This window comes from Heterocephalus glaber, unplaced genomic scaffold (assembly GCF_053883595.1).
Source record: "Heterocephalus glaber isolate CG9 unplaced genomic scaffold, H.glaber_assembly_v1.0 deba00001673, whole genome shotgun sequence".
Taxonomy (NCBI): Eukaryota; Metazoa; Chordata; class Mammalia; order Rodentia; family Bathyergidae; genus Heterocephalus; species Heterocephalus glaber.
Window position 1 is genome coordinate 7,877,228 of NW_028258410.1, and position 67,452 is coordinate 7,944,679.

The 67,452-nt window shown below is 57.3% G+C and overlaps 4 protein-coding genes across 10 annotated transcripts in view; 3 read left to right on the forward strand and 1 right to left on the reverse strand.

Annotated features, from left to right (window-relative positions):
* Positions 1 to 200: 200 nt before the first annotated feature.
* LOC101710151 (sodium/potassium transporting ATPase interacting 4) lies at positions 201 to 24,286 on the forward strand. Of its 5 annotated transcripts, none has more exons than XM_087197722.1 (7): positions 201 to 568; positions 7,757 to 7,885; positions 8,764 to 8,844; positions 11,331 to 11,479; positions 11,634 to 11,694; positions 13,966 to 23,512; positions 24,096 to 24,286. In XM_087197722.1, exons 1-4 carry the CDS (start codon positions 286 to 288, stop codon positions 11,360 to 11,362), a joined length of 525 nt encoding a protein of 174 aa, XP_087053848.1. In that variant the 5' UTR covers positions 201 to 285; the 3' UTR covers positions 11,363 to 11,479; positions 11,634 to 11,694; positions 13,966 to 23,512; positions 24,096 to 24,286. The 5 variants fall into 5 exon arrangements, with proteins under 5 accessions (XP_087053848.1, XP_087053849.1, XP_087053847.1 ...); XM_087197723.1 differs by having other exon boundaries at positions 11,337 to 11,479; XM_087197725.1 differs by lacking the exon at positions 201 to 568 and adding an exon at positions 596 to 1,453.
* Positions 15,822 to 19,552, reverse strand: Birc7 (baculoviral IAP repeat containing 7). The gene is given in 10 exon segments (XM_087197746.1): positions 15,822 to 15,900; positions 15,902 to 16,223; positions 16,717 to 16,845; positions 17,494 to 17,512; positions 17,515 to 17,544; positions 17,622 to 17,703; positions 17,969 to 17,996; positions 17,999 to 18,067; positions 19,220 to 19,517; positions 19,520 to 19,552. Coding segments are annotated over 10 exon segments (1,089 nt in total).
* A 1,793-nt stretch (positions 24,287 to 26,079) lies between the features above and the next one.
* On the forward strand, positions 26,080 to 41,273 carry Ythdf1 (YTH N6-methyladenosine RNA binding protein F1). 3 transcript variants are annotated; one of them, XM_004841041.4, is made up of 5 exons: positions 26,080 to 26,341; positions 26,761 to 26,785; positions 28,001 to 28,080; positions 33,117 to 34,631; positions 39,961 to 41,273. In XM_004841041.4, the coding sequence occupies exons 1-5, from the start codon at positions 26,315 to 26,317 to the stop codon at positions 39,985 to 39,987; spliced, it is 1,674 nt and encodes a 557-aa protein (XP_004841098.1). In that variant the 5' UTR covers positions 26,080 to 26,314; the 3' UTR covers positions 39,988 to 41,273. The 3 variants fall into 3 exon arrangements, with proteins under 3 accessions (XP_004841098.1, XP_087053846.1, XP_004841099.1); XM_087197720.1 differs by having other exon boundaries at positions 26,131 to 26,340; positions 26,715 to 26,785; XM_004841042.3 differs by lacking the exons at positions 26,080 to 26,341; positions 26,761 to 26,785 and adding an exon at positions 26,835 to 27,475.
* A 13,969-nt stretch (positions 41,274 to 55,242) lies between these two features.
* The window catches only part of LOC110348360 (uncharacterized), a 13,275-nt gene continuing 1,065 nt past the window's right edge, over positions 55,243 to 67,452 (forward strand). The window contains exons 1-3 of the mRNA XM_087197747.1: positions 55,243 to 55,267; positions 55,311 to 57,715; positions 60,388 to 67,452. The exon at positions 60,388 to 67,452 is cut by the window's right edge and continues 1,065 nt beyond it. Of these exons, the coding sequence (XP_087053873.1) occupies positions 55,243 to 55,267; positions 55,311 to 56,554 (1,269 nt within the window). The 3' untranslated portion in view covers positions 56,555 to 57,715; positions 60,388 to 67,452. The remainder of the gene's footprint in view (positions 55,268 to 55,310; positions 57,716 to 60,387) is intronic.

Genomic DNA, 67,452 nt, shown 5'->3' on the forward strand with positions numbered 1-67,452 from the left:
TCTGACGGCAGTGAAGTCTTAGCCTGACGAGAGCCCAGGCTCCCGGTCTCGGCCCACACGTGCCTCAGCCCCACCACCAGCCTCTGGGCGGCGCAGTCCTCCTGTGCACACAGTACCCGCCTCCCCAGTCCCAGCGCGCAGGTCCCGGTCCGATCAGACCTGGCTTTCCTTCGGCACCGACCTTCCCAGCAGGTGAGCCCTTACCCGGGGGTCGGGACCTCTCCACGCCCAGGTGTCTCTGAGACTTTCCCAGTGAAAACGCCCGCGGAGGGGGTGCGGGGCGGGATGAGGCGGGGTCCTCCTGGAGGCCCGGCAGACTCAGGTCCCGGGCCGGGGGTTGCCCGAGCCAGGGCCACCGCCACTGCGGACTCCGGACTCCATCGCCGCTTTAAGGGGCGAGCCCCCGAGGCTGCCGGGGCAGGAGGGGGCGAGAGGCACTGCGCAGCCGTCAGCGGGGCAACGGCTGCAGGCCGGGCTCTGGCCCACACTGGCAGCGGCGGCGCCCGCGGACACCACGGGCTCCTGCTCTGGCCGCTGCGCGCTCCTAGCGCTCTGCGCTCTGCAGCGGGTGAGCGCCAGGCCCGGCCGGCGGTTCCACGCCAGCCTCGGGAAGCTCGGGGGTAGACGGTTCGGAGCCCAGCTCCTGGGCAGACGCCGGCACCGCGTGGGGAGTGAGGAGCAGGCCCTGTGCGCGCCCCCGGCTGGGTGTGCGCGGGGCGCGGCGTCCTGAGCCTGGACGGGTACTGGGCCCTGTCCGGAACAAAAGCCACTCAGCAGGGGCGACCTCGGCGGCCTGTGGCAGCAAGTCCCGTGGGCGCGGCGCGGTCAGGCAGGGACTCTTGCGGGCCGTGTCCAGGCGTGTCCAAAGGCGCGTGTGGCCGAGTGCGAGAGGAGAGTCGGCGAAGGAGCACCGGGCGCAGAGAGGGTCGCAAAGTTCCGAGTCGGTGACAAACGAGGATGGGGCGCGCTCGGGAGGGGGAGGGCCCTGAGGGCCCTGCCCGTCCGTTCACCCTGGCCTGGAGAGAAGGTGGGAGAGTGGGAACCCCGCTGCCCGGGTCCGTGCTCACACTTTTATGCGTGGGGACAAGCAGGCCCCTGGGTGCAGAGCTCCGTCTGGGTGCTTGGGTGTCCCTCCGCCAACTTTCCAGGGCCCTAGAGTCAGGATCCCCCGGTCGCCCAGAATGAGTGCTCTGGGCCGCCCTGGAGCAGGGTGCTGAACAAAGGTTGGGCAGGCCTTCGCTTAGATGCTAATGAGCCCTGGATCTCCAGTCTTTAAAAGGAAATGCTGCTTTGTTGTCTTCTAGACTGGGCCACGGGCTCAGCTGGACCAGGTGCCTGTTCGCCCTTCCCCTTCCGAAGCTGGAGGACCAGCACAGGAAGAGCGGATGTTTCTAAGAAGTTTTCAAGAGAAACTTGGGCTCGCCTGGCTGTACAGTCTGGGGCAGCACAGGCAGTGAGTCACCCCCCCAGGAAGGAGGGGCTGCCTGGTGTCGGGATGTGGGGTCTGGCAGGCTGTGGAGCAGTCCTGTCTCTGTCTTTATGGGAGCGCTCCCTCGACAGGCCCCCGGGAAGGAAGGGCTCAGAGGCCTGGCTACAGACCTGGGAGAAGGACCTGCTGCTGGGGCGCGGAGTCTGCAGCCAGTCTAGGGGAGAGGAAGCGCAGCCGGCGGGGGGGTTGGCAACTGGTTTCTCTGCTGCATTTGGACTAAAGATACACTTGGGGGTGGATATGTGGGCTGGGGTACAGGCAGGAGAAACAGGTGTTCTGGTTATATGAGCTGGGGAAGGATGTGGCCTCGGGTGTGGAGGGGTCAGGTCAGGCCACAGTGCCCGTTTCATCTTCTGTGGACCGTGGGCAGACAGGGCTCCTGGACAGGCCCTTGGAAATTTGGTTGCCCCGAAAAGGGAAGGGCCATCTTGGCTTGAGGGCACAGGGCTTTGCTGGAGGACGGCAGCTACCAGGCTCACTCTCAGCCAGGCAAGTCCAGGGCCTGGGCAGAGCTGTGTCCCCTTGTTGCATGCCCAGGGCTAAACTGCAACGAGGAGCTGTCAAAGGCTTTTTGTTCTGGCCCGGCCGGCAGCTGGGGGCCATCCACTCATCCTTCCCCTGCCTCAGGGAGGAAGAGGCCTGCTGCCACCCACCACTCTGGCTGCTGCATGGGAGTGGGGGGCCCAGGGAAAGCTGGGGGGGGTGTGTCCTGAGGCACTCTCTTTTTTGAACAAGCGTGAGTTTTCTTGTTACCAAGTAACAGGGCAAAGGGCCCAAGCATCTCTCCCTGAAGAACACGGTGAACTTCACCTTTCTGGGCCATTCGGGCATGCTCAGGCTGTTCCCAGGGCTACCTGCCCACGAAGGGCTTTGGGGCTGGGTCCTGGCAGGGCTGCAGATCTCCATCACCTGTCTTCACAGTGAGAGACTCGGCCTCGTTAATGTGGCCGCAGCACCATGGAGTGATGGGAAGGACCCAGCTCCCACCCCCACTGCCAGGACACCCCCAGGCTGCTCCTCAGCCCAAGCCGTGCCGCCAGTCCTAGGTCCCAGCCCTCAGCCAGGGCCTCATCTGACAATGCCAGGGGAACCAGAGTCATCTTCCCGTCCTCTGTTCCTTCTGGTGGGGGACGGCCAGAGCACACACCCCCACACAGTGAGTAAAGGCTGCTGGGCAGGGAGAGGTGCTCTGGGACTCGGGGCTGGTCAGCTGACACGTGTGCAGGTCCCCTGAGCGCCCTGAGTGCCGTCTCCTCCCCCACCTACCCCAGATCTTTGCTCACACTCATCCCTCCACCTGGCACCCCACACCCCTACCCCCGGCACACCTGTGTCCTGGATTCTATCTGAGCCACACCCATCTGGGCCTGCAGAACCTCCCTGGGATTGCTGGGCTCTGACTTCTCAGCAGCACAGTGCTGCCCGTCCATGTGAGGCCACCGAGGGCTCCAGGCCGAGCCCTCCCTGCTCACTGTTGCTTTGCAGGCTCGAGCTCGAAGAGGCAGGGAGAGGCCGGGCCTCTGCTCTCAGATGCTGTTTTCTTTGCCCAAAATGTGTGTAATCGAAAAACTTCTATGTGCAGGCCTCCTCTGGCCACAGGGGGCCAGGTGGGGAAGAGGCCAGCTGAGCCCTGCCCTCAGGGAGGGTGGTCCTGATGTTTGAAGCTCATTCTGGGCCAGGAAGCAATGAGGCGTCTGCCCCCTGTCAGTGCCACTTGGGGTGATGTGAAACAAGCCAGCACTTAGGTCACTGTGACTCCCCAGGTGGGCGTGGGGGACACTTGCTGTCGCTGCTGTCGTGGGCCCACGGTAGAAGCCACTGGCTGTGTGCGATGGTGATGTTGCAGGTCCTAAGTGTCCTCCTAACAGCCCTGGGAATCTGCAGGCTCGGACCCCTTTGAAATGCTCCGTTTCTTTTGTTTCCTGTGGCAGTGACAGTCCGTGGCTGTCGAGGCCTCCTGGCCTCTGCGCTGTGGCTGCAATGTTCACTGCCTTCTGAGGCTTCCTCCCAGAAAGCCAGGGTCAGGGCATGCAGGGCAAGGGCCCTGGAGTCCCAGGCCGCTGCCTTGTCTGTGTGGCTGTCCTGAGGTGACCTCTCTGTCCCTCTGGCCTGGCCTTGAAACAGAACTCAGAACCTGGACACCCTACCAGCTCTGGGCCTTTTCCCGTGCCGTGGGTCAGGCCACTGAGAGCCTGCACTAGGACATCAGAGCTGTGGACTGTCACCTCCCAAGGGGTGCATGTTGGGAAGCTCCACCTCTGGTCACTGCTGCTCGGTGGTGTCCTCCTGGCACAGATGCTAGACAGCACATGGAAGGGCAGGCGCTGGCACACTGGCCTCGAGAGGAGCTCTGCAGGTGGACGTTAGTCACTCCACGAGTCCATCGTGCATGGGCTTGGCTTGTCCTTCACATCAGGAACATTTGGGCCCATCAAGGGCCCAGAGAACAGCCAGGAGGTGGGGCAGCGAGACCCCAGGCCAAGCAGGGATGACTGGCTGAGGTGCCCAGGTCAGTGAGGGAGGTGGGACCCTGCCTGACAGGAATGGTGTCCCTGGCTGGAGACCAGAGCTACCAGCCCAAGAGAGGGGTGACCCACAGCTGGAGTGAGGGCTGGGGCTGTCCTGGCAGGACAGGGAGCCAGAGCAGCTGGGCCTTCCCAGGGCAGTGGCTAGGGGTGGCGGCCATGAGGGGCTGAGAGGGATCAGCTTGGCTGAGATGTGGGTGGGCAGCATGGTAGGGGTGGACGTCGGGTGCAGGGCTGTCCCCAGGGGGTAAAGCCTTAGTGCTGCCTGCTCCGTGAGAGCTCATTGTACAAGGACTCTGGGTCAAGGCCAGGCTAGGCTAAGACTGTGCCCAGGGCGCAGTCTGCAAGGCCCATCACAGGGGACCCGGCTGCTTCCCAGGGAGGCCCCAGCTGCACTTCCCCTCAAGTGGCCAGGACCCAGGACCACATTCCAGGCAGTGACTCCCTTGCTCAGTTGGCCCCCACATTGGTGGTCTTGGGCCTGCTGAGCACCCACCCCACCCAGATCAAAGTCCCTGGTCCCAGAGCTGCCAGGGCCCTGTCTGGGGAGCCCAGGGTCCAGGTGGGGCTCTCATCCGAGCTGTTCTGGGTCCTACCCGTGAATGGACCGTGGCGGGTGAGTGGGAGGACTGAGGCCTCTCAGCAGCTGCAGGACTCCCAGACCCAGCTGAGCGCAGAACAGGCCTGAACCATCTCTGAAAGGCAATCCATGGCGCCCAGTCCCTGCTCAAGGCTCAGTGACCATCAGCCGGCTGGAGCGAGTGGCCAAGGCCTGCAGAGGTGCCCTTTGCCTCAGCCAGCACCTTTCCTCATGTGGGGTACTTAGGTTAGCATTAGTTGACCCCAGAGCTCCAGCGTCTTCTGGAGGAGCCGCTGGGGCTTCCTGGGGACCATTCTCCCCCTGGTCCTGTCATCCTGGGTGCTCTCTGGGATGAACAGACAGAGAGGCCTCTTGGAGCCACCCTACCTTTCCGTCCCGCCTGAGTCCCACTCCCCAGGGTGGCTTCTGCCCCCAAAGTGAGGTCATGACTTTGAGTGACTTGTGCTTGAAAGAGACTACTGGAGGGGAGTGACCACTTGCCCTCCGGACATGGCCCCCATCTACCGCCCCATCCCTCACACTACTGAGGCTTTGAGGAAGGGCGCAGCAGGCTTCACTGGGAGGCTGGGGCGCCGACTCCCTGTCCCTCAGAAGGCGGTCCCCTCTCCCCTCCCTGGGTGGGGCTCCGGGGCTCCATCCAGCAGTCAGCCTGCCCTGAGGCCACGTGGCTGAACCTTGGGTGCTGTAGGAGTGGAGGGCAGAGGGAGGACCCACTCCCCACTCCCTGCAGCTGCTCCACCAGCCGGGGTGCTTCTAGCATTCACTGAGCACCTGCTGTGTGTGGCCCACGGTCTCGATCACCCAGTTTCCCATCACTGCTGCCTCACAGCAGCCCAGAGTCAGGCCTGGTAAAAGCTTCCATGGGCGGGGGCAGAGCTGCTGGAGCACAGACCCACCCAAGATGTACTGGGCAGGGGCAGCAACGTGGGTGGAACAGGGACGAGGTCCTGCCAGGCCCGGGAAGGCACTGCCTCCCAGCTCTGCTTGGCTGGCACTGAACTAAGGAGCGAACACAGTGTTGGCCCTCGGGGGCTGCTCCCGCTGTGCTGTGCACCCCCAGGGTTTGTTCTGAACTGGGGAGGGCTAGCATGAGGGGTGCCTTCAGCCTTGGGAACCTGTGTGAGCAGAGGTTCTGCCCACTGACAGCCAGGACCAGAGGCAAGGATGGGGTGCGTGGGTTTGAGTACTTTGTGATGGGTGGGTGGGGCATCCGCTGAGTCCCCTGGAAGGTCCCTGGTGCTGACCCTGCCTTTCCACACAGCAGGCCCTCCAGCTGTCAGCCTGGGAAACCCAGGCCCTGTAGGACGCGCTTGGAATGGCTCCCTCCCGAGACTTCCTGCAAATAGCCGCCGTGCCCTTGGGCCATGGGCTATGGCCAGGGGAGTCCCCACGACAGCTGTTTCCTGGGGCTGGAGGACACAGCCCCAGAACTGTGGCCAGAAGCTGGGCAGGAAAGGACCAGTGTTCTGCTTAGGGTGGGTGTCTGTGGCCTGCTGACCCTGTGACTGGGCAGCTCCCTCTCCCATCAGTGCCACGAGGCCATGTGAGAGACGGAGGCCGCCCCTCACCTCTGCACTCCCCCTGTGCCAGCTACCCACCCAGCTTGGCCCAGTGCTGGGTCTCAGCCCATCCAGTGTGGGGGCCCTCAGGTTGTGCTGGGTTGGAGACCATCTCCTTAGCCTTCTTGGTGCTGGGTAGCACTGGACCTGGGGTCCCAGGACACCTGGAGAATGCTGCCCTTGGCCCTGCTGTCCCTCCAGGATGTGGCCAGCCCCTTCTAGCCCTTGCTGGACACACCTTTCTTGTCACAAATGTGGCAGCTCTGCCTCCCAGGAAGGTGGATCTGGCTGTGTTGTCTCTTGCTTCGTCTGCTCCAGCTCATGGTTGGGGAGTCTGGTGAAAGATGGATGAATGGATGAGTGAATGAGTGGACGGATGGATGGATGGATGGATGGGTGGATGGATGGGTGAATGAATGGGTGAGTGAGTGAATGGATGGATGGATGAATGAATGGATGAGTGAGTGGATGGATGGGTGGGTGGATGGATGGCTGGATGGATGAATGAATGGGTGAATGAGTGGATGGATGGATGGATGAATGAATGGGTGAATGAGTGAGTGGATGGATGGGTGGATGGATGGGTGGATGGGTGGATGGATGGATGAATGAATGGGCGAATGAGTGGATGGATGGATGAATGAATGGGTGAATGAGTGAGTGGATGGTTGGGTGGATGAATGGATGGATGGGTGGATGGATGGATGAATGAAGGGGCGAATGAGTGGATGGATGGATGGATGGTTGGTTAGATAGATGGATGCTTCAGAGTCCTGGCTTTGCTTAGTCAGTTTGTCTCCTCTGGGTACAAAACATTAGAGTCTTTGGGTTCCTTCATCCCCTCCCCTTGGTCCCTCTGTCTGCCTCCCTGGCAGGTGGTATATCCAGAGCCAAAGGTCTCCAGGTCTCCAAGTGTCCCCGAAGTGGAGGTTCAGCCAGCCTGCTGGTCTATGGAGCGCCTCACTTGCCGCTATCCCCAAGGCAGCTACAGAGCTGGCAAGTGGGAGAGGCCACTTGCCTGGAAACAGTGGGCCTAGCACCCTCTGCAGATTCAGGGTCTCATCTGCCACTAGAGTGCCTGAGTGGCATTTTTGGGCTGGTGCTTCCTGTTTATTTGCCCCTGCCACCTGCTAGTTAGAATGGGCGGGGTGCTCCAGGGAGAACATCCCTTGGTGACATTCAGGGCCTGACATACTTATTTGGAGTTTTTTTGTTGGTTTGGTTTAGTTTTTTTGTTTCTTTATCTTTGAGACAGGGTCTCACTATGGAGTCTGTGCTGGCCTTGAACATGTGGGGATCCTTCAGCCTCAGCCTTCTGAGTGATGAAGTTATAGGCTTATGCCTCTATGCCTGACTTTACTTGGAGATTTTTGTTGGAAGGGACAAGGAGTAAGTCCTCCAGGCCTGCTTCACGGTGACAATTAAGCAGGAGTTTGTGGCTCGCCTGGCACAGCTCTTCTAATAGAGCCATAGGGAGCAGTTAGGAGAGTCAAGTCCCAGCCTGCTCCTGGACTGAGGCCTGGTGGGTAGGTTTGGGGCCTCCCTCAGGGTCTGCCGGCCTTCACTCCCCTCCTGCTTCTAGGTCACCATCCTGGAAAGGGAGGCATTCGACTTCCTGGGCTACCAGTGACCCATCCTGGCCAACTTTGTCCATATCGTCGTGGTCATTCTGGGGCTCTTTGGCACCATCCAGCCGTGCTACATCGTGGTGGTGAGTCCATGTGAGTGGGTGGCCAGGACGGGTGTCCCACAACACGGTCAGTGCCCTCGAGCCCACCAGAACACATGTTGATCCAGACCCTGGGTCTGGACTTTCCCCAGCCCAGACGTCTAGAATTCTGACTTGGACGACATGGCACTTCCGAGGGCTGCTTCCAGGAGCAGCCTCATGCATCAGGGAGCCCAGGCACTTAACACTGTCATGTAGCTGGGGATGTGGGTGCTGTTGGGATCCCTACCTCCCAGCCTGGGATACTGCGGCACTGAGCACCTGCCCAGGGGCCGGAGGCAGCTGTGGTGCCAGCATAAGCAGCCTTGCACCTTGCTTGGCCTACCTCTGAGCAGAGGCTTGGCTGGGGTCGTCGGCACTCTGTTGGTGCAGACAGATGGTGGTTGGGGGCAGGTCCGCATCAGGCTTTCCTGAGAGGGCCTGGCGGTGCTGCTCAGCAGTGTGGGCCACACACCTCGCCCAAGCAGCACTGGACAAAAGGCTGTATGCTGAGGAAACGTCCCCTGGAGAGGCAGGCAGCTCTTTGGCAACCCTCTGTGTGCTCTGCAGTCGAGGCAGCCCGTTTGCGGCCGTTTGTCCACTGCAGGTGGACAGGGCACTCTGGGTAGGATGCAGGCCGGCTCCCTGCAGTGGGTCACACGTCCTGTGCCTCGGTGGGAGCAGAATTCCGCGCACTCTTGGGCGGCAGTGGAGGTCTGCCCAGGGTGGGCTTGAGGCAATCTCCTCTGAGCTGAGCATCCCGGGGCTGTCGGACTCGAGGAGCCCAGAGCCTGCTGTGGATCTTCTCCGAGGGGCCATGCAAAAGCAAGTCCCCAAACTGCTGGGCTTGACTCCTTCCCACTCCTCTCTCATCTCCATAGCACAGCGTGTGGGCAGCCGCCTGGGTCACCTGGAACGTCTGCATTATCTGCTTCTACCTGGAAGTGGGGGGCCTCTCCAGGGTGAGTCAAGACAGGAGGGGTCCGCAAACAGGCCTATGTGGGAACCCCTGACCACGTACCACGTAACCCTAAATGTGCGTGTGCGTTCGTGTGTCTCCCCTTGGGGGTGGGGCCTCTGTCAGTGCTCCGCTCTGTCCCCAGCACTGGGCCACCCTGGTCAATCGGTGGCTAGCAAAGCGGGACATCAGGGAAGTGACGTGTGGGTCAGTAAGGTGTCGTCAGGGTGCCGTGGGTGTCAGTGGGTGGGGCTCCAGCTGCAGAGCACAGCACGAAGGCTCCCTGGAAGAGGGACCCTGGAGCCCAGGCAGTTCAGGTGGGGAGAGGCCAGCCTGGCAGGGCTGGGCCGGGCCAGGGTGCAGGCAGAGTGGAGACCCCACCTCCATAACCACATGCGTCCTCTGCCTTGGCCTGTGCTAGGCCGCTTGGGCAAACCTCAGGGCCCACGAAGCCAGTGTTGGTAGCCAGCTGCCCCAGGCACTTTGCACGTGGCCCTGGGGTTGGGGTGGCATGGGGTTCCTGCTGCTCTCTGCTCTGACTGGTGCCAATACAGATGCCCAGCAGGACAGACCAGCCCTGGTTTATGGGGCCACACTGGAGCTGCAGAGGGGGACACTGAGGAGGCCAAACACACATAAAGGGCCAGCTCTGGCTGGAGGCAGAGTTGGGGCTGGATCACCGTGACAGCCAGTCCTGGTGTGAGGGCTGAGACTGGAGCCCGAGGGGTAGGGGGAGAACAGGCCACCCTTCCCCTCTTCCATGCAGGCTGTGGGTGGGCACTGGCTGCCTCCCCGTGCTGACCTGTCCTGGTCTCTTGTCCCCAGGACAGTGAGCTCCTGACCTTCAACCTCTCCCAGCACCGCTCCTGGTGGTAGGAGCACGGGCCAGGCTGTCTGCCTGAGGGGGTGTCCTCAGCTGGCCTCAGGGCCCTGCATGGCCAGGCGCTGCTGTCGGGTGCTGGCTGTGCCCTAGAGCCAGCCTCATGGAGGCCCTGCACAGTGGCCTGCAGATCCTGGTGGCAGTGAGTGGGCAGAGGGAGTGGGCATGTGGGGTGGGGGCCTCCTCCTGCCCCAGGAGCCTCTGCTGTGGGCCCAGGAACCAGCCTTTCTCTTGGCTGGGGTGAAAGCCTCCTCCTCCTCCCTACAGGTCAGGGAATTACAGGCTTCCCAGCTGGGCTCGCACCACAGGCCTTCACCCCCAGCCCCTCCCGATGGTGCTGTAGAAGAGAGGCAGGCCTGAGACAGCAGCCCTGGGCATCCTTGTGGAGACTCCTGTGTCCTGCTCCAGAGGCAGTGAGGGCAGGGGTGCAGCCTGGCCACCTCCAAGGAGGTGTCAGTGGGGCTAGGAAAGAGGTGGAGACCCCAGGCCGGCCAGTGTGGCAGTGGAGTGAGTCCTGCTGGCAGCGTCATCAGTTCCTAAAGAGGCCTGGTGACTGGGCCTGCTCTGATGGGTGCGGAGCTTCCTACTCCTGGAGGTGCAGGGGCTTGGGGACATCAGCCCAGAAGTTCTCATCTGCTTGGGGAGAAAGCAAGGCTGGATTCCTGGCGCTCAGTGGGACTGGCGCTGGCCCTGGTCTCCCTCTAACTGAGCTGCAGTCCTGAGGACAGTCTGGCCGTGGTCAGACCTGGGGGATGAAGCGAGCAACAGTGGTCCTCAGTGGTCTGGCCCAGTGTGACCTCAGTGGTCTGGCCCAGTGCTCCTGGTGCTGCAGTTGCTGTAGCCCCCAAGACTGCCAGCGAATCCCCAAGACCATGTGGAAGGGCCAGATCTGCACCCAGGAGTCCTGCTTCCTCCTGATGGCCCTCAACCACGCGGTCCCCAGTGTGGTCACCTTCTGCATTCTTGCCAGGCAGGCCCCTCCTCGGCTGTGGGGCCTCCAGGAGGACACCTCTGCCTTTCCAAGACCCCCATATCCTCTCCCCAGCCAGTGCCCCTTAAAACACCTCTTGTATCCTGAGTCAGTTGGGGCCGCAGTGAGACAAACCATGCCTGCAGGCCTCGGCACCCTCCTCAGGGCCTGATGGGCACCGTGAGTCACCAGCACCAGGGTCTGAGCTGGGCAGGGGCTGGCGTAGGGAAGTGGCCTGCATCTCCCTCCCTCCAGTTTCCTGCTGGGCTCCCCACAGCCCAACCCATCAGAAACTGCATCTGTGCACACTGCTAGCCAGGCTCCTGGGGCCAGGAGCAGGTCACAGGCTGTGAAAGGAGAGGCAGCCCTTGGGCCCATGGCCCTGGAGTGTGCAAGCCCGAGCTTCTGGGTCTGGCCTGGGCGCGGCCTTGCCTGCCCTGGGCTGTCTCAGAGCATCCACGTTCTGTGGGAAAGGCTGTCTGCTGCTCTCACGACAGCAGGGCCGAGGCAGCCTTTGAGGTTCCCGCTGGGGAGACCTGGTCAGCTGAGGTGGTGCCATGCAGCTTGTTGTCCTGTGTGACACCAGGTTCTGGTGCCCCCTGCTTTGCTTGTTAGCCTGACTGTGTCCCTCTCCTCCGAGGCCAAGTGGATCAACGGCCATGCTTGGAGTAGCCCCTCAAGCCGTTCCTGCCTGGCCTGTGTGTGTGCAGGGCACCCTGTCATCCTTACCGAGTGGGTCAGGGAGAGAAGCAGATGCTGCCCAAGGCTGGGAACCCAGGAGCCATGCAGGTCCGTCTGCTGTTCCATTTCACAGAGGAAGAAACAGGCCCAGGAGGAGCAGGGCCTTGGTGCTCAGGGACTAAGGGGGTGCCCCCCACATGCCTGCGGTGGCACTCCGCTGAGCATGCCCAGCACGCTCACCCCGCCTCTTGGTGTTCTCCAGCTCCTGGGCTTCGTCTGCAGCTGCTACGTGATCAGCGTGCTTTCAGAGCAAGAGGACAGCTGTAAGTGCAGCCACAGCCTCCTGCTGACACCGTTTGGGCCACAGCCAGGCCTTTGAGGGTGGGTGGGAGGAAGCAGCCAGGTGCAGCTCTAGGCTGTGTCCTGTAGGTCCTGAGACCTCCTTCCAGCAGTCTCCATGCCAGTGGGGGCCTCGCTCCCTGCCACACGCCTGAGCGGAGAGGGGACAGTCTGAGACCTCAGGAGAGAGGAAGGCTCTGCACTGTGGGCTCCAGAGCTCAGCCATCTCCGGTTCAAGGGCTGCTGTCCTCTGGGGCCAGGCCTGTCCTCAGGATGCTCAGTCTCCCCGAGAGGAAGGTCTAAGCCCTCAGTGGCACAAGCCACTTGTCCTGCTGGCTATAGATGTTCACATCAGGCCCTTAGTATGGGGAGGCCCACTGGGGTGCATCATTTTTCTTTTCCCTCCCCTTGTGAGCCCCTGTTAGCTTCCCATTTGCAACGTGATATGGTAATGCCTGCATCTCAGGAGGAACCTGCAGAGAAGAGTCGGGGGCCAGGGTCGCAGAGCCCAGGCCATGTCTGGGCACCCACAGGCCTGCAGCCCCTGTGGACAGAACCTTTGCCAGGGTCAGAATGGAAATCCAGAGTGTTCTATGCCTGGGATTAGGGTGGTTGACTCTGCCCAGCACCCTTCAGCCCCTGCGCTGCCTAGCCCAGCAGAGCACAGCTGGCCATCAGGGAGGAAGCAAAGCGAGCCTGCATGCTGATGGCGCTAAGCACATTTCAAGACAAGCTTTGACCTTGGGTTCAGAGTGCACTGACTTTGCTCAGTAAGTCCTTGCCACTGTCTATGGGGCAAGAGGCCTTCAGGGGCAGGCAGGCGACTGCATCTGTGGATGTGAGGTCAGGCTGTCTGGAGGAGCCTGGCAGGTGAGGTGCAGGCCCATCCTGGCTGTCCTCCCTGTCCCCCGCTGGAGGAAATCACATGACCAATGCCCACGGAGTCCTCCCAGGGTCTGAGGTCAGACCTGGGGCTGGTTTGGGCTGGTGCCTGCCCTCCCTCACCATGGAACTCCCTGTTGCCCAGGTGGGGGGTTTGCTATCAGGCTTGCTTTCTGTTCTGCCCTCTTTTCCATCGTTGGGGTTTTCTTTTATTTGGGTCTTGATTTCTTTCAGTTGATTTCATTGGTGGATTTGATCCATCTCCTCTGTACCATGTTAATGAAAAGCCATCCAACCTCTTGTGCAAGCAGCCACATTGTAAGTATGGCCCGCTGAGCCTGCTCTGCAGCTGGTCAACCGATGGGGCTCTCATAGCATGAGGCTTCTCTCCTTGAGTGGTCTTGTCAGGCATCTGTCTGTCTGTCTGCCCATCCATCCATCCATCTGCCATTCACCTGCCTCCCCTTTCTAAGATCAACCTCATGTCTGGCTGAGTTAGTTAGTAACCAGGACTGAGTTGGTGACCAGGACTAGTTACCAGGAAGCCCCAGGACTCAGTCCTTCCTAAGCTTGGCAGCAGCAGTGACACAGTCGCTGGGGTTGGGTCCCAGGTCCTGGTGTAGGGGGTGGTGAGTGACAGGCAGGTCGCTTCCTAGGTAGGAGTGTGACCGAGTGACTCTCCAGGGGCTTTGCCAGTGCAGGGAACATTGGTCCCACCTTTGGAGCACCAGACTTCTTTTCTAGAAGGTCTGCTTGTGGCTCTGCAGACCTCGGCCTCTGGGTGGGGTGGCAGGCTCCCAGCCCACTCTCTGATGTAGGCTTGGCCACACAGCTCTGTCAGAGAAGGTCTAGATTTTGGGGTCAGTAGAGGTGTCTGGTGGTTCTTCTGTCGGGAGTGTGGCCCTCTCCCAGCTGCCCAAGCCCTCTGTGGCATCCCCTGGCTGCCCTCTCGGCAGCCTCCAGCCTTCCTGTGAGTAAAGGCCTGCCACGGCCAAGGGTCAACAGAGGTAGCCGGAGTCCAGCTCCCAGGACAAACGAATGAGGAAGTAAAGACCTTGGAGGGAGAGGGGAGTGAGGGTAGCTGCAGCACTGGGCATGGGTGGAGGGGTGGGTGCCTGTCTGGACCTGGGTTTTCCTACAGCAGGGAGCCTGGGTGGCCCAAGCCTTTCACCCAGGCCCTGTTGAGATGTCTGTGGTTGGAGTCAGCAGAAATTCAGACCCTAGCCTGCCCGGGGGAAGCAGGAGCCCAGCTCCCCACCCTTGGCCTCCTTTTGCCAAAGACCAGGAAACCATTTGCATTTCAGGTTCTCCAGAGGAGGGGATGCAGCCCTTCCTTCTGGCTAGAGCCTCTCTGACTCTCGCTTTGCCTGCAGGCCTGCGTAAGTGAGATGGCATCTGACCCCACTCCTGGGACCTCCAACTTCAGCAACTGCCAGCGACGCCTTCCCTCAGCCCTGGGACACTGCTGCCTCCTGCCTGCCCTGCACTCTATAGGTGACCACCAGGGCCTGCTCATGTCATCTTGGGACCAGCCAGGCAGCAGGGCCAGGCCAGGGCTGGCTGCCCCTGGGAAAGAGCTTATGAGACAGAGAGAGAGAAGACACAAAACAAAATGAAGAAAACCACATTCCCAGTCTCCTTGGGCAGCGCTGGGATGTCAGCTCCATCCACAGCAGGTCTGAGCTGTTTTCTGAGGAGGAGGATGAGGAGCTTGCTCCTTGGTGTCATGCCCTGGGGTGGCTGGAGCCACAGGCCATAGCTCTGCTGCCAGGGGAGGGACAGCCCCACCAGGAAGTCCACATAAGCCACTCTGACCCTTCAAGGCCTTGATTGGACACTGCACTGCCTCGCCTTGAGCATTCACCCTGGCAAAACCCTGGCCCCACAGGAATCAAGTTTGATGAAGCCCCTGGTGCTCAACTAGGAGCCCCTACTCCCCCCAAGCTATGGGCCAAGCAAGGGGGCACTGGGGCGACCGCACAGTGTGAGGCTCTTATGACAGTGGGTGGCACTGTTCAGAAAGAGGGACCTTGGGCAAATAGTCCTGAAGGTATCCACGAGGAACTAAATGAAAAGGACGTGGCCCATGGCCCATCCTTCTCTGAGGTGTGGAGCTCAGTGGGTTGTTGGAAGGAGGGTCTCGGAAGGTGCCTGAGGGCAACCCAGCCTGTTCTACAAGTCTGGATTGCAGAAGCTACAGGACAGGGGAAGGGAGTGGAGGGAAGCAGGAAGCGAGGAAAGCTTTGGGAAGTGGCCTTGGTGGGCGGTGCTGCCCTGCTGCTGAGAAGCGGGGAGCCGAGGCGGGTGACATCTGGGTTCTGGAACACCCAGAGCTGAGCAGCATCCAGAGCATCTTTATTTATTTTCACAAGTACCCAAACAAGCCAGGCTGGGAGGCACGCACCTGTAACCCCAGGTGGAAGGATCACAGTTCCACCCCAGTCTGGGCAACTCAGTGACTTCGCAAGATCCTGTCTCCAAATTTTAAGTTTTTTCAAAAAGGATTGAGGGTGTAGCTCAGTGCAAAGGCCCTAGGTTCAACCCTCAGTAAAACACACACACACACACACACACACACACACACACACGCCCAAGCAGCTGCAGTAAAGCCTCTCCCCAGGCCTAGCAGGTCCTGGAATCAGGGCTGGGCAGTGGTGGATGACCACTCTGCTTCTTCAGCAGATACCTTGTGCGTCTGGGACAGGCTGAGGCCCCCAGGGTACCCAGCTGGGGGTCTGTCTGGCCAGCCACAGCACCTGGAGGGAGAGCAGAAGCCCCAGTGAATCCAGGCTCCCCTCAGGCTCCAGGGAGCTCCCTGAACTGTCACTTTGTTCCCTCAGGAAATCCTCAAGGGCACACTGCTTTTTGAGTACACCAAGAAGGCCATGGCTTCTGTCCCTCAACAAATACAGGGGTCTCCAGCCACTTCTGCAGTTACAGGCCGTTGTACCCCATCCGTGGATTCCCAGCAGGCCCTACTGAGCTCTGGGGTGCAGGTCTCGCTCTCTGTTCCCCTGCACACTTCCCCTTGGCCTGGCTGACCCCTGGACCTGGAGGCCCAGGTGGGCAGGAGGTGTCAGCCCCTGGTCACTGCTGGGGCCGAGCTGAGGCTTAGAGCTGGACCTCTGCATTGAGAGGAAGGGTAGGAACAGGAAGTTCTGTTCTGGTTGAGAACAGGAATCTGGACTGCTCAGGTCACATCCAGGCCTGCAGGAGGCGCTCACCTGGCCTAGTACAGGAAGGTGTGCACACAGCTGCGGTCAGGTGCCCTGCAGATGGGGCACAGCTGCAGGCTAGGGGCACACTGCGCAGACCAGGTGGCCGCAGGGCACGAAGACAACCGACCCGGAGCAGTCCAAGCACACCTTGCACCTCCTCTCCTCCTGCAGCCGCCGCAGCTGTTCCTGCGTGTCCCCAGCTCCTGGGGCTTGAGAACCCACCAGCATGCTCAGGGGCTGGGCTCGGCTGCCTCCTCGAGGGGGACAGGCGTGGCGGGCAGGAGACTGGGATCCACAGCCCCCACAGGGGCCCTGTGTCCTCCCTCCTGAGGTGCCCGAGCTGTGGGAGGGTGGACCCACCCCAGTCCCCGCCCCAGGGGGACCTTGGCAGCACCTGGCTCCCTGCTGTCTTCAGGCTGAGTCTTTTTTTTTTTTTTTCGTACCAGGGATCGAACTCGGGTCCTTGTGCTTGCGCAGCAGGCAGCGAAACCACTGAGCTAAATCCTTGGCCCAAGGCTGTCTCTCTCCTGGGTGCGAGTGGCTCAGGACTCTCGTGGACAGGAGCTGTGGGGAGTTAGGAACAGACTCAAGGCCTCACTCCTGGGGAAGAAAGCAAGCCCCGGCCCACAGACCGATCTGGCAGCTGGCACGATCCAGTTCTGACCAGGAGAGCAGAATGACATGACTTTGGAGGGCTCTTGCTCCCTCCATGCGTGAGAAGCCTGAGGCTGGAGGCTTTCTGGAATGGTCACCAAGGAGCCTGTCCCTCTGGTTGGGTTGCTGTGCCCATCCAGCCCCTTAGGCAGCAGCCACAGATGCCGTGTGCTGGGGAGGAGATGATGGGCTGTGCCCAGAGGGCTGGGCCAGGAGAGGGACAGTGGGCAGTGTCCTGAGGGGTAGAAGCACCTCTGGCCCTTGCCACCCGGTCCCTGTCTTCTTGCTGAAGCAAGTCAGCCACTAGCTGTGATAGGGACGTGCTGGTGTGGACATCAGGGCACTGATTCCACGCTGACCACTCCTGGCTGCCCCCGGCATCTGTAAGGCAGAAAGCAGCAGAGAGCAGGGCCTTCCCCTGCGCCCTGTTGGCACCTGCCTGGAGGTCCATCTGGCGAGGCCCAGCGCAGGGTCCGGTCCTCTTAGACAGGGGCTGCATGCCCAGAACCTCTGCCCAGAGGGGCTACCTCCATGCGAGAACCTGAAATTAATCACATGGTCACTACAGACAGGCCCTCCAGGCTCTTCACCCAAGCATCCCACAGGCCTGTGCAATCCCAAGAGGGTTGTGGCTCTTCGTTCACAGCTCAGGACCAAAGCACAGGGAGAAAGTCACTCGCCCACAGCCACAGTGTTGGCGAGGAGAAGAGGAGGACCCCTGGGGTCCCCCGGAGCCCCTCAGAGCCCCTGCCCCGCAAGGCCCTGGGCAAGTCTAAAAGCTGCATTTTCCACATAACCCGCTCTCGATGGCCGTCCATCCAGCTTCCAGAGGCCGAGACACAGCTGCCCCATGAGACCAGCCAGGTGCACACCCGGTGCCCGGGGTGCCCTGCTCAGAGGAAAAGAGGGGGTGCTGTGGCCTCACCTGTGGCCTGGACACCCATGGGCATGGGCATGGTCCCCACGCCCCCAGCTGTCCAGCTGCAGGTACCCAAGCAAACAGCGTGGGCTGTGCATCAGGTCTCTCACCTGAGGGCGCAGCAGGGGCTGGACCGAGTCTTCCGGTTCTTCCCAGTGGCCCTATTAGGAGACATGGTCCTTGGGTAAGAAGCTGTGTGGGGTCACTGTCCACCAGAGCCCCAGGAGAGACGGCTCACCCAGGAGCTGAGCAGAGGGTGACAGGCTTCTTGGACACGGTGGACGAAGCTCCTTCCTTTGGACCGCAGCAGGAATTGGCACCTGAAGAAGTAAGTTCAAGCCCAAGGTTATGGCTGAGCCCCTCCGGGGCTGAGCCTGCGAAGGTGGGGCTCCTGTCTGCGGGTGCTCGCCACAAAGGCTGTTTTGAGGCAGGCTCTGAGCATCATGGGAGACGTGGGGAAGAATTTCCCCTCAGCCCTTCCAGAGAGGGGTCCGGTGTGGACAGCGGGAACGCCTGCTGCCCTCTGACGGATGGTCCCTGAGGCCTTTCCCAGCCCCAGCCCTGCCTTCAGACCCCAACGGTTACCTGGGGAACCACCTGGTATGCTCGGTCCGGGATCGTCCCCATGCTCCCAGCTCTGCAGGGCCCCATAGCAGAAGAGGCACCTCACCCTGTCCTGCTGACCTGTGTGCGGCACAGACGCCAGGCCATCAACCCTGGGGGGCCTGCAAGACGGCAGGAGCTGGGGTGGGCTGGGGCCTGGCCGCTGTGGGGGTCTCTCCTGCCTGGCGTGGGCTGGGGCCTGGCGTGTGACTGACAGCACCTCGTTTGTTTCAGTGGGGAATGGGGACAAGGTCTGGGACTCGTGCCCGGAGGGCAGAAGAATGCTCACAAAAGGGTTGAGCTAGCCTTGGAGCTGTTCACAAAGCAAGCAGTCTGAGGGGCCCTGGGAGTCTGGGACCTTGGGGTCCCCCGGTGACTTCAGGGTCTCCAGGATGGATTTCTGGTGATGGGAGGGAAGGGAGTGTTTCCTAAATGCCATCCTGGCCCCAGGCTTGGATTTTGGGGCTCACTCTCTTGTCTCCCCCGTGGTGTCCCAGTCCCTCACTGTGGCCCCCACCTCATCCAGAGCAAAGGTCACAGCCCCACAGCAAACACCTCAGGGCCCACAGACCCCACGTCTCCCCCACCTACACCCACTGGCCTGAGGGGCCCTTGCTGAGTTGGCTCCCGACTGTCCCAGCCCCTGACCCTCCCACCCAGCGTCCAGCCTGGCCTCTCAGCAGACAGTACCCACACATGGATCCCCGCACAGGGACCCCCTGGGTGCTGCTACCATGCCCCAAAGCTGGGAAGGGGCCGGGCCAGCACCTCCATTCCAGTCTGACCATTCTGCCACCCAGTGTGGGCAGGCAGCAGCCCAGCCCATGACTAGACGGGCTCTGGAGGGACTTGGTTCAGTCAGACCCAAGTCCCAGCCCAGTGAGAGCTGGGGAAACTGCCCACAAGATCTGGATTTTGTCCCCCAACCCTCTGCTGCCACGGGACATGGTCCCTACAGGCCCACCCGAGCCATGTACAGCTGCCAAGCCCGAAGACCCCATTTGCTGGACACCCCTGGAGCCCTGGAGCCCTGGAGCGCACCCCACCATGCACACATGGACTCTCCTCACAGTGACCCCTGCAGGGCAGGCACCAGGGCGTGGCCAGGGAGGGACTGTGGCCCCTCTTTGTTAGGTCAGACCCCCTGTATGGGATGGGCAGGGTCCTGGGGCTGGAAGAGACTGGCATGGCACCTGGCCCTCAACAGCAAGGACTCTCCCACCCAGGACTCACCTGTGTGGAAGAAGCCAGCAGCGGCCAGTAGCTCAAGCTGAACCCCGGCAGTCAGGGGCCAGTTGCAGAAGGAGGCCAGCAGCAGCTCCTCAGAGCCCATGCCAGGGAGAGAGGGCCTTGCAAGTGAGGTGGCTCCTGTCTCCTCCTCTGCAGCCTCCTCTGTCAGGGGGTGCAGCTGGCCCAGGGTCTGCCCGTCCACACAGTCCTGGTGCAGGACACGGCAGCACAGACAGGGGTGCCCACGCGGCTCCTGCACAGGCTCATGGCTGGCTGCCCCGTGGCCCGGCTCTGGGCCACACAGCACAAGCACTTGGTCCTGCCCTCAGGCCCCATGAGTGAACCCCAGGCCAGGCCAGGCCTGCTGCAGCAATTACAGCCAGCCCTGGAATGTGCCAAGTGTGCCCGGCTGGCCTGCCTTGTGGGACCTGACCCTGGGCCCTCCCCGGAAACAACAGTGGCCTCTGCCCCAAACTGCTGTCCTGCCACAGAGGCCTGGCGAGGGAGTGCCCAGGGGCCCAGCCTTTTCTGGAAGGGACCAGCATGACAGCTGGATCATGTGCACTCGGCAGCAGGTGTCACGGGGCCCCCTGTGGGAGCCATAGCAAGAGCAGCAGTGGGCCGCAGATCCCCTCCTTCCCACAGGGCAGCTGGCAAAGGGGGGCAAAAGGGAAGGACATGGAACATGGGGACACCCCAGGACAGGCCCCGGGGGCTGGCACAGGCCCCAGGACAGGACAGGAAGCAGCGGCACTGTTGCTGGTGAGCTCGGGCTGGACAACTACATCTGGAAGCAGAGCACAGGCCCTCAGTAAGGCTGGAGAACTTCGACATGAGCCCACAGGAGGCAGGGAACATCTTCCAGGGCTGACTTTGGCCACAGGGTGCCTGGTTCTGGGTGGAGAATACAGGTGGAGAGATGGGGTGCCTGTGTGCCCCCCGAACCCTGGAGCACATGCATCCCTGTGTCCAGCCCAGAGCCCCGAGCCCAGCGGGACGGGCATAGGGGTCTCGGAGCTCCTCTCATCTTCTGGCCATGAAGATCTGAGAGGATGGGGCCTGGGCCTTTCACATGATTCCAGGGAAAGCGCCAGACCTCGGCTGCCCCTCCTTCAGCCTCCCCGAGGGGTGGAGGACAGCTGCGACCCCTCTGCCTGGGTTGGGCTGTGGAGCGAAGATGGATGCTGACTCAGCGCGAGGTTTCCATTGGAACTGGAGCCCTAGGGGTCCACCGCAACACAGGAGATGCGGGAGGAGCTGCAACCCTAACCAGCGGGGCCTGCACACAGCACTGTCCTGATGTCCCAGAGTGTGCAGACCAGCCCCCTTCCCTGCTGGGCCTTGTGGGTGGGTGCAGAGGGTGGCACCTAGCTGAGGGAGTGGGGCAGTCTCTGGTCCCTGGGCCCTTTCTCTCTGGCTCTGTTGCTTTCTGTTTCCTGACTGCCCCGAGATGAGCAGCTTTCCTCCACCATACCTCCACACAAAGGCGCCAGCTTGTCATCCACTGAAACCCCTGAAACTGAGCCAAATGAACCTCTCCTCCTCCAGGTGAGTTTCTCAGGTGTTTAGTCACAGGGACAAAGAGTGAAGTAATACAGCCACGTTAGCACCCACCCTGAGACTAGACCTCAGCCTGGCGGGCTTCCCTCTGCCCCAGTCCACCTCACTCGTGGGGGCCAGAACTCAGGCTCGGTGTCACCAGCCGACTCCCACGAAGGCAAAGTACCCAGAGGCCCGGACTTTGCTCTGTATCTGGGGGCCCTTGCGGGGCAGGGAGGTGCCTGTCTCCTGTCTACTTGGGGCTGGGAGAGGAGTCACAGTTCCCATGGCTTGAGAAAACTCCACACTCAAACTGTTTTTCTAATTTCAAAACAGAAGGAAACTTCCTGGGGCCCCGCAGTGGGAGCTGAGCCTTGAGCTGACCCACAGTGGAGCCATGAGGGCCGGTCCTCTCGGGGCTCCCACACCCCCACACCCAGAGGTGCCCCTCCAAGACAGCAAGGGCCCCATACAGAGGAGGGAGAGGCCAGGCAGATGCTGCAGCCTCCGCCAGCTGTGGCCGAGCTTGAAATTCCTGAAACTGGAATGTCCTCCTGGTGCTCTTACGGTTAAACAGCAGGGAGCCCCAAATACCTGTTACACGTGCAGTCCAGAATAAAGAGAATGAAAGTGACTGCTGGGACGGGCTCTGTGGGGAGCCCCAGCGCGTTCCTGTTCCTGGGTTCAGCATGGCCTTGGGCTTTGCGGGAGAGCAGCGGGTGTGGCCAGCAGGGCCTCTGCAGCAGCTCTGAATCTACACTGACTTCAGAGTGGATGGCAGAAGCCTCAGCCCCTGCCCCGGACAATGCTGCAGCTTCTGCCTGCTGTGTCTTTTCAGCCCCTGCTCATCTGTTGTGCTCTCTGCCTATTGTCTCATCCCGTGTTGCACCTCGGTTTCTAAATGGGGAAGCGTCATGGGAACCCAGGAGGCTCCCTGTGACCACTTGTCCTGCGAGACCTGACCATCCAGGCTCCTCCTCGAGGAGCAGATGCCCGAGGAATGGGGGGTGGGGCCAGGCTGCCCAGATCACAGGGCTTTGCTGCTGCAGCCAGGGGAGTTCCTGCTCTCACGGGGCGGGGTGGAGGGTGTGGTGAGAGCCAGCTGGGTGGGTGACAGCGCCCCATGCTGAGGCCCCATGGTGATGAGGGCCAGCCCACTGAGGTAGGGGAAGACTCCCTTCTCCTGGGCACATCCTCCTGGCAGCTCCACTGCCCGAGAGCCACACACCATACCAGCAACTTCATGCACCGAAGCTGCATGTGGTGTCATTTGAATGGGCTCTGGTTCTACTTGAAGGTGGCCGGGGCCAAGTCCCCTGGCAGTGGGCAGACCAGTCAGACATTCTGCTGTGCTTCGTTGGGGTCTCAGGAGGGAACACCAGAGAAAGAAAGACATCTTCAAGGCTGATGCCTGAGCCATCACCTTAGAGTCTCTTCCTCTTCTATTTTCTCCCAGCAATGATCTGAGTCATTAGCACTGTAGTATAAACTGGTCTCAGCTTTCCCAGAGGGGTGTACTGGCAAGGCTGAGAGTAATCTGGAATAAGAGATGGGCTGAACCAGCGCCTGAGGAGGTCCAAGTGCTTCAGGGCTAAGGGGATGACAGATTTTCTTTCAGATAGATGCTATTTTGCTTTAGGGGACCCCGGAAGGGCTCTGACTCAAATTGTGCCAATCCCGGCTCTGCGTGCACAGCACAAGGCTCTCATGGGGGTCTCACAATCACCCTCTGAGCTAACACAGAACTCAGCACTACTTCAGAGTGAGGAAACTGAGGCCCGGGAGGCAGGCTGGGCTTGCTGCAAGCTGGGAAGTCACCAGGGGGTGGAGCACAGCGGGGCTGCATAGGCCCCAGGCCCAGCCAGGCTCCCAGGGTCTGGGTCCTCACCTGCGAAGCCTGGCAGTGCCTCCCTGCTGGCACTGCAGGGAGCTCAGGGCCCCTACCCGTCTGTGGGTAGAGCCTCCCAGAGCTCCAACCTTCTTGCCAGGACCCACACAGGGGTGAGTGGGGGTCTGTAAAAGAGGCAGTGGGGTCCCCGCCTCTCCTGGGTGGGGCCTGCATGCCTGTGGGAGGAGCCAAGCCACTCCCTTCTCTTCTGTTTGGGGTCTGAGAGCTGACAGACAGGAACACCCTGACCTGGGTCCACAAGCACTGCAGGGCTCTGGGCAGGCGTGAGTTCCCAGGAAGGGGCTTGGGCTCTGAGGCTGGTGAGACCACGGTGTAGGGTGAGGCACGGCAAGGGGCAGGCAGGAGCAGAGCACCCCAGCGGCCTGCCAGCCACGCCCGGCTGGGACCCCCACAGACCCTCCGTGGCAGTCTCCGCGGCGCTGCCTGGCTGCCTGTGCTGGGCTCCCTGCTGACGCCTGCAGTGACTGACTGGGTGCCTGAAGAGCCACAGAAGAGCGCGGGCCGGAGGGTGGCATGGTCCTACCGGAGGGAGGGGCGAGCCCTCATCAAGAGCATTTCGGAGAACAGGCCACGTTGCTGGGAACACCTGAGCTCCCCACGGCGACCCTCAAACAGCCTGGGGTGCGAGCGTAGGAGGGGCCCCGGATGCTGAGTGTGCTCCTGAGGGCTGTCCCCCGGGGCGTCCTGTCGCAGGGGACGCACTGGGCACCCTGCTCCTGGAGGGCGGGAGAGAGCCGCTGACAGAGCCGCAAGAGGCCAGCAGGGGGCGCACGGGACAGGCAGGAGCAAGGCAGTGCGGCCCCACCCGGGCTCCCCACCGGCGGGTCTGCACCGGGCTAGGCCAGGAGGTAAGTCTGGCTGTGGGACACAGTTGGGCTGCTTTTCCTCGAGTGCAGCTGTCTGGCCCACACCTCCGGGCGTCTGCAGTGGCTGCTGCCCCATGTGGGTACGTTGCGTCAGCTGTATTTCTGGGCGCGAGTGGCCTGGCTGGGTTCTTCAAGCTTGTGCAGCGCTGGGGAGCCTGACTCCTTCCAGCTCCTACCCTGAGCCCCGGGGCCCAGGAAGCTGACAGAGGCCGCCTGGAGCCAGCGATAGATCAAGGGCTTCTACCAGGGCTTTCGGGCAGCGGAGCAGCAGTCTTCTATTCCCAAATGTTCACTGACCACCCTGCTGTGAGCTTGTGGCCCAGAGTCCAGCCTAGGATGCAGCCGATTGTTAGGGTCAGCCTCGGGAAGGGCTGGATCCTGGGGCTCCTGGGCCACAGGGAGGTCCAGGGAGGGAGGTGGAAGCACTAGGCTTCGAGGGACAAACCTGACACTGCTGTCCCCACCCCACAGAGGTAGAATTGCAGAGTTGCAGGGTGTGTGCAGCGCAGGGGCTCTCGAGCCGCACTGACCACCAGGCTCACCTGGAATCCTTTGGCACCTACAGGTCCCCAAATCTGTCCCAGGAGACTTGAGATCCTCTGGCCTGGGGGACAGATGTGCTCCGTGTGCTGCAGGGATGCCGAGGACCAACCTTGAGTGGCATTGCCTGGGGGCCAACCGAGCTGGGCTATCTGAGACACCTCTGTGAGCCATTTGTGGGCATTTGAATTTTATTAAAACTAAAACTGAGGGCCGGGGATTTAGCTCAGTGGTTCTGTGCCTGCCTCGAAAGCACAAGGTACTAAGTTCGATCCCCGGTACCGGAAAAAACCAAAACAAAAACTAAAGTTGAAAATGCAGTCCCCCAGTGTCAAGTGTGCAGCAGCTGTGCAGACTAGTAGCTGCGTAGCTCAGGAGTGACGGCAGGCCCAGGAGGTGACTGCCCACCCATACCCCTGGGAGCGGCACTCCCTTCTATCTGCAGCCTCCAGCTAGAGAAACAGCCAAGTCAGAGCTGGGAGCTGAGCTGGGTCCTAACTCCTGAAGCAGAGCTCCCTCTACTGGACGCAAAGGAGGCAACAGCGCACGGATGGAGACAGGCGGGAGGATGAAGCTGGATAGGTTATGCTCAGGTGGACGGGGCCCTGTGCAAGCCCTGTCGATCAGCCAAGCCATGAACTGAGGGCCCCAAGTGCACCTGGGCATGGTGGCACACGTTTGTAATTCCAGCACGTGGGAGGCTGAGGCAGGAGGATCACCGTGAGTTTGAGACCAACCTGGGCTATGTAGTGAGTTAAAGCCCAGCCTGGACTACATAGAGAGACCCTGTCTCAAAAATAAACAAATAAACAAAAGTTGGGAGGAGGAGGAGGGCAGAGGTTCCAAGATGGCCAAGTGTCCAGGCTCCTGGGAAGCGGTATGAAGCCTCTCTCCAAGGGTCTCATCCTCACCACACAGGGGCAGATGCCCTCAGGAAGCCTGCTGGCAGCTGTGATCCCAGAGTGTCTTCCCTGTGTATGCCACCATTCCTGACATGTGCTGTTCTCTCTCAGACCCACCTAAATGGGTGGACTTCATCTTGGCCCGTGTTTCACAGCCCCTAGCTACCCAGGACTCTTCCTTGGGGCATCAGACAGCCCTCCTTGTTTTGTGGCAGGCCAGCCTTTCCCAATTTTAGATCAGGGCCCCAGGGACACCCAACTGGGATCATGGGACTGGAGCTCCCGCCCCCCCCCCCCCCCCCCCGTGATCCACCAAGATCTCAGTCATGTTCACTCGGCACAGTGCTCCGCCTGCACATGCTTTGCACAGGACTGTGCAGTGTTTGCCAGCCTGCCATGCCTGACACCCTACACTCAGCCAGCGCTCAGATCTGTCCTTCAGCAGATCTGAGTCTCATGAAGATGCTACCCCATGCTAGAAAGGAAGAAAGAAAAAAGCCAACGGAGAAGTCAGGGTGTGCAGTAGCCCTGGGGTGGCAGAGGTGGATAGGGCAGGAAGAGCTGGGTTAACACCCGCTAAGAGGGCTGTCCAGGCTGGGGACCTTATGGGGCCGAGGGGAGAACTAGGAGGCAGAAAGGAGTTGTCTATCCTTCAACAAAGACCAACGGCCTCTTGCGTGGCCTGTGCTAGGATACAGAGGATGGCTGAATTCCCTTTTCCTCTGGGGGAAGAAATTGGGGTTCAGAATCTAACGTGCCGCTTTGACTATAAGCTGGCAAGCTCCTTGCAGGTCCCAGAGGTCACTCACACAGCCGTCGCGGGAAGCCAGCCAAGCTCTCCCCAGCTGCTTCTGAAGGCGCGGCCCAGGGGCAGAGGAACAATTGGCCGCTGTTGCCCGCTTTCTGCTCAGTGAGTGCAGCCGCAGACACCCCGTGTGACTTTCCGGCTGGACCCTCCCAATCCTTGCTGGGCCCGCCCCTCCGCGCGAAACTGGGACCCGAGCGCAAAATCAGACGCAGGCGACGGTAGCGCGCAGGCGTGGCAGCGGCGGCCCGACGGCGATCCCGGCCTGCTCTGCGAGCTGACGTCGCGCAGCCTCGTCCCCGCCGCCGCCGCCGCCGCCGCCGCCGCCATCGCCATTGGAGTCGGCTTCCCCCCCCCCCCCCCCGTGCTCGTCTACCCGGCCCTGCTGCCCGCCCGACGGTCTCCGCCCGCGCGCCCGTCCACGCCCGTGGACTAGGTGGCAGGACCTGGGGCCAAGCGCGCGGGGAAACAGGCCCGGCCTCCCGGGAAGCCCGAGCCGGCGGGCGCTCCGGCCCCGCGCGGCGCTGTTCATGAAGCATGTCGGCCACCAGCGTGGACCCCCAGGTAGGGGGCCCAGGCGGGGACCTGGAAGCTGGGCCTGAGTCTTGGGGCCAGGATCTCGAGCCTGGAGGCCTGGCTAGGATCTCGAGTCTGGGATTGCAGTACCCGGACCGGGTTACATGGAGGCCAGGCCAGGGTCTTCATGTCCAGGGTCTCGGGACTAGGGACCTGGAGTCCAGTTTAAGGTCCGCAATGCGGGGTCCTGATGAGGGACCTGGAGGCCGGGCTGGGGTTGCGGGGCTGCGGCCATAGGGTCCGTCAGGAGGTCATGGGGACCGAGTTCGGGGTCGCGGGCCAGGGAACATGGAGACTGGGCTGAGGTCGCACCACTCGCCAAAGAGCGTAGTCCAGAGAGTAACTTTGTCTTTCCTTTTCCGGGCGGGGTTGTGTCGGCTCGAATATCCCGGCCTGTGGCGATGCAGAGAACAAAAGGACAAGATAATAAAGGTGAGCAGAGTTACGGGGCAGCCCTGTGGGCAGTGAAGGACCTGACAGCGCCCGCCCGCGTGGTCCACAAATCCCATCTAGAACCTGAAACTTACTTTTCTCCACCAGCTTTGGAGAGATGAAACTTTAAATTTCCAGGAGTTTTGACAGGTTGAAGACAAGGGCTTTTCAAGGAGTAGTAAATAAATGGGTGCTCAGAGTAGTTCAGTTCTTCCCTGCTCTCTGCCCTGCAAGATCTTTGATTAGATGGGGCAAGGGGAAGGAGATAAAGTTTGCCCAGGGCCAGGAACAGAAGTCAAGGGGCTTGGGAGGGTCTGGCTCTGTGGGAGAGGCAGTCAGCATGCCTGCCCTGTAAAGCCCTTGTTTTCTAAGTTTGCTGTCATCTGCTGTGATAAACCACTAAAATTTACTGTTTTGAGAACCTGTAAGTGACACTTCATGTTTACTTGTTTTTAAAGGGTGTGTTGCTTCTTGGGTGTAACCAAATATGGTTCATCATGTTTTAAGGTTGGAAAATACCCAACACTTTATTTACCTTTCCTTTCTGGCTGAGCATTGTAACAGTGGAAAGTAAGTGGAGAGCCAGATAATAGTGAGCTTCGATTACAGCCCCTTCCCAGATGAGCATCTTTTCTTCAGATCTCTATACTGGCTGAGTTTTTGGAGGCTCCCTGCTCACGTTTGCCACAGGTAGATCTTAGACCCTGTCAGTTTCATGGGATGGGGATGTGATTGGTAGAGTGCTTGTCTGGCAGTTAGAGGCCCCAGATTGGATCCTCAGTACTGCCTAAAACAACTGAAAAAAACAAGACCTTATCAGTTTCCCCAAAGCAGTGAGTTTATTGCTGTATTTTCTTTGCACCTATATTTTGTCAAAATCCTACCAAATTAAGATTATATTAGAGTGGGCCAGGGTTGTAGCTCAAGGGTGCTGCCACCTGCTTTGCAAGTGCAAGGTCCTGAGTTTGATCCCTGGTACCAAAAAAAAAAAAAGAAAAAAGATTATATTAGAGAGTGTAATCTAAATTATTTAAAGTTCTGCATCATCCTAATAGGGTATATGTATCAGCTCTATACTGATTGTGTCCATTTTAAAATGAAATAAAAGCTTCTGTGGAAGTTGATGGAAGAAGTAGACTTGACTGACTTTAGTTTTCATGCTTAAAAGTAATCTTTTAAAACTTGGAGATAATATTTTCCAACTTCCTTTTGTAGTACAGAATGGTTCTTTGCATCAGAAGGATACAGTTCATGACAGTGACTTTGAGCCCTACCTTTCTGGACAGTCCAATCCGGTAAGTTTATTTTGTTAGCATATATTTAATTTTAGATTAATTTTAGTTGTTTGTAATATACTTTTAATGTTATATTTCTTTTTTTTTTAAATGTTACATTTCTGATTTTCTTATCCTAAACAAGAAAGAAGCAGAGTTGAAAGTGTTAGAAATGATAGACAATTCTAAAAGACTTGCCTTGGTCATTTCCTCATGTTTAACTTGGGGCATGAGTGTGATGCAGGAAGTTTTTTCTTTGGGGCTGGGATACAGGCAGACTATAGGGGCTAGTGGGCCCCACCATTTGTGGGCTGGTGATGCAATGCCTTTTGTGGAGTACAGGTTTGTGTAGTGCCTTGAAGCTTTCCGGCACATTGTTTTTGGCTCTAGAGCATTGGAATTGTGGTTCTAGGAGAGCAGGTAAGCTGGGTAGAGTTGTACTCCCACCTTGATTTGAACCTTAACTTCACCTGTGTCAGGTGGCTTTCATTTCCTGTTCTCAGTTTCCTTTCTGTGACACAGAAATGATAGTAACTTTGCATAGAATTGTTGGAAGAGAGTACTTGGTGAGTACCAAGAGAATACTTCATACAAGGCCCAGCAAGTCACAACTGCCTTGTTTTTTTCTTTCTTTTTTTTTTGAGATGGAGTCTCTCTATGTGGTTGAGGCTAGCCTTGAACTCACAGTGCTTTTTTTGCCTCAGCCTTCTGAGTGCTGGGATTACAGGTATGTGACCCTACGTCTGGCCTGCTTTGTTTTCTTAGGTAGTTCAGAATTTCTCAGCCTTGGCACTATGGACATTTTGGACTAGAACATTGTCTTGGAGACTTCTGTGCATGATGGGGTATTTAGCAGCCTGCTTGACTTTCACCCACCATATTCTATCAACATCCTCCTCAGCCTCAGGCCCCTCTCTCCCCAGTTACTGCCACCCCTGTTGTGTCAATTTTGGATGTCTCCTGGGGAGAGAGTTGCCCCGGTTAAAACCACTGGGCTAGTGGGGTAGGGATTTAGCTCAGTGGTTCTGGCGCCTGCTGCGGAACCGCAAGGTCCCCAGTTCGATCCCCAGTACCAAAAACAAACAAAAAACCACTGGGCTACTTGGAATTCAGGTTTATATATATCTGCCGCTTAAAAAACATTGTGCAAGCGCAAGGACCCGAGTTCAATCCCCGGCACCAAAACAAACAAACAAACAAACAAAAACATTGTGCATAAATACTTTAGAATAAGACTAGGCTTTGCCTGTTCCTTGAAGCAGAGGGAAACTAGTCTGCCTACCAGTTTTCTTGCTTATGTGCCCTTTTCTAAAGCATCTTAGAACTTTTTTCCATCTTTCTCTTTTCTACTCCACCTTTCAAGCCAGCTGCTTAGGAGCCCAAGAAACTGTATGTAGGGAGACGTGAGCCACTGAGCCTTCTGGTTGACTCTTGAGACTCTTGCCCTCCTGTGGGTAGGACAGGTCATTACAGAACTGACCTGGCATCAGCCATGGTGCTTTAGCCAAAAGTGATGGGCAGAAGTTAGACTTATTTTTAAGAATATTTTATTTTCTACTTTCAAGGTATGGTATTATGGCAATATTATATACTAGATTTTAACTAAAACAGGGGGAGGGAGTTTACATCATTACACTTGAAATACATTTCTGTAAATGTGACTTGGGATGATGTCTTTAAAATGGAGTAGATTGTTTTCTGCTGTCAGTGGCTGGTCATAGCTCTTTAGTCCTTGAGAAGCCGCAGAGAAAGACTTGCATAGGCTGGGGTTAAAAGTAAACAGGCTTTTCGTGTTCTGTGCTCTCTTTAGTGAGGGGATTAATTGGCATATTGAGTGAGCCCATGCTTTTGATGGATGGATAACAGATTTTGCAGAAATACCCAACTTTGGTAGAAGGTAGGAAGCATGTAATGTGGGAGAGCTCTTCAGTCCTCATTTTTACTTGTAGATGAAGTAACTGGGAACCATTAAAGCCCAGGCGATGAGCTGGTGGTAGTAGAGCCAGGGTGGGACCATGATTTGTCCTGCCTATTTGCTTTGAGTTCTCCTTATTTACTGTTTCAGCCACGGGTCATTTGGGAATTGTTATTGTCTTTAGATTTGCACTCTTCTGAGCAGGGTTGCCACTTAGAAAAGTTCTCTTAAATTCTCAGAGGAGACCGTGGTATTGTGTCCATCCAGCCAGAAAAGGGTGTTTGGTGTGGCTGGTAACAGTAAGTTTAGAATTCCTTTGGTGTACCAGATACCCCATGAAAGTTGTGTGTGTGGGGGCGGGGGGGGAGACGCAGCTTTGTTGAGGTAGGCTGCACATGTTTAGAGCACACAGATTTATGGCTTTTGACTGACACATAGGCATGCGTGCAGAGCCATGACAACAGTGAAGGTCATGGCCTACCCTTAGCCCTTGTTTTGAATCTACATGTGATTTGTAGTGGTCAGCTGGAGGACATTGTGCTTCTTTGTTTTGGAAACTGTGATACTTACAGAATGATTTGGAAAGTATGTTAGAGCATGCACTTAGGTTAGGCTAATGTAGCTCCACAGACACCTCTCCTTGCCCTTGAGGCTGCCCCTGTGCTGCAGCTCCCTGCCTGCCTCCTGGTTGGTTGTGTGTGATGGTAAAGAGGGGAGCAGAGGGACTCTGAGAGAAGGGCTCCAGGTTGGCCTTAATTGTCCAGATTTTCTTGTTTGAGGCCCTTCCTGCTCAGTTTCCTAGTTTTATGGTTCCTGTTGTTTTTTGAAAGGTCATGAAGGATCGTGAGATGACACAGAGCAGGTCTTACTCATAGTGTTTATCTTTTTTCCTGTTCTTTTTTTTTTTTTTTTTTTTCTGTACCAGGGATCGAACTCAGGTCCTTGCGCTTTCGAGGCAGGTGGTGGAACCACTGAGCTAAATCCCCGGCCCATTTTTCCTATTGTTATATGAATTTAAGTGTTCAGGAAAGAACTGTCATCGCATGGGCTTCTGTCCCTCAAAGCCTGCCCCATCTGATGACTCAGAAGAGAGGGAAAGTCCTCTCAAGGTTGCTGCCGCCCCAGCTACCTGACCACCTCTCTTCCTGGATGCATACACCTCCATTGACTTTGTGCTTCTTCTTGTCCTAGCGTGTGATGGTTTTTGCAAGGGAAAACCAGCTAGGACTTTTGTGTTAGTGTCCTGAAGTAGCAGGGATTCCAGAATTTGGGGGTCCGTGGTGAAGTTGTGAGTGAACCCCTGTTACTGAGGTGAGGTTAGACAGTGCTGGGTGGGGAGCAGCTGAGAGCCACCTGCTGCTTGGCCTGCAGAGTAGGAAGCATTGTGGGCCACTAATGTGGCTCTGTCTGTGACGTGTGTGTTGTGTGTTTGACAGTATTACCTGAAGTGGACTTTTAGGGATTTCACATACCTGACATGATACACGTTACTTTGTGTCCTAAATCGCGTCCTGTTGCAGTTAAGGCCTAAGTGTAAGTCATAAGCAACTGGGGTGTCTCTGTGGCCTCACTGCCATTGCTCTGCTGTGTGGGCCAGCTAGGTTAGAATGCCATACTGCCATTGGGTCTTTCTTCTCCCATCTGGCCTTCACATGTTGGAGTGATTGCAGCTGCTGAGGAGGGCTGCCTGCCCCTCCGTCATGTGTCTGAACGCATCTCCTGCATGTCTCTCAGCAGTCCCCCCCCAGACCTCCTTGTTGATTTCATCTCTCTCCTGTTAGGCCTCGCTCCACAAAGCTGCTTTAGGGGTGCCTAGGTAGAGGCACATGATGGGGAGGTTGCAGTAAAAGAGCCAGAATCATTGAACTCTTTTCAAGGGAAGATAAGCTCGTTTGTCTCATGTTTATGGAACACTGATAGTGTTACATTTGTGGGCTCAAAGATTTTTATTATAGAGAAACAACTGTTATTTCACTGTCAGAGATGGTTCTGGAATGGTCTCCTGACAAGTGCAGCTTCCTGACCTTGTGCTGGGCTCTTCTACTCCTCTAGCACCCTAGGTGTGCCGCTCCACAGGAGAGGGTCTTTCACCAGTCACCTCAAGCACCAGCGTTAGGTGGGACCCAGCTCTGACTAGAGCTTGGGGAGTCTCATCACTTGTGCTCCTAGAGCTGCTGGCCTGAGATCTGGACTCGTGTCCTGGGGAGCTCTCCAGAGACCCTGAGACTGAAAGCATTGGATCCCCTGCCAGGCTTTGCTGCTGTGTGGCGTGGCCACTTTAAGCCCCTCACTGATGCTCCTGCTGCCACGCAGACAGAGGGAAGCCTCAGTAGGGCAGCTCAGTGAGGCTGGCACCCAAAGTGAGGTCTGCTCTGTACCAGAGAGCAAAGTCCCCTTCTCGAGAGGCTTGCTCTTGGAGGAGGACCTGGAGCAGCCATGGGCCTTTGCTGCTAGGCCCCACTCGGAGATCCCATAGCTGTCCTCAGGAAACCATAGGAATGGAAGGACAGACCCCCCCCCCCTCCGCCGCCCCGCACTCAGGTGGGGGCAGGAATGTGGAAGGGGCCTCTGAAAGGGCTCTTGAAGGGTGGTGAGGAGTCCTGCAGTCCAGGTGTGGGAAAGGGTACCAGGGCCCAGAGGTGGTTACCTGGGGTGTGTGTCAACTGATCAGTGAGCTGGAGCTCCATGGCCCTAACACCATGGTTTGCCACCAGAAATGGCCCAGTGCCTTCTTAAGACCATTCTCAGTTTCTGTTGTGCTGTTAGTAGTGGTTGGCATTATTGGTTCGGGACTGGGATTAATTTGCAACTCTAGATTTCTCTTAACTGGATACTCTTGGATGTAAAAGCAGAAGAATGCTGTACAGCCAGCTCTCGAGTGGCTCAGCTCACTTGTTTAACTTGAGCCTGGATCATTGCAAATAAGGCTTTTTATTTGAGATAACAACTGGGTTGTGTTGTATTCATTCCTGATTTCTCTGTGTCTTGACTTTGTTCTTACCTTGGTGACCTTCATCCCAAGGAGGAATAGCCCCATACCATGTCAAGCCTGTTTCTGCTCAGCCCGTGTGAGAGGTCCTCAGCCTGCCTGTGTCTTCCTGTTGTGATGGCAGCCTGACCAGTCACCTGTTTGTCTTCACAGAGTAACAGTTACCCCTCGATGAGTGACCCCTACCTGTCCAGCTACTACCCACCATCCATTGGATTTCCTTACTCCCTCAATGAGGCACCGTGGTCCACTGCTGGAGACCCTCCGATCCCGTACCTTACCACCTATGGACAGCTCAGTAATGGAGATCATCATTTTATGCACGACGCGGTTTTTGGGCAGCCTGGGGGCCTGGGGAACAATATCTATCAGCACAGATTTAATTTTTTCCCCGAAAACCCTGCATTCTCAGCATGGGGGACAAGTGGTTCTCAAGGGCAGCAGACTCAGAGCTCAGCATATGGAAGCAGTTACACCTACCCACCCAGCTCCCTGGGTGGCTCGGTTGTTGATGGGCAGACGGGCTTTCACAGCGACACACTCAGCAAGGCTCCTGGGATGAACAGCTTGGAACAGGGCATGGTGGGCCTGAAGATTGGGGATGTCACCACCTCTGCCGTCAAGACAGTGGGCTCAGTTGTCAACAGTGTGGCACTGACGGGTGTCCTTTCTGGCAACGGTGGGACAAATGTAAGCATGCCAGTTTCAAAACCAACCTCTTGGGCTGCCATTGCCAGCAAGCCTGCAAAACCACAGCCTAAAATGAAAACAAAGAGCGGGCCTGTGATGGGGAGTGCCCTGCCTCCTCCTCCCATAAAGCATAACATGGACATTGGTACCTGGGATAACAAAGGACCTGTACCAAAGGCCCCTCAGCAGGCACCGTCCCCCCAGTCTGCCCCACAGCCCCAGCAAGTGGCTCAGCCTCCTGCAGCTCAGCCTCCCACCTTGGCTCAACCACAGTATCAGAGCCCTCAGCAGCCTCCCCAGACTCGCTGGGTTGCCCCTCGCAATCGAAGTGCAGCATTTGGTCAGAGTGGAGGGGCCAGCAGTGATTGTAACTCTTTTGCAAATACCCAGCCTAATTCTGCCCCAAGTGTAGAGTCCCACCCCATCCTCGAGAAACTGAAAGCTGCCCACAGCTACAATCCTAAAGAGTTTGACTGGAATCTTAAGAGTGGACGGGTGTTCATCATAAAGAGCTACTCTGAGGATGACATTCACCGCTCCATCAAGTACTCCATTTGGTGTAGCACAGAACATGGCAATAAGCGCCTAGATAGCGCCTTCCGCGCCATGAGCAGCAAGGGGCCTGTCTACCTGCTCTTCAGTGTCAATGGGAGTGGGCATTTCTGTGGAGTGGCTGAGATGAAGTCCCCTGTGGACTACGGCACTAGTGCTGGGGTCTGGTCTCAGGACAAGTGGAAAGGGAAGTTTGATGTGAAGTGGATTTTTGTCAAAGATGTGCCCAATAATCAGCTCCGGCACATCAGGCTGGAGAACAACGACAACAAACCGGTCACAAACTCCCGAGACACACAGGAGGTGCCCCTAGAAAAAGCAAAGCAAGTGCTGAGAATTATCGCTTCCTACAAGCACACAACCTCCATCTTTGATGACTTCTCTCACTACGAGAAGCGCCAGGAGGAGGAGGAGGTGGTGCGAAAGGTGAGTCGTGCCTCAGGTATCACTCCCGAGTGGGTGTCTGTCCCGTGTCTGCACTTGTAACAGGCAGCCTGAGCAATGAGCAGGGCCGGGCGTGGGTGGGAGAGCTGCTGGGGTCTGTAACAGACTTGCTGGCCAGCCTTGGGCAGGAGTGCGGTCCAGGGGGCGCAGCCCTTGCTGAGCTTTCCATAGGACTGTCGCAGGGAAGATCCGTGGTGTTTGGGTGTCACTGAGCAACTTTTGGCCTCTTTCCAGTTTTAGGGACTGCTGTGTGCACGTTTAGTTATAAAGAACCTGAGAGAACTCACCCCTCTTCTCTGACTCATGATGCCTCTTGGCCTGTGTCCATCAGAAGCACTTGGAGTGGGCCCTTCCGTGGCCGCCGCGCTGAGGCAGTGATCATCCATCCACTGCTGAGGGCTTTGTTTCTTGGGGCTCCCCCTCAGCTGTTGGAAACTCCAGAGATTTGTTTCTTATTTTTCTTTTAAAAGCCTGATATCCTGGACTTTTTGGAAACCTACTCCATCTAAGCAGTAAAGAGAGTGGTGGGAAAGGGCAGGTATGAAGTCCAGACATTTTATAATAATAAATGGGAAGCCGGGCATAGTGACACACGCCTGTGATCCCAGCACTTGGGAGGCTGAGCCAGGAGGATAGGCAGGAGTTCGAGACCAGCCTGGGCCACATAGTGAGATGCTGTCTCAACCAAAACAAAATCATAAATAGGTTCATTTAAGCCAGATGTGGTGGTACATAGCTGCATTCCCAGAACTCTGGGAAGCTGAAGCAGGAGGATTGCAAGTTCAAGTCCAGCCTGGGCAATTTAGCGAGACTGCCTCAGAATAAAAAAATTGAAAAACGGCTGGGGATGTAGCTGTGTGTGAAAATTTTGAGTCCAATCTCCAGTACCTAAAGAAAAAAAGTTGCATTTTGTTCCATGTGGCTGGTTCTTGGAGGTGGCCCTAATTGCCAGTCATGGCCACAGTGAGATCGGTAGGGTCGGAGTGGCACAGCACCCTGCCTTGTCTGAGTACATCTGCCCTGAAGCAGGACCCAGTGCCCATAAACCGGCCTCAAATGGTAAAAGCCTAATACGCTTCATAAAGCTCGCTTTACCCAAGAGTTCACCCTGAAGTTCTCTCCTCTGATTCACAAAATGGAAGTTAGTAATAGGTGGTTTTCCAGCCCTTTCTGTCCTCTGTGTAAGAAAGGAATTGCTCACACGAACACACGTGTCCTGAGGCAGTTGGAGCAGACAGGTGTGCAGACGGGGCGTGTGGCTGGGCTGCTGCAGCAACGTAGGCTCATTGTCAGGGGCCCAGAGCTGCAAAACTGAAACAGTGTGATAAGGGAATGCCGTTTTTGAGGTAACTGAAATGCTGTACTTAGCTCTCTTAGGTGTAAAACAAAATGTGCATTGCCTAACAGCGACTCTGAGACATGTTGTTGGGTGGCCTCATTGCTCTGCTGGCCCTGCAGTGTGACCTACAGAATAACAGCTACAGTGTCGCTAGTTGACTTTATAGGCCGCTGTCATAAAACAAAACCTCGGGCCGGGGATTTAGCTCAGTGGTTTCGCTGCCTGCTATGCCAAGCCCAAGGACTGAGTTCGATCCCTGTACCAAAAAAACCCCCCCAAAAACACCTCATTAATGCAGGGCATGGCTGTACTGAGATTGCAGGGTTAGAGCTGGGGTACTTGTTCATTAAACTTAGGTTTGGCTTTAAACTGGCAGCTGGTTGTGTGTCTGTGTGTACTTGAGTTGTCTTCATAAATACTGCATGTGAGGTGTGATTGAAAAATACAGCGAATGTTTAAAATAAAAATTTATGGGCCAGGGATTTAGCTCAGTGGTTTCGCTGCCTGCTATGCCAAGCCCAAGGACTGAGTTCGATCCCCAGTACCAAAAAACCCCCCCCAAAACCAAAAACAAAACAAAAAAATTCATTGCAGTAAAAGATACCTTGCCACTGACCCTGCTCAAAATACTTCTGGCTCCATACACTTGCCATTCTTTCCACTTTCTGAAGCAGTTCTGGAAGTCCTTTTTGTGATGTCTTTAGTTGTGCTGTCATGGCCGCCTCGATGTCCTGAATTGATGCAAAATGCTTATCTTTCGTGGTCATACTGATTTTGAGGAAGAGCCAGCAGCGGCCCACAGTGCCAGCCCTGGTGCTAAGATGAAGATACACTGTGGTGGCCTTACAGGCCTGCGCTGCTGTTGGATGGCACTTGGCGGCAGCATTCGCTGTTTTGGTCACACAAAGACACAGAAGAGGGCTTCTAGGACTGGTTCAGAAGTGTAGGAGTGATGGGTTAGTGCTCAGAGTCAGGGGCAGTGTGCTTTGTACTGATCTACAGCTATAGATTATAGCTATTTTTAATTGAAATGCCCAGGGTATATTTTGATAACCCCTGTGGTGTACTGGGTCCCAAAGGTTGGTGATGAGCTTAGGGATAAAATTCTGCCTGTGATCTGTTTTAAAAATTCTAGTGTCCTAATGTAGTGTCCTTTCATTATAACCACTTGGCCCTTGGACACTGAGTTCTGGTGTGGGTCTCGGGTTCAGCCCGTGGTGAGGACCTGCAGGCCTCTTCGGCAGCCAGCACCTGTCCCACTTGAGCACTGGAGGGGAGTCTGCTGGAGCTACCTGGCAGCGTCCTGGGGAGGCCCGCACCACGTAGCCAGGCTGCAGAGCTTGTGACCCAGTGTTTGTTGTTAAGTCGCATTACTGAGAGTGACAGACAAGAGCCCTGGTTGGTCCGTGGTTCAGTTCATTGGGCTGCATAAAGAACCAGGTGGCTCTGGGCCATCCCCAGCCTGACGCCGTATCCTAGCTGCACTGTGCGCTTGCTGCCTGCCAGTGCTCTGGTCTTCATTCTGTTGGCTGGGTTAGAACCCTAGGCATTTCAGAGGTGAGACTGGGTTTCCGTTGCAAAGTGTAGGCTAGTCTTCAGGGTGAATGTAACCGCAGGCTTGGGAACCACTGCTTCCTCTGGGCTGTAGTACTTGCAGCCAGTAGCGAAGAACCTCTGAGAATGGACCTGGTTTTGTTCATCACTGATTATTAGACTGCACTACTTTCCGATGCTCATAATTTAAACAGTACCTAGTGGTTAGAAAGTAAAATACAGTTGACATTTTTCAGTTTCCCTTTCAAAGTTTCCAGCTATAAATGTGGAAACATTTCTTATGAAAGCAGTAACTTTTATGGCAACTGTGTCAGACCAAGTCCCAGGATGATACATTGTTTTGTTTTTAAGCATATAAACAGTCCTTGGAAGTGCTTTAAGAGGTAAAAATAAGGGCGTTCTACAAGAATGTGCCCCATACCCCAGGCCAGTCCTGCCCAGTGGCATTTGGCTTTGGAAACTGGGTGGAGGGGAGAACTTAAGCATTCCTGTGTGGTTGTTGAGTGCTCCTTTAAAGCTTTTTTTTCCTCGAAGTTTTGTGAGTAGTGTTGCTTTTTAAGAGAGCAGGTGGTAAACCTTGTAGCTATTCATAAAGCCTGGAGGAATATGGGGGCTTACAAAGTGTCCTTGCTCTGGATACTCAGATAGTAGCCATTTGGACTCAAAGACTGACATATACTTAGAGAATTTTTAAAGGAATGCATAATACAGAGTTCTTTTTTCCAGATTTACACTTCCGATAGGGAGGAGATGTTGGTTCTTAGAGTAGTGGCCCCTGGGGGCTGGGGATTTAGATCGGCCCTGCCTTCCTCAGTAATCCAGGTACTCTGGTGACTGGCTGTGGGAGGAGTGGCCATAGGCAGGCCTGGGCCTCAGCTAGAGACAGTGCTTGCTTGGGTGCCTGGCACTGATGGTGTGAACACGAAGATGTGCCCAGTCCTTCATTGGAAGAGAGGGGTTTGGATTGTTGCTTAAGTTGACTTTATATGTTTGGTGTTATGCTCGCTGTCATTGAGGATGGATGTGCCAGGGCTGCCCAGGCACTGTGGTGTGGGGTTTCCCCTTGCTTTGGGTGTTTCTGTGCTGAGAGCTGAGTTTAGATGCTGCATGGTTAGGAAAGAGGTCCTGTGAGCTTCGCCACTGATTAGAGGCCGGGTTGGCGAGCTTGGGAATAGGGTCAGGTGTGAGCCCCAGACTTCCACATCACGTGTGGTCTGGCGGAGACCGCTATGGCTGTAGAGATAGGAAGGAAGCATGGCCAGAGGAACCCCTGACCTGGGCAGTGCTGCTGAGGTCACAGTGTTTGTTCCCTGTGTCTGGAGACACAATTCCTGACATCTGCAGCTTAGAGGAGGAGAGGGCCTGTTGTGGCCTTTCGTTTCAGCCTTTGGTTGGCTGGCTGTGAGGCAGAACCAGTGGTGAGAGGGCCTGGTGGAGGAAGCTGCTTGTCATGGCATCTGGGAAGCAAGAGGGCAGGTGGGGGGGGGGCAGACAGGCCTAGTCTGTGTCATGTGACCACTTCTGCCTGTTCAGCTGCGACCTCACCGGCGGGCGGGCTAACGCGTGAAGCAGTTAGTGGCTCCCCAGTGTCATCACCTGGCCAGGAGCCTTTTAACCCAGGTGGCTGGTAAACAGGACTGACTGGCACAGAGGGGCTTAGGATTGCAGAGAAAGGGCCCAGACTGGATGGGTCCCAGCTTGTCCTCCTGCTCTTCATTAGTCAAGTAACTTGAGCTTTTGTTCTTTTGTTGCTGGGGATTGAACTCAGGACTTTGCACTTGCAAGGCAGGCACCAGAACCACTGAGCTAGATCCCTGGCCCCCGTTTTAATTTTTTTAGTTTTATTTGTTTCTTTTTAGATAGGGAAGGTTTTGCTAAGTTGCCTAGGCTAGCCTGGAACTTGCAGTCCTCCTGCCTCAACCTCCTAAGTAGCTTGAACTGCAGGCATGTGCCACCACACCTGGCATGGAGTTTGCCTTTTTAGCTGGTTAGACACTTTGGTGTACTTTGAAGCACTGAGAGGTTTTTTTGTTTTTTTGTGTTTTTTTTACTGAGAGGTTTAAGTGAGAGAAAATACAGGACAACAGCTCCCACACCCTGGGATGCTTGTGTGCCCCTTCATGCTTGTTTCTTCTGGACCCAGGCAATTTTGTATTTCTGATGTTTCCCATGTAGCATGCACTGGCACAGGAGGGAGGGCTGGCAGTCGTCGGGAGGTGGGCCTGTGATGGTCTGTGCAGAGGCCTTCTTGGGGAGGACATGGAACCAGGTCCCTGGTGCTGAGCCGTGTGCACTGGAGGGGCCTGGATCGCCGAGCAGAGCCCTGCAGCGGAGCTGCGGCCATCTTGGCCTGCTTTTGTGGGAGTCCCGTGCGTCAGGGTCGCTTAGTGTGTTAAACTCCTCTCTCTCTTTTTACAGGAGCGGCAGAATCGAAACAAACAATAAGGATGAACCAGTTTCTTACGTAGTTAACAGTTGGCTTTGAAAGCAGTTTGAAACTGTATGCGTGGTGCTGTTTCTGGTGTCAGCTCCAGCGTGTCACCCTTGTGCGAGACTCAGTGTTGCATCTATATCTTCCTTATAGTTCATTTTTGCTGATGGATCTGTGTTCATTTGTATTTTTTCTATGTATTACAATATTATAGAACTCACTAATAAAGGAATATTTTTTGTCAGCATATCAGACTGACCTAATGCGAAATATAAATATCCTTAAAAACAAAATGAAAAATCTAATACACCCCAAAGATTTTTTTATTTTGGCAGAAATTATGTTCTTATTCTTATATCCAGTCATTTAATATTTCTATAGGAGACTTCAAAGTATTCACCCCTGCACTGCTTTTTTGCAAACAGAAGAACTCATGAGCTGTTTGTGGTTTAGAGTGTGCTGTTAAAATCTCACAGTACCAAAATCTGAAGGTTGGTGGCTGCCCTGTTTGGCTGGTTCACCATTTTTACTGTTCATGCTGTCGGAAATGCTCATTTGCCCATTTGGTTTTCTGGTAGGCAGAAAGATAAACTTTAGTTTTTCAAATATGGTGACTTCGGGTTGTGTCCCTGGAAAACACCCTCCACAGAGGTCACCTGCCCGGCAGCTGCCTTGCCCTGGCTGCCCGCAGTCTCACTGTACTGAGGATGCGGAAGGTGTTTGGGGTCTGATTCCTTGTGTATGTTCTTAGTTGTTTGCAGGTCATTTTTAATTTTACCCCTTTCTTCACTGATAACCCTAACGTCAGCTGAAGTTTCTACTAATAATGCTGAGCTTTAAATGTAGGATCTGATAGTACAGTGTGATGGATGATGCTGCCAACTAAATTTCATGTGTGTGTCTGATTTTTTTTTTCCTGTTGAATGGGTTAAAAAGCAAAGAACAAAAAACTCCTTTTAGGAAATAATTTGCTGTCCTGTGTTGTGGAATGAGGGGCCGTTAAGGAGCTGCCCTGCTACCTGGAGTTGGAATTTAGCATGAAAGTGGTGCTCATGCCCGACGCCCTCGCACACGAATCTGCACGCACCCACTGTAGAGGATCCTTACTGTCTTAGAGCAGATACCTTCCAAAACTATTTACTCCAAAAGACCCTCTGAGTTAAAAATCTAAGCTGTATTCTTTAGACTTGTATTTGGAGCGCGTCACTTCCTCTGAGCTGTTACTGCCTGTACAGATCCTGGGCAGCATCTGGTCGCTGTCCTCAAGAGAATACAAGCCTTAATAAACACCTGTTAGCAAGTCTGTGTGCTCGCGTCCTTCATCCTCCCGTGGGGTCTTGTCTTTGTGAAGCCGGTGGTGATGTCCTCGGGGTCTGAGGCCCTCTTTCCCGGGCATGTGGGGAGCTGGGGACCTCTGAGACTGACTGTGCTGGACTTTACTTCTCCCTCAGTGTCTTCCATTGAAAGGACAGAGGAACGCGTAAAGCTGCAGTCATAACCTAGGATTCCAGTGCTACCAACACAGGTGGAGATCGTCCGCGACTCTGACTCCTGTGCCGGGCTGGCTTTCTCATCTCCGTCCTTCTGCCCATCGTCAGTCCCTCTTCCCGATTGTGTATTTCAAGGGCAGACGGCAGTACACGTCCTCTCGACATTCTCCATGCATGCCTGTTTGATGTTTGTTCACAGGGTGTTTTCCTTGTGAGGTAAAGTTTACAAACGGTGAAACACGTGTGTCCAGGTATGTAGGTCCCTGTTTCTGACGTGTATGAGATAGAGGTAAAGATACAGAGCGTGAATGTCATCTCAGGAGTCTTCACATCCTCTCCCAGGCAGTTACTGCCTCTGCTGGAACTTAACCATTTATCAGGAAACGCACAGAACACAAGCTAGGAAAACTGGTCTCACGCCCTGACAGTTGGTCAGGTGGGGTATTTATTTTCTCCACTGTGGCTCCAGATTGCTTCCAGAATTTTACTTGAGGGAGTGTGTTTCTGCAGACAAACTGTAGAGCAAGCGGGAGGAGCTTTCAGAGGCTTCGTCATATTCCTGGTTATTAGCAGTGCCCAGTGTCAAGGAACTTGACGTGCTATGAAAGTTGGAGCAGGGCCAGGGATTTAACTCAGTGGTTCCGTTGCCTACCTCAAAAGTGCAAGGACCCAAGTTCGATCCCCGGTACCGAAAAAAAAAACAAAAGAAAGTTAGAGCAAACTTCAGTGATTTAGACGTGTGTCACACTGGTTTGTGAAAGGCTGTATCAATATTACTGTTAGTTTATGTTTCCCACTCCTGCCTTCCACAGCCAGCCAAATAAGCCCTTATTTCTTTTTCTGACCCTCCCCATAGCAAACCATGTTAGGGTTTCATAATGGATTCTAAGACACTGACTGGTAAAACTGTCACCCAGCAGTGCCATTTGGTGTCCCTCTGTTGCCTTTAAGATTTGCAGAGTCAGGTTTTTTGAAAACTAATTATTAGAAAAGACGTTTCAACAGTTGTCCTCCATATTTTAACATAATTCTGTGGATGGCATTCACATGGTTCAGATTTTGTTGAACTGAGAGAACACCCAGTTCAGTCTCTCAGCTGCCAGGCCTTCCCACTCCCCACGGGTCTCCAGTCCATGCTGAAGAGGACACAGGAAGGTGTGGAAGAGAAGGGTGACCAGCCCTGACCAGGGTTTGTGTCCAGGCTGGAAGTTAACTCCTCCTGGGCCTTGGGTACAGCACTCGGTGCTCAAGCCTGCTTCCCACGTGCACTGTGCACGGCTGGGGTCGGGGAGGAGCGACCTGCCCCAATGGTAAGGCTCCTCGTCTAGGGTGGACACCAGGTCCAGGCTTCACTTCTGCCAAGTGTCCATTTGAGAGGGCAGGCCTGGGGCAACCAGGGGGCAGATGGACCTGACTTCCTGTGGTGGCCTGGGGCTGAGATCATCTCGGACTGAGTCTGCAGTGCCCCCTTTTGCCTTTGGGATGTTGAGGTGGGCCTACGGGGTGTTTGTCATCAGCACCCTTCCTCCCCCAAGTGTTCATGCCACTCTGAGCTGCTCCGAGGGGTGAACAGTGACTGCCAAGCTCTGGTAGAGCTCAGCACACGGGTGGCGTTCAGCATGCTCTCCACAGATGTGTCTGTTCCTCTGCATCCTCTCCTGCACTGGGGAGGGAGGGTCACCTGTGACCAGGTGTAAAGAGGTCTTTGGAGGACCAGAGGTTGGGAGCAGGTGCAGGCACAGGGTCTAGGTAGGACTTGGTCAGTGCAGTGTGCACGGGGCCAATGGCTGGAGAGGGAGTGGTGTGCATGTCTGCAGGGCCCTTCTCTGCTCGGTGTCCAAGCTGCCTCTGGGTCTTGTCCTTTTCCCTGCCCCAGTCTTGCCCCAGAGAGAGCCGGTGTTTCCATCCCCACCTCTCTGAGAGCAAGGGTTGAGCAGCCCACCCTCCAGGGGGTTCCCTGCACTTGGCCTAACGATGATGCAGACAAACCTGTGCTGCACAAGGTTGGGTCCAGGGAACGCCGAGGGCAGGAGTAAATGGGAATGCTGCCAGAAGACAGACGCCCTAGCTGTGCTGCACACGGTGCATCCCTTCTGGGATGCCTTGACGTGGGCAGTGTGGGGCCAGCTGAAGCAGGAGCTGGCTGCTCTGGGCTGCTCATGCACAGACGGTGATCTCAACAGCTGCCTTCCTGCCAGGCAGCCAGGGTCCTCGGGTGGGTGACATGGAGCAGGCTCTGCTCTTGCTGCTTTCTGGTTTCTCTGCCCACTAGCTGTGGGGGATGCCACCGTGTGAATTCAGGACGGGATGGCAGAGTTCCTGCTCAGCATGGAGGTGTACAGTGAGACTGGAGAGGGCAGCAGGTTACTAGCAGTGCCAGACACCAGGACCAGTCTTGGTGTGGACCCCAGCTGGTGCAGCTTTGAGGAGTGGGGACTAATGAAAGCTCATGCCCCAGCAACGCCAGAATGCTGATGTCTCCCTTGCTCCAGGGACAGCAAGCTGAACCCTAAAGGAGGCGAGCTGGGAGGGGGGGCAGTCTGAGAAGAGCCTCCGGTTAGAACATCAGTGCTGGCAAAGGCTTGAAGGCAGGAGGGGCAGCAAGCATCCGGAGAGTCTGGAGGGATAGGGAGTAGGTGGTTTTTCTACCCTGGAGCTGCCTCATGCACCATACCCAGACATAAGCCTGGGGAGAAACCTGGAAGCAGCCCTTCTTAGGGCTCTGTTTGGTCTTCAGACTCGGGATGTCCTGACTTTAGGCCAAGTGGCCTCTGAGGGAGTTTTGTCACCCTGTTCAGGGATGGCCGCATGCACACACATAGGCACAACACGAATGCAAGTGCACACATGAACACAAACATACTTGTGCATATGGGCATCCACATAGTACAAGCATACATGCACACAGGTGTGCCTACATGCATAGTGTCCAAGGCAGTGCCAATGCATGTGCACATGAATGTGTGCTGATGCACACAGGCACGCACAATTGCATACATGCGGGCTTTGCTTGAACCGATGAGTTGTAAAGTTTCTGTGGGCCCTGTTTCATCCTCAGACTCTTGAGATGTTTCCAGCCTTTGGGCAGGTGATCTCAGAGCAGAGATTGCACCCTGTTCAGGTATGGCCACCATGTCTTTTAAACCAGAAAGCATGGCTGTTTGCCACAGAAAGTTCTGTACTTCTAAGGCTGTGAAATGATTGGGAAGTGCTTTTTGGAGATCTTCCGTGGACATTTTAGAAAACTGTGGAAGACATCCAAGGTGAGTTGGGTTGAGGGCTGCTTGGACAGTGATGGCTGGGGATCCCCAGGGCGTGGGGAGAGCTGTCCTGACATGGGGTTGGGGACCTGAGCTTTTCTCAGCTCATCTGTCATCGACCTCCCCCCTTTCTACTCTAAGCCCTTAGCTGCACTCTGTCACTGCCTCAATATGTGATCACCTGTGTTAATTTTCTTTCACTATGACAAAATACTCGAGATAATTAACTTACAATAAGATTTCATTTGTCCCATGGTTTTGGAGGTTCTAGTCCATTTCTTCAGCCCCTAGTAAGGGTGCAGATGGTAATGGTGGGGAGTGGACCTTGGTGCAGAACTACTCAGCACATGGCCATGATGCAAAGAGGAAGCGGCTGAAGGCCACAGTTCCTTTCATGGCCATGTCCCCTGTAACCTGAGGATTTCTCACGAGGCTTTACCTCATAAAAGTTCTGCCATTTCCCGGTGGTGCCACCCTAAGGACCAAACTTTTAATGCATGGACTTTATAGTTTGCCTATTCAAATTAGAGTCCCTTCCTAGAAGAATATGGTCTAAGTGACCTGTAGGAGGCCACGATTCCCATGGCCACATCTTCATTTTCTTCTCCACTTGCACTGCTTCAAAGAACTGAAGACAGGATGAGCTAGAGGAAGTTTAAGTGACCTCACCCCGCACTGCTGGTAGCGATAGGGGTGATGGCACGGGATGGATGATCATAGTGATGATGGTGGTGATAGCTGCTCACATTTATCAAGTGGACATGTGGTAGTTAAGCTTAATTGTGTCAACTTGGTTGACTTGAGAGCCACCTAGGACATTAGTAAGTATACTTCTATGTGTGTCAGGGTGGGTCATGGAAGTGTGACCTTGGGCATTATACATGGTCCCTGGCTCCTTCCTCTCTGGCACTGTTCCCCTGCTCTGCTTCCTGGTCACTCTGAACTAATCAGCTTTGCTCTACCACTGTCTCCACTATGATATTCTTGCCTTCTGAAATCACAAACCAAATTTTGTCTCTCAATTAAATTGCAGGTGTTGAGTATTTTGTACAGCAATGGGAAAGCTGCCTAATACAGAAATTGGTACCAGAGAAGTGGGGTTGTTGTTGACTGCACCTGAGCATGTGGTTTAGAAGCCTTTGGAACTGGTCTGCAGGTGGAGTTTAGAAAGGTTTGGAGATGTGGGATAGAGAAGCCCTAGAATGCTATAAGCAGAGCCTGTTCAGTAATTCTGATCAGAGCTCAAAAGACCAGAATGCTGATAGTAAAGTGGACAGTAAAGGCCAGGCTCAGGTGATTTCAGTTGGGAACAAGGACTTCATTGGCAATTGAACTACAGGCTATGCATGTTACACTGACAAAAATTTTGTCTACATTTTGCCCATGCCCTGAGACTTTATGGGAGATAGATTAAGGTCAGTGGACTAATTGATCTAGTGGTCAGTGCAACCCAACATTCAGGCTATCTTATGCTGGCTGCTCTTAGATAGATTTATAGTGAGAATCAAGGGCAGAAAGTAGAAGAGAAAAATGTGGAAAACTTAAATTTTGGCCCAAAAGGAACTGTGTGTAAAGTTGAAGCCCAAGGTGTGGTTGCTAAAGAGATTAGCAGCATTAAAAAGAAACAAAGTATAGTAAAACCTTGGATTGTGAGTAACTTATTCTGTGAGTGTTCCCCAAGACAAGCAAACATTCCTAATTAAATTTGACTTGTTAAACGAGCGATGTCTTGCAGTACAAGTATTAGTAATGCAGAACATCACATGATCACAATTAAGCTGATGGTTCTCTCGCTTGCTGTAAGATTGTGGGTGATTGTCTTCTAACAGCAAGAGGTTAGGGAAGAGATATTGTCTTTAGAGGAAGAGAAGGAAAAGGTGGAGGAATCCCTTACTTCAGTGAGGTTAGGGAGATGTAAAATGTGGGAAGCAGTGCAAAATTTTGTAGAAAAACACCACCCGAGTAAGGCTGTAGCAGTGTGAGCAATGAATCTGTTTAAGGCCAACGCAATGCCACATTTCTGCAAAATACTCAAAAAGAAGCAAAAACAAATGTCACTGGATAGATTCTTTGTTAAAGTTGCATGAAACAAAGATTCCCCTGAGCCAATAGACAGCAGTGATTCTGTTAGTGATAGTGAAAGTCGTCCTGCCCAATAACCTCTTAGTTCCTTCACACCAGCCATGAAGGGTTTATTTTTCTTTATATTTTGTATTTTCTTTATTATTTTATATTATATTACAGTATTATAAGCATTTTTATATGAATATTTTTGGGTTGTAGAGTGAGTTATCTGAGTTTCCATTATTTCTTATGGGGAAATTCACTTTGATATACAAGTGCCTTGGATTACAAGCAAGTTTCTGGAATCATTTATGCTCACAAATGAAGGTTTTACTGTATGTTGTACAAGGGCAGGAAGAAACATGCTTTGAGGGCATCTCAGAAATCAGCAGGACCCTACCTGTCATAGGCTCAGGGGTGCAAAAGTGTCAGAATTTCATTTGAGAAGAGAGTCTTTGGAGCTCCTGCTTAAGAAGGGCCTCCTAGAGGATTGGTTCCCTGGGATTTGTTTCACCATGCTCTGCTATCCAGGCATTCAAAAGCCACTGCAGCCATGGTCCAGTGGGCCTGGCTACTGCTTCTGACAGCAGACTTTGGTGTTGTTCATGTGATGCTACTTTTATTGGTGTGCAGAATGCAAGAGTTGTGGTATCGGGGCCGTCCACCCAGATTTTGAAGAAAGACCTGGGAGGCCAGGTAAGGAGACCCTGAGAGGGGAGTGTATGAGGTGTGGGAATGAAGCTGAAAGTGCAGTGAAGACTCCAGGAAGTCAGAGATGCCAGAAACATGGAACATCTGCTGAAGAAAGCTGCAGGCCATGAGTAGATCCAGCTCAAGAGAGGCCGTGTGGGATGCAACTGAGAAGGCCATAAGGCGGGGCTACCTAAACCCTCTGGAGTTCACACCTCACCACATAGTAACACCCCAGATGCCAGATGTGGAGCTACAGGACTTCCTTTCAGTCTTGCTTTGTTCCTATTCTTTTCTATTTCTCTATTGTACCTTGGGATTATGTAGCCTAATTTTTATTTTTACAGAGGTTCACAGCTAAGAGTTTGCCTTGAGTCTCAAAAGAGATGTTGATTTTTGAAAAATGCTGGAATTGTTGAGACTTTAGGAAAGGGATGATTGCACTTCCAGCTGTATGTAAGATAGCTGTCTTAGGTGGAGTTATGAACTTATTGCTTATTTGGAGATTAAATATGGTTTAAGGAGATGTGTTGGTGTGTCAGGTTGATAAAGGTATCTTAATTGTGCCCACTTGATTGGCTTGGAAGCCACCTAGGGGGTTGGTAAACACAACTCGTGGTGTGTCTGGGTAGGCCATGAGGTGTGACCTTGGGGACTATATCTGGTCCCTGGCCCTTTCCCCTGGCACTGTTCCCCTGCTCTACTTCCTAGTCACCATGAACTAAGCAACTTTGCCCTACCCTCCCCTTCCACCATGATGTCCCTGCCTTAGAACCATCTGATAGTGGACTGAATCCTCTGAAACTGTGAGCCAAATTAAACCTCTCCATTAAGTTGCAGGTGCTGGGGATTTTGTACAGCAATGGGAAAGTTGTCTAATACAGGCCAGGTCTGAGTTTATCCTTGTTACAGGTAGGGAAACTGAGGCACAGAGTGAATGAATTGCATGAACCCTGATATCAGGAGCCTGAGACCACATGCTCATGTTCCTTGCACCTGTGGCTGGTGTGTGTGTGTGCTCGGTCCTACCTACTGCCACCAGTCTGTTTTGTTGGCTCTAGCTGGTCATTGGTGGAGTAGAGCAGCCCATGTTGCCCTCTCTGCCCATTGAGGTTCCTGATCCTTGCAGGCTTGCCCTGACCTGGCAGCATTTGTGGCTGGTCCTTAGGAGGTGGCTCAGGAATATTTTTTGAATAAATAATGTATCCAAGTGTAAAGGCCTCACCCCATATGTCCTTCCTCTCCTGATCTGAGGAGCGTCAGGCAGTGCAGAGGGCCGGCACACTGTTGTTGTTCATGCCATGGTGTTTGGGGCTGGGCTTTGCTGCTGGGCAATGCTAGAGGTCCCTCTGGGCCCTGCAGGGTCTCTCACCCTTCTCCAGGTGCAGAATCTGCCAGCAGCTCCAAGGTGCCCTCCTGTGCTGAGCATAGGCACTGCAGAAGAGCCTGGCAGTGCACACTCAGGTAGCTGCACACACTGCTTCTGTGTGCCTGGCTGTATTTGGCGGTACCTGAGCCCCATCTTGTCCCTGGAGAGACAGTGCTCGCTGAGGAGTGTGGACCCTGTGTCGCATGTGGACCAGCACAGCCTGGGGCCAGGAAGCATCCCAGGTCTGGTTTTGGTTATTCATTCCTCCACACTGGCTCAGACTCTGCTCACAGAGCTGGGCTTCCCTGGAGTTGGACAAGGGTCTTGGTCCTGACTGGAGCTCTCCCTAGAACAACCCAGAGCCAGGCATCCAGAGCTCATGGCATAACTCATGAGGCGGTGTGGCTCAGGGGTCAGCTGGAGTGCCCAGCTTGGGGTGCATCTGGCCCATGGCTGTGGACAGTGACAAGTTGAGGAAGGTAGTGCATGTATGGGGCCCACAGACGTCTCTGGCATGGCCTGAAAGGACCTGCTGAAAGTGACCAAGGCCCTAGGATGGGCTCAGCTCCCTTGAGAGCCTTGTTCCCTGTCAGACGGCAGCGAACTCAGGCTGCACTACCCTCAGCTTTTGGTTGTCCCCCACCTCCATCGGAGCATCTGGAAGTGGCTTGTGTGTGAGGATGGTTTGAGTCACTTCTGGCTCTCCTGGCCCCTGCATGGGTGACATAGGTGAGCATTTCACCCCGCCTTTTGGTTGAGAGCTCTCTGGTGGTGAAGGTTAGAAGCAGGCTGTGCCAGGCAGGGTAGGGGGAGAGATGAGAAGGGCAGGTGTGTGATGCCTCTGTGGTGCTTCACAGGTGCCGAGTCCCCCGAAAGGAGCAGGGACAGCTGTACCTCAGCTCTGCGGGGACTGGGACAGCTGTGAGGATGTAAGTGGCCACACATAGAGGTCTTCCTCTTGCTCCTTCTGAACCAAGTCCTGTCCTGGCCTCAGCTTCCAGGACAGCCTGTGCCACCTTCCTGCCTGTGTCTCACCCACCTCTGCCCACCAGGAAATCCCAGGCAGCCCTGGTGACACCAGTTTTATTCTTCCCATTGTGCTGGATAAGAAACACTGTTTAGCAGGAACCTGATGCTAAGCAGGCCAGACAGAGGCCAGCTTAGGCCTCAGTCCCGGGGAGGGAGGTGTCCAGAACCTCAGTTGGCCAGGCCAGTCTGGGCAAGGACGGGTGGAAGGGACAGGCCTGGCCACAGGTGAGGCTCCATGTGCCAGGCTCCTGGTGGCCCCTTATTGGGAGCATGTGGGGGCATCGCAGAGAATGAGGATCCAGGGCACCGGTGGCAAACCGGTGGCACACATGCCGCAGTGGACTGTTTGCATTATTGAAAGCGCTGTTACTGTGTTTTTCTGTTAATGTATGAGTTGTTTTTTCTTTTTTTTTTTTTTGGTACTGGGGATTGAAGTCAGGACCTTGTGCTTTTGAGGCAGGCAGGAGCACCACTGAGCTAAACCCCTGGCCCATGAGTTATTTTTTTAAACTGAGACCTCAGTATTCATGTTTAATGGCAGTGTTGGCACTTTGCGATAAATAAGTGGGTTTTGCATTGCAGTTTGGGTGCTCGTCTCTGAAAGGTTCCTGCTCTAGGGTGTGTGTGTGTGTGTATATGTGTGTGTGTGAGAAAAGACCCCCCCCATCCCTTCTGAGACAGGGTCACCAAGCTGAGGTAGACCCTTCCTCCTCCCTCACTTTGGGTGAGGGGCCTTTCCCTCTTTGCTTTCATTCATCTAACAAGTTGGGATGAGTCATACTTTATAATTTTCATTTTCCTTCCCAAACATCACTATCCCTGTACCCCACCCAGCTTTGACACTGAGACCTTTGACACTCATATTGCTGGAAACAACAGCCAGGCCTATGCCACAGCTGTGCCGCTAAGGGCCCACATTCTCTGGGGCCATCTACGGGCCTACAGTGTGGAGGTAGAGAGCCCTGCCAGCCTGGCTTCCATCCTGGCCAGAGCTGTGGGAGGCCTGGACTCCAGGGGAAGGAGGGTGGGGCCTCTGGATGCTGGCTACATGGGTGTGTGTACATGTGCACTCGGACACAGCCTGGGTGCTGCAGTAGTGAGGGAAGCTCCAGACCTCAACCCTCAGTAGGTCAGAGCAGGCTGGAAGGAATGGTCCCATGGGGATTGGTGGGAATTTCAGAGAGGCTGTGGGCAGCTGGCACTAGCCCATCAGCTTCTTGACTTTTTATTTGGAGAAGTCCTCACAGAGTGGCATTCTTGGGCCAGCTGTCTCCTCTGCCTCCACTGGGAAAGGCCCCCAGCCCATCAGGGGTGTCATGAGACCCAACCTTGCCATGCACCAGAATGGCTGCCCTAGTCTGCTGAGCCAGGTGGTGTGTGTGTGTGTGTTTGTGTGTGTGTGTGTGTGTGTGTGCGTGCGCGCGCACAAGAAGGAGGATAGGCGTCTGAGCTTGGACAAGCGTGGCTGTCCCTGCAGAGCGCCATGGTGCTGGCTCCTGGCCCCAAGGGTGTCAGGAGGGCAGGCAGCTTAGCTGCACAGGTCTGAGGCACGTGGTTTGTGGGGCCTCCTCACACTGCAGCAGGCATCAGTGCTGCACCCCAGCCTCGGAGAAGCCCAATCTGCAGAGGCAGCACACTGGGGTCTGTGGTTTCTGAGCAATGAGGGTCCTGTAAGTACACCCGCTGGGCAACCCTGGGATCCAGCCTAGGGAGCCCAGGGAGCCCAGGGAGCCCCGGCCTATGGCGGAGTAGGCTCAGGAGCAGTGTGTCTCAGGCTTCCACAGGGAAAGGGACGGGGAGGTAAGGCCTGGGGGCCTTCCCAGGAGATGAACCAGAAACTGAGCAGGCCCAGGGTCAGTGCCAAGGGCAGCATGCCTGGGGCTCAACAGCACTCAGCTTTCTGATGTCCCCTGGCTCACAGTCCTAAGGGCTGCTCTGAGTGGGAGCCGGGTCCCTAGGAAGGACGGTGGTGTAAAAGTGGAGCACTGGCCCAGGGGAGGGGCAGCACCACCTCCCTTTGGAGGGAAGGTGCAGACTGCAAGGCTCTGAGTAGTCCCCGATGGAGCTCAGGCTGGACAAGGCTGCCCTCTGGGGCCTATCGAACCTGGGAGCTGCTGCCACTACCAGACCTCTCTGGACTGCCTTGGAGTGATCTTGGGGTCCTACCCCTCCTCTAATCAGAGCCGACCCTGGGGGAGGGTGTGCGGTCCTGGCCACCTCACAGGGGAAGGAGGAAAACTGGGACATCAAGCCCAAGGTCAGTGGTGTGGTCAGTTCAGGGCTTGCTGGGGCACTGGGGCCACTTCCCATCCTTCTGGGGACAGGGATGGTAGGATTCTGGCCTCAGCTTTGCAGTGGCTCCAATTTGGGGTGTGTGTGGGGTTCTACTTGCGTCTGCAGTATTTGTCCCCGGTGGAAGGCTGGGCAGGTTCCCTGCCAATTCCTTTGCAGCCAGGTGGGGGTGGGGGACGGGGCTGCGAGTGGAGGTGTCGTCATGTGAACCCTAATAGGGTCTTCTTGGGGTTATTCTGATTTTATGTAACCCGCCTAGGGCAGAGGACTGTGAACTTGAGGAGACCAAGGGTCCACTCAGGTTCCGAGCCAGCAGAACCTCATGAGAAGGCTGTGAAGTTGCAAAGCCGGGCGGGAACCGGGGAGCAGCTGGGAGCACAGAGGGGTGGGTGTCTCTCCCTCGGACCCTCGCCGCAGGCAACCTGCCCTGCAGCCTTGGGCACCGGAGCAGGCGGTGGAGGACAGGAGGCGCCAGCGCAGAGACGGTGCCAGGGTGCCAGCAGGTGGCGCTGGCTTCCGCGGACAGGAAGACAGAAGCCTGCAGCAGACCTGAGTGGGTGTCGATGCGGCTGCAGATGGTGGGGGAGGGATTTGTCATCTTCTCCTGGCTGCGGGGCCTCACGTGCCTTTCGTCCCGCATGGCCCGAACAGGTCTGGGGGCGGGATGCGGCCCGGAGCACCGGGGGCCCTGGGCGCCGATTCAGGCTCCTTCCCGGGACGAGCTTCGTCCGGGCCGCCGGCTGTCCCTGGTCTCGGCGCCGCCCGCGCCTGGCGGCCAGAGCGCAGATTTCGCGGTGACCCCGGGCCCTCCCCCTCCCCGCCGGTTTCCGTGGCAACTGTCCAGGGAGCCCCGGAGGGGCCAGCGGCGCTCGGGACCCTCGGCGCCTAGCCCCCGGGGCCGCCCTGCCGCCAGCACCGCGGACAGCGCCGGCCGCCTCCCGGACCCTCCCTTTGTCTGCAGCCCACCGCCCGCGGCCGGCGCTGCCGCTCGGGATGCGGACGCACGTGGCCCGGCCGCACCCCCGCCCGCCCGCCTCCGGAGTCCGCGGCGTGGGGCCCCTTTGTGTCCCGCGGCCGGATCCAGGCCTGGCAGCTGGGCCGCCCTCGGCGGGCACATTGTTCGGCGGATTTGCCGCGGCGCAGGGCCGCGGCCGGCTCGCTGGCCATTTCCATGAGAAAGGAGCGGCGGAGGCGCCTCTCTTGGCATTCACCGCGTGCCTTAATTGTATGGACATTAAATCAAGGTCCGCTGTGAACACGCAGAGGGGCCCTCAGGGCTACTGCGGTCCGAGCCCGACTCCAGGAGCCCCTCCCGGCCGGAGGCCCCAGGCGAGGCCCCGGGGCGTCCCCGGAGCCGGGCCCGCGGTCCTCCGAGGGCGCAGGCGCCACCGCGACCAGGCAGCGCGGGCCTCCCGGCGTCGCTGTGCGGGGGCCGAGGCAGTCTCCGTTCACAGCCCGCGCGCTCGCCCTCCCCGGCCGCCGCAGGCCAGCGAGAAGCGCTCGAGCTGGCCCCGCGCACCGAGGACGCGGTGACCGGACAGGCCCCAGCCGGCCCGAGCGCAGTTACCGTCGGCCGCCGCCGCCTCCGCTCCCAGCGCCTCCGCCCGCGCCCGCTGCCTCCTCGGCGCTTGCAGGCCCCGCGCGCCGCTGCCCCAGGCGGAGCCCGGGAGCCGCGCAGCCCGAACGCCACGCGCCGTCTGGGAGCCGAGCGCGCGCAGGGTCGGCGCTGCAGGCGCTCGGCTCCCGCTTGCCAGGCTCGGCCCGGGTGCGACCGTCCCCGCGCTCGCCGCCGCCGCCTCCGCGCGTATCCGCGCTCGGCTCCGGCACCGGGCATTATCACTGGGGCGCGCGGTGACGTCACCCGGACACCGGCTCCGCCGCCGCCTCCCGGAGGTGTCCTTGAGAACTGCGGGGCACGCGCACCGCGCACGCACGCACCGCGCGCCCGGTGCCTCCCTGCGCACACGCACCGCCTCCCGCCTGGAGCGCCCCTCCGCTCACGCTCCGCGGACGCAGCCTTCGAACGCCCTCGACTGCGCCCAGCGCCCCGCGGCCTAGCGTGTGCCCAGGAAACGCCCCCTCTCCCACCCGAGCCGCTCACACGCCCTCCCGCGCCTCGAAAAAGCTCACCTTGCAGCCCACCGGCCGCAAGTTGACACCCAGCAGCCACACCCGCAGGATTCCGCTTCGCGCGCACGCCGCGCGCCCGCAGGCAGCCTGCGCATTAGGCCGCACCGCGGGTTCGCGTCCCCGCTCTCGCCCACGTCGCTCCGCAGCTGCAGCTCCAGCGCCCCTCTCTCCGGATAAGGGTCGGGTCCCGAGGGCCGCCCGGCCGCTCTCTGGATCAAAGACTGCTCCCACTGTTTGATCGGGCGGGACCGGGAAGTTGGGCCGACAGCAAGGGCTGCTGCAACCAGGCCCACAGCAGGACGTCTTTGGGGTGGGGGCACCCTGATCTGGCCCCCGAGGGCCGAGGATCAGCAACTTCCCCAAACCAGCCACCCTGGGCTCCCCGCGCACGCCTTTGTTCGCAGAGCAGATGAAGGAGCCTCGGTCCGTCCCCCTCTCCTGGCTCGGGGGCCAAACCTGCCCCTCGCCCTCTGCCCTCGGAGCGGGGCCTGGCTCACTCTCTCGTCTTGAGCGCGGGGCCTGCTTTTCGTCCCCTCTCCACCCCTGCTGGGGCCGTGGACAGCTCTGGAAAGGAGGTCGGCATTCAGGAAGGTTCTGTCCCCATCTCCGCCGGTCCCCAAATCGTTCCGACTCCCTTCCCTCCCAGCCATCAGCCCTAGCTGTCTGCAGGTGTCGGCGGGGGGGGGGGCCCTTCTCGAGCGCGGGGTGCTCAGGGCCCCATTTCTCCTGGGCAGCAGAAGCGGCACCCTCGCCTGTTCCCAGTCCCGAAGCTGGGGAAGCCGCCTCCCTCAGCCTTCGGGCGCCGGCGGTCACGGCGCGGGCCGGATGCTGGGGGCGGAGGGCGGGTCGCCGGCTGCCACCTCGGCTTCGTGGACCATGGTTCCACTCCGCCTCCTCTCGCCTCGGCGGCCGCCGACCCTCGCTCGGGCGGGCTGCGGCGTCTCCATGCGGTTCGGCTCGGCAGCCCGGAGTCCGCTGTCCATGGTGTTGAAACCGAAGCCTGAACCCCTGAGTCCTGCGGGACTTTTCGCCCCGTTCTCTTCCCTCTAGGGATCGGGGACCAGGCGCAGCTGTGAGGGTGGATTTCCAGGCCTCTCGCGCGCACACGCCACCCCGAGCTTCCCCTCCACCGGGGGCTCCTCCGCACCCTCACTTGGGCCTGGAGTTTGCAAACTCCAAATCTTCGGCTGGTCCCGCGCCCCCTCCCCGGCCGAGAACCGCCCCCTGGAGCCCGCCGACGGCCGGGTGGGGAGGGGCCGGGACCGCGTCCTTCCCGAGGGTCAGACCAGCTTTGCGCGCGTCTCCACGCTGGCTCGCCGGCTTCCTCTCGTTTCTGCCACCTCCCGAGTCCGCGGCGCCGTCAGGGGTCCCCAGCGCGCCCTCCCGTCCCAGGCCGGGCGTGGGGGTGGAGCCGGGCCGTGGGCGCACGAAGGGGGGAGCCCGCCCTCTGCCCTCCGGTGGGGCTGCCTGGCGCCCGGCCTCCGAGCGTTTCCCGAAAGTCACTTACTGCTGCCGGGCCTCGGCTCCGCGGGGCCCAGCCTGCCGCTCCACGCGCCTTCCCTCGGCCACCGCCGCGCCGCCGCCTCCCGAGCAGAGCACGCCGCGGATTCGTGTTTGTGGATTTGTTTGCCAGCTCCTGGGCACGTGGGGGAGGGGAGGGCCCGGTAGGGCGGCTGGGCTCGGGTTCCTGGCGGCCGCCTTCGCGTGCACAAAGGCCCTGCGCGCCTCGCCTGCAACTCGGAGGCCGTCAGGTGGCCCGGGAGGGTGGGGAGGGAGGGGCGAGCGCCTGCGAAGAGCGGGATTAACGGACTGCAGAGGCCGGGAAGAGCCCCTCTCCGCCCCTTCGCCCCCACCCACCCCTCCCGCGGGAGGCTGTCCCTCGTCCGGAGGGGGCACGGCCCGCATCTGGGAACAGCTGGCTCTCAGCCTCTCGACCCTTGACCCCATTCTCCTGGGAAAGGGAGGCGGGATGGAAGAGGAGGGACTTGAGCGTTCAGGGGTGGGCAGGAGGCTGCAGGCCGGACGCAGGGGCCCACAGCAGGATGTGGCCAGTGGACAGGCGGAGGGGTCCAGGCCCAGTCGCCTCTCAGTTCCAGCCTGGGCGGTGAGGGGAGCCTGGAGGCCCCACCGAGGGAAGGCAGAGAGCTCAGCCCCTCCTCCCTCCCAGCTGCAAACCCCACTCCCCCGGGCAGCCCAGGGCAGCGGCCTGACCCTCACATCTCAGCCCCCGGCCTCCTCCTCGCTCAGGTGCTCCTGAAGCGGAGGCTTTGCTGGCCGACTCTTCACCACCGTCGGCGGGTGGGAAGCCCCCAGCCCCGAGCTCAGAGGTGGGGTCTCCACCTGGAGGTGCTACCCTGCCGGTCCCTCAGGCTGGGTCTGCCTAGGTCCGATTCGTGGGGAGCCTGGCGGGAGGGGCACACCCCTTTGCTCCTCCTAGGCCCTTGTGGTGGTGGGGGCGGGACCCCTGCCTAGCCCAAGTGCTGAGGGCGGGAGTGGCCACCACAAAGACAGCAATTGTGAGCAGGCCGGTGCACAAAGAGGCGGGCAGCCCGGGGCCTGAGGCCCTCCGAATGGAAATGAGGCCACAGCCCCTTTCCTCCTCCCCTGCCTGCGTCCTCCTCCTGGGGCCTGGCCTCAGATGACAGTCCCAGGGGCAGACCTTGTCTTGGTCTGGGGTCCCTCAGATGCCACCAGGTTGGCTGGAGCTTCCAGGCCGAAGACACGCGACACTCATCCAAGGACAGCCAGGTGAGCCACAGGTCAGGGCCGGGGTGGCAGGATCGGCACACCCTGGCCTGAGCTCCCCTCCCAGGGGCTGCTTAGGGTGGGGCAAGAGTGCTGGGTGCCTGGCCCATGGTGGGAACCGATCTTTTCTTCTCCAGGAACCAATTTTTCAGCCAGAGGAGTTTCCCACCAGCCCTGGCTACCCCTAAGTTTCCAGGTGACTCTGGCCACCCACCGTGCCTGGTGTGCAGAACCTGGGCCAGCCCCACCCCCTCCCCCAGTCAGGTCAGGCTTTGGGGGGAAGCCTCTTACTGCTCCCTGCCTGGGATCTCAGAGGTTGCACTTTAGAGAGAACAGGGGCTGGGTTCCCCTAGGGATCTGGGGCTCTGCTGTGGGGAAGCCAGTCCTCAGGAGTCACGCTGGAGTCTGGGAGCTCCCTGGGACCCCTCCAGGACCCACAGAGCCCCTCTTGGAAGGCTCTGCTGCCCCCTGGCCCCACCCCATCTAGAGGTGCTCTCCTTTGTGAATCTGGGCCCTAGGGCAGCCAGACTAGGTGCTTGCTGAGCAGAGGCCAGGATCCTGCACCCCTGGGAGCTGTGCCAAGGGACCCCTGCCCTAGCTGAGTACTCATCTCTGCAAGCACAGGAGCCCAGGTTGAGTGAGGCCAGCCCGGCCCTTGTCTCCAAGACTGCAGGTGGGTGGGCATGCTCTTTGTTGTCCCTTTTGACCCCCCAAGCTGCAGCCCGACCTACCTCTGAGTGGGAGCCCCGCCCACTTCCTGGGGCCTTAGGCAGCCCCCTCCCCACAGAGCCCCTCCCTCTCTGTGCCCCCACCTTCCTGGCTTCCTTCTCCCTTGGTTCTCCAAGGCCCCAGAGCTCAGGACCCACCAGAGGGAGCCCCACCCCATGGCATGTGGAGCTGGGCTGGCCCGGACTGGGGGTGGTGGGCAGCAGCCAGACCACCCTTGGCCAGCTCTAGAGGCAGGGTGCTGCTGGTGCTGGTCCCTCCTCCAGGGCCATCTGCTGGCCCTTCCGTGGGGTCCCAGTTATCCCCAAGCACCTGCTCAGGCTCAGCCAGCTGGTGTTTGCTGCTGCCTTGTCTGGGAAAGGGGGCTCTTAGGGACAGAAACACTTTCCTCTTTGAGGATGCCCCCTGTCTCCCATAAATCTGATGCTACTGGGGTGGCCATGCTGGGGAAAAAGTGGAACCTCAGCCACAGAGCCTGCCCCAGGACACCCCACTCCATGTCCAGCTGGGACTCGGCCTCTGCAGCAGAGGACAGGGAGAGGGTGAGCTCTGAGCCGCAGGACTGGCTTGGAATGAGCAGGAGAGTTGCACAGGGAGGCAGAGCCCTGGGATTGCTGGACAGGGATGCAGAGGTGTGGGGCCACTGCTGTGGTCCCTGGGTGCAGGAAGGAGCCTGTACCCCTGTATCTAGCACTCAACCCTGTCTCTGGGGGACTAAGGGACCAGGCCGAGTCTGCATCAGGGCCCCACCTGTGCGTTGTGTATGAGGAAAGGACCTGTCAGTGCTGCTTCATCTTTGATCCATCTGATGCTCAGGAATGTCCTTGTTGTGGGAATGAGGGCAGATGCTGGGCTCAGAGCTGTCAGCAGGTGAGAGATGCAGGTAGAGCCACATGGGCCCGTTTGGTTGTAAGCATGTCCATCTCAGAGTGTTGTTTATTTAGGGCAAGGATAGTGACTTTCCACTAATAGTGGAACCCTGTCTAACACAGAAACTTAACTAAAGAGTGGAGAGAGGGGAGAGCAGAGCTGGGGGAGTGTGGTGGGTAGGTCTATCGCTCGGGGACCTGGGATCATGGGAACGAGGGGCTCTGAGCCAGGGCAGCCACAGGGAGCTCCATGTGCCTGGAGGATCTCATAGTTTCTGCACAGAAGGTTCCTGTTAATCCCTGGAGTTCACATTCTCACTTATGCTCTTTCTATCTTTGTATTTATTTATTTACTTTGCTCTTTCTAATCTGTTCTGCCACCTGGAGCTTGCCTGGTGGGGTCTGAGGAGATGGCCTTGGTGTGCTAGCAGTGGGGTAGGCACAGGCTAACTCTTCACAGCCTAGGAGACCAAAGCCCGCAGAGGGAAATGCAGCCAAGCAGACCTGCTAGACAGGGGCAGAGGCCAAGAACAGACATATCTACTTAGGTGAGCACTGTGGTCACTGAACCTCAGTCATCACCGGGACATTTTGGGAAGCTCTATCTTCCGCCATCATCCCAAGACTGTGGCATCTCAGGCATACACTTGTACTGAGGTGTAAACGACTGCCAAGGCTTGTTGTGTTCTGCCCAGCATGGCTGTCACCTCCTCTCCACCCTGTGGTGGGTTTGGAGCCACAGTGGGCTGTGGCTGTGGTGGGCAGCAGCAGCTCAGGGAGAGGAAAGAGTGCGAATTTACCTTCTGGGTGGGGAGCAGGGGCAGCTGCTCACCTGCTCCCCAGTGTGGAGGGGCCAGTAGCCTCAGTGTCTCCAGCCTCAGGATGGGTTCCCCTGCACCTTCGCACCCCTTTGTAAAGGTCCTCCTTAAACTTGTTATGGAGCTGCAAGGTGCCATATCTTTCTTTCCAACTGGCCTCACCTGGAGGGAATGTGCCAATGGAAGGTCTCCTACCCCCAGATCAAGGCGGGAGACCCTGGGGCCAAGAGGCCTCCCGGGCTCCCTTCCAGTGACCGGCCCCTCTTGGGGTTGGATAGAGGGAAGGGAGGCACAGTCCTGATGTGAGACCTGGGAGCACCCACCAAGGGGTCTGGGTGACTTGGCACCCAAGGCTGCTCCTGCAGGGGTCTTGATGAGTGACCTTGAGAAGTGATGGCCTGAGCAGGACAGAGATGACAACAAGACAGCTACATAGTCACTAAATTCATGGGCAGGCACCCAGAGCCAGGCCCTGACCCCAGAGCTGTGCAGGACCCAGCATGATGTGGAAAGGTCAGGAAGATGGATGGAGCACTAAAGTCTGAGGGACAGACTCTAGGGAGGTGGGAGAGGAGCCAAGAAGAAGAGCTGCTAGAGAGTGGACGTGGGTCCCCCAGATCCCCAATGCCCAGGAGAGCCCCCCAGAGAGAAGGGGGTGGCGTTGAATTGAGATCCTCTCCCCCTCCCCGTGTCTACCTTGGCTCTGAGACTTGAATGAAGCTGCTTACCCATTCTGTGTCTGGAACCTTTGGGCAGAGCAGGTGTGACCCCCCAGCTGAGCGCTGCCAGACCGGGAAAGGGGGACCTTCCTTCCCGTCACTGTCCCCCAAGCCTTGGAGACACTTCTGTGTGCCTGGCTGACCCCTGAGCTGGGTGCTGCAGCCCTGGTTGCCTCTGAGCTCTGGGTACAGCAGGACCTCCCTCCTCTGCAGGTGACAGAAGAGAACAGCGTCCTCCTGTCAGCTCTGAAGAGGGCCATGGAACCACACCTGCTGCCTGCAGAGCTCCAGCTGGGTGCAGGAGCCTGAGGAGGTGCCAGCTGCCTTGTCTGTTCCACGCCACGGCCCCACAGCTGGCTCTTGGTGTCCCTGGGTCCGCATTTGGGGCTCTTTCCAGGACCTTCAATGTCGGTGGTCCTTCTTAGGGCCTGTCTTGTTCAAGGTTTGGCTTAAAAACCTGGCTTTGCTTTCCTTCCTCCCCCAGGCAAACTGCAGCAGTGCTGGTCAGCAGCATCAGAGGGCAGCGAGCAAGTCTCTCTGGCTGAGCTCTGACACTCACAGCCTTCTGTGGGGTCCTCCCAGGGCAGCACCCATGGAGGGCACCTCAGGACACTCATGGGGCACTGCACAGGATGGGGCCTCATGGCCTGGGGATGAGTCAGCTGGGCTCTCCCAAAGGTGTATGGGGCGGGCACTGAAGCTTCTGTCCACAGGGTGGGGGGACCGGTCATTGTCCACCTTGGGAGTGCATTCCCGACCACTTCCTGCCCTCTCTGCTGGACCCCAGGCCCCTGCATGGGGCAGGTGGCTGCAGAGTCTGACGTGCACAGGCCCAGGGAATGGGGTGTGTTCCCACCAGCTGTGGGTCTCACAACAGCTGTGGGTCTCTTGTGTGTCAGAACAAGAAGTGCTGCCCAGTTCCCAGCACTCTGAGAGGCTGAGGCAAGAGGATAGCAAGGTTGAGCTCAGCCTGGGCAACTCAGAGACTTACTGAGACCCTACCTCAAACATCAAACACAAAGAGGACCGGCGATGTATAGAAGGCTGTGGATTCAATCCTCAGTCCCAGAGAGAGAAAGCAAAAGAAAGAAGTGTAGCGTGGGTGTCAGTGGGGGCGGTCTTTGCCACAGTGGGGTCTCGGGGAGAGGGGCCTCCCTCCCTTAGAGTCGGTCTCCAGACGTGGCTGGCGGCTGGCGGCAAGGAAAGCACTCTTTCCCCATTTGGGGACCTGTGCAGACCCCACCTGGCCCTGGTCCTCACGCTGCTCCTTGTCCCCCACCACGCTCTCTGCGTGCTCCCCCCCAGTACCTGTTGCTCCTGAGGGCTCAGGCTGCAGGGACTGTGCCTTGGGTGGGATGTGTCCCATGGAGTGGGGCAATCTCAGTGTCCTCACCTAGAATTGGCAACAATGCTAAGCCTTGCCTCCTGGGGGCTTGCAAGGGAACTTAGGAGTGATGTGGTCAGGACCCACATCCAGGCAGGATGAGGAGAGGGGAGCTGCTTTGGACATCCCAACTCTAAGGCAGCCTCTAGACCCAACAGTCCCAGGAGAAGTCCGCCTTGTCCTGCTTGGCGGGGCTGGACCTCCATCACGCCTGCTTCCACCAGGACTGGGAGAGTGGCAGGGAGGAGGTGGGCATCCAAGTGGCTGCCAGAGCCTGGATGTTGGACAGATGTGGGGGCCAGACACGAAGGGCCAATCTCCAGGGCATTTGGGAGCCACCCCTGGTTGAGGGAGGGCAAGGTGCGGGCAGCACCTGGGGTGCAGGAGGAAACAGGCGGCAGGGAGGATGCAGGGAGCACAGCCCTCCTCCCGCTGGCCTGGCCGGGGAGCAGCCTGCAGGGCCTGCCGTGGGGGGCAGCAGCGCACCCCAGGTCAGACAGTGGGGTGCAGCTGGCACTCAGGCAGGGTGTATGCAGGGCCCTGGGAACGAGGTGAGGCTCAGGGAGGTCCGCCTGGGGCTCAGTGGGCACCTGTGCCGGGTGAGTGATGACAGGGAACTGTGCTGTGAGGAGCTCACAGTGGGACCCGTGCTCTGGAAACTGGGGTTCAGTGGTGGAGTGATCACTCTGAGTGGCTGTTCTGGGGTCAGGACTGGGGTTCAGAATAACCAGGGCGTCCTCTCTAGGCCTGAGAGCCCACAGGGCCCGGGCAGGGTGGACCCCTGGCCTTCCCTCCTTGTACGGCCTGTGCTGTCTTGTGCCACTTCCCCTCTGCCCTTGAGCTGCCCTTCACTCCTGTGGTCATGGGCTGCTTGCCTCCAGGATGCCCGCTCCACTCTGGTCCAGACTGGAGTGGCAGGGAGGGCATGTTGGCAGCATGGAGCCCATGTGATCCCCATACCAGGCCATGGGTGCAACTTGGGGCTCCCTGCATGCAGTGGACACTAGGCGAGGGGCAGCTCTGGCAGGACAGGTAAGCCAGTCTGCAGGGGAGGCTTGCTGGCTCAGGTGCCCATGAGGATGAGGCGTGCTCTGCTGGGGGGTGGGGGTGGCTGGTGTGCAGGATTCTGAATTCAGGAGCTGGGGCAGGATCAATCAAGAGGGTGTACGCGGGAAGAGAGTTCGGGAGTGTGTTTCCAGTCCTGGTGCTGGCCTGAGGCCAGCTGGTCCGGTGGGTGGAGTGAGAGACAGCCAGGCTGGGTGGACACTATCTCTGTGATCTAAAGACAGCCCTGACTGCAGAAGGACCCTTGTCCTGACTTTACAGATTGAGCAGCAGGAGCAGAAACTGTGCGGCTCTCCCTGCCTTTGCGGCCTGCTATGTGCCCGGGGCGGGTGGAGCAGCTGCCCTTCCGACCCACCATCCCGGGGATGTCACTGAGGAGGAAGGGACCCGAAGCTCCTCTCCTTCCCCAGACCCTCCTCTGCTGCCGCCTGTGCTGCGTTTCAGCCACGAGTTCTGGGTCAGGCAGTGGTCCACCCAGAAAGGCGCTGGCACTTGGACCTTGGTCCCGAGTTGCCCTCTGTTCAGGGAAAGGTGGCCCACAGCTGGGTGTTTACTTCTCTCATCCTCCTGCCTCCTCTTGGGTGAGCACTGTGTCCGCTCCGTGCTGGGCCCATCAGCCATGCCCAGCCGCACGGAGCCCAAGCTTCTGAGAATTTAAGGGAGTGCTCCCCGCTGGCTCTGGTGCTAACTGTGCTTTGCCTTGGGAAAAGGCTACTGGCTCAGAGCCACAAACCACTGCACTCTTGGGCCGGGCTGGTCCACCAGGCTCCTCCTTCGCTGGCCGTTGGTCAGCCCTGGGTGGGCCTGTTTCTGACAGCTGATGGGTGGGGATGTGGAAAACCAGCAAAAACTGCCTCACCTTTCATTTACATGAAATCCACATAACATAATTAATCTAATCCATTGTACAGTCCAGGGACATTACATTCTCAGTGTTATGTAACCATCACTACCTCATTTCAAAACTTCTTCATCACCCCAGAAGAGCAGCGGGTGCCCCTTAAGTGATTACTCCCCACGACTTTCCCAGCTCCTGGTACCCCACCCTACTGTGTGTCTCTTCGAAGCTATGGCTCTGGGGGCCTCATGTGAGTGGATTGTACGGGACTTGTCTTTTGTGACTGGCTGGTTCCCTCGAGCACAGTGAAGGGTCAGAGAAATGCTGTAGGTAACTGGCCTCGTGCTATGCAGACTGGTGGTGTATGTGTGTGCGTGTGTGGACCACATTTTGCGCATCTGTTTATCTGTCCCCAGACACCTCACTACTCTGTCCTTGGACCTTTGGGGACAGTGCTGCTATTCGTGCCCCAGGGTTTTCAGTTCTGGCTCCACATCGAGGGGTGGTATTGGTTTAACTCTTTGAGAACCACCTGACTCTTCTCTACAGTCCCTCTTGATGCCCAGGGTTTCACATGCATGCAGGTCCCACTTCCCACTGCACCATACACCGTACCTTCTCCACGATGCTCCTTTGGAGAGGAGGCTGAGCCTCAGCAGGCTCCAGCTGCACACTCACGCTGGGGGAGAGGGGTTGGAAGCAGAGCTGTCTGTTCTTTCCACGGGATCCCAGCTCTCCTGTCTGTGGTGGGGCTGGGAAGAAGGGTGCCTGACCTACTGTGGGTCGAGCCTGAGCCCTCCCCTGCTTCCTGGTCTGGAATCAAGAATCCTCAGCATGGGGGGAAGAGACTGTGCCTCTCCCTAGCCCTGGTCACAGTGGAGTACCGTGCTGGCTTCCTATGGCCGCTGTAAGAGATCCCCACAGCCTGTGGCCAGCAGTGCGACTTCTATCTTTTACACTTCTCCAGGCTGGCAGCCGGTGGTCTTCCCTTTGTCAGTGTCCACAGCAATTCAGCACAACCAGCTAGTTGTTACCAGCGAAGAGCCGACATTGATGTGTCATTGTCAACCCAAGTCATTGTCCCTCGGCTTCCTTCTCCCCAGTGTCCCTGTCCAGGCACCCACCTGGCATTTAGTGGTCACAGCTCTGGGGCTGCTGTGGGCCATGGCGGCTTCCTGGACATCCTTGTTTCTGATGGCAGTGCCCAGGGGGACGGCCAGGTCTCTGTGGACTGCCTGCCCCTGCTGATGTCTCCATTTCCTCACCTTTGGCCTGGGGCTGTGGAGGCAAAGAGTCCTCATCTTTTCTTGAGAAATATGAAAGACTTCTTCATGCAGCAAACATTTCCTAAATGCTCATGCTGTTTTGGGGGTTCTGGAGAAGATCCAGGTTGGCTCCATTGCCCAGAGCCCAGGTGAAGGGGTTGCCTCCTGACACATGCACACTGGCCACGTCTGGCTCTGTGGAAGGGCCAGGCCCATGATGGGGACAGTGGGGACAAGCTGAGGATAGTGCAAGGTGGCGCCAACTCTCAGAGCAGGGCAGTGAGGTGTGGGCTGTCCTCCTGAGGGGCCACTGTTGGTGGGCTGGATCTCAAACCCTAGTGGATGGCTCCCCTAGGGCCTCCCTGTGCTGCCACAAAGAACATGCTGGGGCTGAGAAAAGAGCAGCAGGAGGGTGGGAGGATGGGCTCCTAGGCTGGATGGCCCCAGCACGTGACCCTCGCCTGCCTTCTTCCTGTAGGTTACCCGAGGGCCTGGAAGCTCTCTGCCTGCAACTCTGGTGCCCATGTGTCTGCCCCAGAGCAGGGCAAGGACCAGGTGGGCACCGTGCTGCTGGCCCCGAACTGTGCCCTTTCAAACATCAGCTCAGCAGTGACTGAACTCTGTTGGTGAGGGCTCCCCAAGAAACCAGCAGAGCTCAGCCCTGGGGCCCTGGGGCCCTTCCCACGAGACCCCTCAAGGCCTGCACCCAACTCTCATGCGGAGCAAAGACTTTGCCCTGCGCTGTGAAGCCTCTTCCCAACACCACATGAGACACTAATCCTGTAGCCACATTTCCTGCAGACACAATACCAGATGTGCTCGTGAAGAAGCGCATGGGTCATCCTGGGACGTCCCCTGCCATGCCTGCCAGAACTCACCAGGGAAATAAGGAAACAGCCAAAATACAACCAAAGCAGACTCTTCCACTGCCTGCCCAGGCTGTGGGTTCCTGGACAGAGCTGAGGCCCTGGCCCTAAGCTTCATGCCTCCTGGATTGGTCTGACCATGTGGCACAGACTGTGGAGCCAAGCCTGGGAGTTATTTGGGTGGACCAGCAGCTCTCACTTGTGTTTCCTGACCCGTCTGACTGGAGCCTCGTCCCAGCGAGGGGGAGCTGCAGTGCTGCCCAGGCCCTTTCAGGTCGGGACCTGGTCTCTCCCGGGGACCAAACAGCTGCCCCTGCACAGGTGAGCGAGATTTGGGTGGAATCGGAGCCAAGCAACGCCTGGAAGCAGGGTCAGGTGGTGACATGCAAAATCCAACTGCACTGATAGAGCACCCTGGGCCTGTGGACAGCGGGAAGCCCTGCCCTGTGGAGGCCAAATGGTTAAAAGAGAAGAAAGGAACTGGGAGAAATCAAGCTGTCAAGTAGTTAATTGACTTTGCCTCAATCAGCCTGATGAATATTCATGAGGTGGCGGGTCCTCCTCAGGGCCCTTGTCTGATCCAAGGCTCCTCTTCCTCTAAGCTGACATGACATCCCTGAGCCTGCCTCCTCCTCCTGAAGTCAGCCCTGATTGGCTCAGCGGCGCACTCGAAAATGCCATAGCAACCCCTGGCTGGTTGCCTAGCAATTCTTCCCTTTCTTTCCTTTTTTCCCCTAAAGCCCAAGCCAGTAATCCATAGGCTTAGGGGTGGAAATATCTTCATGCGGTGGTGTGTGCATGTGTGCATGTGTGTGCCTGTGTGTATGTGCAGGAGCGTGCAGGAGTGTGTCGTGTGCACGAGGAGTGAGCTGGGGGGCTGTCCCTGGCAGGCAGTCACCCTGGAGTGTCCTTTGCCACCCCTGCCAGCCAGGGCCCCCAGCCTGTTTCAGGAAGCCTGTCTGCCACCAGTGCAGGCACCAGGGAACCCAGGGCTTGTCTTTAACCCTGCCAGCTTCCCTGCCAGGTTTCTGGGGGAAAGCAGAGTTGATCTTAGCTCCCAGGACTGTCCTGCAGGAAGGACATTGGCTGGCTTTGACTTGGCGCAAAGGCCCAGGGTCCCCTTGGGTGGCTTTAGGGGGTGACAGAGGCTTCCTGGGAGCCCAAGCAGGTCATCAGGGGTCTACATGCTGGGGATGGGTGTGATGGAGTCTGGCCTGGGTGAAGCCCCCAGGAGGCTGCCCAGAGACGCCCCTTCTCACCCGCTGACCCTCCCTGACCAAGTCCCAGAGACAGTGCTGAGCTCAGTGCTGGGCCCATCCACCAGGTGTCTCTAGCGGACACTGAGGCGTCAGACTTGGGGGAAAGTGGTGGGCACCATCTCTGACTGGTGACTTCGCACTTGGGAACTCAGTAGTGCTGCCTAAGCCCCGGGTGAGAGACCTGGAACTGGAACTGACCCTTAGTGGTGCTGTGGGCTGAGGCCTGGTCTGCACAGCTCTGGATGGGTGTGTCTGGGAGAGGGTGTGGGCCTGTGTGGGGCTGCCTGGGACTTGGGGTCCTGTGACCTCTGCCTGGGACAGGCCGGAGAGCACTGGCGGGCAGGCAGGCAGTGGCAGGCAGCCCAGGGGAACTCCGGCTCCAGGCCCTTCCAGAGGTCTGCTGGCCACTAGGGATGCTGGTCGGAAGACCGAGTTCCAATTTCCAGGAAGATGTGGGAGGATTTTCATTTGCCTTGTAGTGGGAAGGTACGTGAAAAATGGCAGTAAAAGCCCAAGAGACCATGCTAAATTTCTTTCTTATGGGAATAACAGAAACATGAGGGGGCGGGGGCTGGCAGTGGAGAAACTGGCTGTGCCTTAG

Bases quoted from the DNA above. Each gene is read 5' to 3' on its own strand.
- LOC101710151 (XM_087197721.1), top strand. From the start codon at position 286: ATGAGGCGGGGTCCTCCTGGAGGCCCGGCAGACTCAGGTCCCGGGCCG. The intron at 569-7,756 runs GTGAGCGCCAGG...TCCTGCTTCTAG, and splicing joins CGCTCTGCGCTCTGCAGCGG to GTCACCATCCTGGAAAGGGA. The intron at 8,845-11,633 runs GTGAGTCAAGAC...GGTGTTCTCCAG, and splicing joins AAGTGGGGGGCCTCTCCAGG to CTCCTGGGCTTCGTCTGCAG.
- Ythdf1 (XM_087197720.1), top strand. From the start codon at position 26,315: ATGTCGGCCACCAGCGTGGACCCCCA. The intron at 26,341-26,714 runs GGTAGGGGGCCC...CTTTCCTTTTCC, and splicing joins GCCACCAGCGTGGACCCCCA to GGGCGGGGTTGTGTCGGCTC. The intron at 26,786-28,000 runs GTGAGCAGAGTT...TTCCTTTTGTAG, and splicing joins AAAAGGACAAGATAATAAAG to TACAGAATGGTTCTTTGCAT.